The 72,089-nt window shown below is 45.5% G+C and overlaps 1 long non-coding RNA gene across 2 annotated transcripts; it reads right to left on the reverse strand.

The window, feature by feature from the left end:
• Positions 1-11,010: 11,010 nt before the first annotated feature.
• On the reverse strand, positions 11,011-55,606 carry LOC130708440 (uncharacterized). 2 transcript variants are annotated; one of them, XR_009008650.1, is made up of 5 exons: positions 55,420-55,606; positions 53,450-53,680; positions 35,030-35,163; positions 13,691-13,794; positions 11,011-11,262 (listed from the first exon to the last, which is right to left on the reverse strand). It is a non-coding gene; the product is annotated as an uncharacterized LOC130708440 (long non-coding RNA). The 2 variants fall into 2 exon arrangements; XR_009008649.1 differs by lacking the exons at positions 11,011-11,262; positions 13,691-13,794 and adding an exon at positions 29,856-30,755.
• Positions 55,607-72,089: the final 16,483 nt, after the last annotated feature.

A 72,089-nucleotide genomic window follows, 5' to 3' on the forward strand; every position in this document is an offset into this window, starting at 1 on the left:
TGGTTTGGTAAAATGAACCCAGAGTTAGAGAGCAGAGTGATGGAGATTCAAATTCTGACTCTTTTACCATTTGCTAGAATCTGAAGAGGCTATTAAATCTCTGAGCCTTCCTTTCTTCATCTACAAGATGAGAATAAGAAGAACTGCTCTGTGGGCTGTTGAGAGGATAAAAACGATACTATATAATGTTGTATATAACATGTGGTACAGTGCGTGTCACTAGAAGGTGCTCCATAAATGTCACTCACCTCCTCTCTGAGTTTGCTCAACTCGAGAGGAGTTTATGACATTCTGCAGGGCTCCCTAAAGACCTTTCACCTCCCGAGCTCATCCCCAATTTTCCAACTGACTTTGGGCCACAAACCTACCCTTTCTGAGCCTTGGTTTCCCAGCCTCAAATGCTAGAGTAGCCAGTTTTTTTCCTAACTTAATTATACCCTCGGAGAAAGTGCCTCATGGTGCATGTACTAAATTAAAACATTAATTAAAATAAAACATGAGCTCAGCAACAATTAACGTGGAAGAAGAAGTGTATATAAAATAATTCATACACACACACACATATGCATATATATATATATATATATATATATATATATAAAGACCCCAGCCTTGGTCTCAAAGCCCTCAGGATCTAAGAATGGCTTGAAGGCTGACAACCAGGGACTTGTTTCCAAATTATGTAGGATGTCCAGGGGGCATCAAATTTCCAAAGGGTATGCTCTTCGAGTCTCTCACGGTTAGTGTTTTGAAATGTTAGCAGAATTCAGCTTCTGCCCACTTACTCCTTCAACCAAAGGCATCTGGTTAGATGCTGTTGGGCATTGAGGTGCAGAGAAATTCCTTCTTTCACCAAACAAGTATTTTTTATGGTCTGCTCCGTGTCAGCCCCTGTGCCAGGCTGTGGGGATGCAGGAGTGACAAGGCTGTGGGGATGCAGGAGTGACAAGGTGGCCCCTGTCCCTGGGGCAGCTCGGAGTCTAGTAGTCAGGCAGATGGATGCCAGTGAGAAGCAGAGGCCAAGGATGCCCAGCGGCCTCACTCGCACTCAGCTGACACTTCACTCTTTCTAGAAAACCTGTTGCACACTCTTTCTTTGATTCTCTGCTTGGGCCATTTCCTCTGTGTTATCATCTTTTGTTTAACAAAACCCTCCTCATCATCCAGAGCCCCCCTAATCATTAGCAGTAATTATAGTAGTAGTAATAATTCGTGTTCATTCAGTGTGCATCTGGCTCCCGTCCAGCAGAAATCCCTATCAAAGTCTGGGTGTTTTTTCAATATAATCCTCACCTGTCCAGGCTCCCACAGTAATGGAGTGCTTACTAGAGCTCATGTAAGATTGAATTTGATTTAACAAAGTTATTAAGCACTTACTATGTGCCAGGCTCTGTAATAGGCACCTACCAAGGTACATAGGACATCCCCTACCCACAGTCTACTGGACAGTTACAGACAAGGACACAACTCAGAGTGGCAGATTCTCAGAGGATAGCTACTAATCCTTCACGATGGCATCAGCTGCCCCAACATCACCTCCTTCAGAAAGCCTTCCCGGATTACCCCAGCATCCTGAATGCTCTCCTATGAAGTCTCCACTGTCACATGACTCAACACCTCCTTGATGAGGAGAAATGACTATTTCTTACCTTTCTATGCACCCAGCTCTGCTGATCTCCAATGGTAATACCCCAAGGCTCCATTTACTTTCCTTTCCTTTGTATAAATGTGACATTTGATGGAAACTGGATCCAGCTTCTGCTCCTTAGTTCCCTGGCCTTAGAATGTAAAAGAAAGAATTCTCCACCCAGAGACCACCAACTTGGTTTAATATCACTTTTGAGGACTCAAATGAGACACCTCCCTTTCTGGCCTCAAGGGTCCCCATCTACCAAATGGGGCTGCCCTCCGGGACTGTCGTGATGAAAACACAGCATAAATCCCAGTATGGCTGGCACGTAGTGAAACTTTCCACAAGTCATTTCCATGCTTTCCTGGTCCTTCTCTCTAGAAATGCCACTGACTGCTCACACATCCCTGCAGAGCCTGGATCCCGGGCAGGGAGGGAAGTCGAATGCAATTAAAATTTCACTACCTTTCGCAAGTAGAGTACAGTACATTTACTAATATAGTTACACTGCAATTGTCAAAGTCAATGAACAACGTGCATTTACAAGACAGTGTCCTCAATAATTACAGCGCCTTCTTTCTTCCTAATCCACAGGGTCACCCATCTCACCCACCGAGGACTTCTTACCACTCAGAGGAATAGCCTAACTTTCTTGAAAGAAATATGAGGGTGGGGATCTAAGGGCTCTTTTATTTTTCCTCTTTGACTACTCCAGACATCCTGATGGCAGACAGAGGAGAGCAAAGGAGAGAAGGTCAAAATACCCCTTCCTTCTCCTCTGAGTTCCAATCTCGTGAAACTCACCTCATCTCATCCCGGCAAAACCTTGAGATACGTGCACATGAATTTCTGATGCTCTCACCTGCACACACACCTCACCTGGGCAAACGCCTTCTCTGCATCCTCTATGCAGGGCTGCTGGCATTTAAGAGATAAATTCTCAGACTTACACCCATGTTACATAATCTGAAGCAAAGAAAGAAGTTGGTCCTTCCGGGAAGCATTTCCCTAGCATGGCTGTAACAGTATTCAAACCCCAGCCTAACACTGTCATTTGGCCAGAGCCATGCAAGATCTTTGGTCATGTCATCAGAGCTATGATATGCAAAGCACTTTTGACTTTTCCAACCTTCCTCCTGTGTTACCTCTTCTGAACTCTCAGCAGATCAATGCAGTGGGTCTTCTTCCCATTTCTCAAGGAAGGAACAGAGGCATGAAGAGATGAACGGACTGACCCAAGAATACTCAACTAGGAAGTTGTAGGGCCGGGATTCAGACCAAGTCTCCTGGGAAGCCTGCTTCCTCTGTGGTGGGAAACAGGCAAGCACCAAGCCTTCTCCAGCTCTGAGTCTTTCCAAAGGGGGCTTCTGTTTCCAGCTCAGCTCTGGAACCTCCTGAAAGTCACTTAAGTAGCCCTTCTCTGGTTCTCACTCAAAGAATCCTTCATAGCCCCCAAATCATAATTATAGGCTTACTGCTGCGATTATTTATTTATTTTCTGGTTTCCCTATTAGGCCATAAGCTTCACGATCGCACTGATTTTGTTCACAGATACCCAGCGGAGGTCTGGACTGATACGTAGAAGTATTTAATGAGAATTTATCAAACAACTGAATGAATGAATAAATTAATGACCAAATAAGGGGCTGTTGGGAGAAGGTATATAAAGCACTTAGCTCAGGGCCTGACACATAGTGGGGACTTAATTCATGTGGGCTGTTATTATTATCATATAATGAACACGGCAAAGTCTCCCTCGACACACCCTGCCACCTCTGCCCTCAAGAAAATGAGGGCTTCAGATGTGGTGTTGATGGGACATGTGCTGTGTCGCTGACATTTTCATACAGACGAGGAAAGCCCATTAGCACCATCCCCTGCATATTGGGAGCTGAGCTGGTAAATTGCTTTCTCAACACACTGCATTCACCAATATCATGTGATCTCAGTCCTGCTCAAACCCCTGCTTCTGGGTCCCCAGCACTTGCAACAGGTAGTGTGGCAAGAACTCACTTCCACCAAGGGGCTTTGATTGTCAACGAAGAATGCCAAAGTGTTCTTCACAGCTCAGCGATCAGATAGGAGCATCACCCTGGGAATCTGGGAGCCTGAGCAACGGCCCTAAGTGTGCTGAGTGTCCTTAGGTAAACCACTCCCCCTTTTGGGACTCTGTTTGCCCATCCGTGAACCCCAGGTTATGATACCCATTTCATACGATTAATGTTACTCATAGTGACCAGTAGTGGAGGGCTTATTATGTGTCACAAAGAGTGCTGAGTGCTTGACCCCATCACCACATCTTTCCAACAATTCTTTTCAAATCAGATTACTATCATCCCCTTTATTCACATGAGAAATGGAGATTCAGAGAGGTTAAGAAACATGCCCGAGGTAACCCAGCACAGAGTGACAGAACAAGGATTCAAACTCAGGATCTTAACCACCAGGTTACCCGGCATCCTGATCAAGATGGAGTGAGATGAGGTGGGACCCAAAAGAACAGGTGTCCCTGATGTTGTGTAATGTTGGTTCCAACTCTGTCACTAACTTGGGTAGATCACGTTTGGGACCTTGGGTTCCTCATCTGTGAAACTGAGGTGTTGAGCTAGGTGATATCCAAGGTCATTTTTCATTTAAACATCCTAGACTAAGATGTCAGAGGTGTGAGTCCATTGTTGGATGGAGATGACCGACCTGACTCCCTTAAGCCCCACTTGAAGGTGGTACAATAAGCACACTGGAGGCACAAAGTCAGACAGACCTGGAATCCCAGCCTAGGCTCCTTCCTGGTGGGAGAAACACCTTATGCCTCAATGTCCCAATCTGTAAGATGGAGCCAATACATCCAACTCACAAAGCACTTATAAGGATCAGAGCCAAAGTCCTCACCCTGGCCCACCAAGTCCTATGACCCCCCCCCACCGCACCCCCCACCTCTCAGACCTCATCTCCTAGGCTCACGCTCATCCACTCTGCTCTGTCCACACACTCCTGCCTCAGGGCCTTTGCACCTGCTCTTCTCTCTTCCTGGGCAAACTTTCTCCAGATAGCAATACGCTCACTCCCTCATCTCCTCCAAGCCTTTGCTCAAATGTCACGTTCTCTTAAGGCCTTACCTGACCGCTCTATTTAAAATTGCAGGGCTTCCCTGGTGGCGCAGTGGTTGAGAATCTGCCTGCTAATGCAGGAGACACGGGTTCGAGCCCTGGTCTGGGAAGATCCCACATGCCACGGAGCAGCTGGGCCCGTGAGCCACAGCTGCTGAGCCTGCGCGTCTGGAGCCTGTGCCCCGCAACGGGAGGGGCCGCGATAGTGAAAGGCCCGCGCACCGCGATGAAGAGCGGTCCCCGCACCGCGATGAAGAGTGGCCCCCACTTGCCGCAACTAGAGAAAGCCCTCGCACGAACCGAAGACCCAGCACAGCCAAAAAATAAATAAATAAATAAATAAAATAATAATGATAAGTTTAAAAAAAAAATAAATAAAAAAAAATAAAATTGCAAACCTCTCTTCCCACTCACCCACAGCCTATCAAGCCGTCCCTAACACCTGACCCTATTGCATTTTTCTCCATAAGCTTTATCACCATCTGACATACTATATATTGTCTGTCTCTTCTCACTAAAATATTGGCTTCGTGAAAGCAGCAGTCTGTTTCCCTGCTGTATCCCCGGTACCTGGGATAGTTCCTGTCACACAATAGGTGGTCACTAAATACTTGTTGAATAAACACATGAATGGGCATGTTTATTCAAGGAATAAATATTTTTCCTTTTCTTCTCCTTTATAATAAGTCTTGCCATTAATTGAACACTTCCTGTGAGCCAGGGCCTGTGCTAAGTGTGCTCCTAAAGGTATCCACCTGTGATGCCATTGCCAATACCTGGAGCTTCAGACTCCTTGATCCCCCAGTAATCAGAGATGCCCTCTCTCTACCTGTCATTTTTCGCATCCCTGGTTCTCCCCAGACCAGTCTCTCAGATGTGTTCAAGGAACCAGTGAATCTTTTAATTAAAACAGTCTGCCATGATGAATCTGTTATTACAGAGCCTTACCTCTGTAAAACATGAATAATACAAACTTCATTTGTTTATGTCAGTGCCAAGCATTAATTTCTAATAGCAAAATGTATGAGTTATGAAAGGCATTAATGCAAACCAAATCACCAGCTGAGGATGAAAAGGAAATCTATTTTTTAGGGTAAGCGGTAGCGATGAAATATTATTGTGGCTTCCACCCAAGAGCAAGAAAGAAAATATTTCTTCACCCTTCAGCAATAATTAAAAAAAAAAAAAAAAAAGACCCAGGTGAAAAAAGAACTTTATCATCACCTCAACATCAGTTGTAAATTGGAACGGAGAGCTGTCCCTTTTATCTTACTGGGTCTCTGGTGGCAATTTCAAAGTAAGAAGTTTATGCAAAATTGTCCTAATTACCCGCCCCAGTCACATTTATACTTCTAGGATAAAATATTCATAATAATTTGTTACATTTGCACAGCACAGTAGAGTTTACGAAGCACTTTGATTCATGATCTCAATGGATCCCTGCAACCCTGCAAGGCAGGGGAATGCATGACCATTTTACAGATGAACCTACTGGGGCACAAAAATGTTTAGTGGCGGGGCTGGGACTGTAGTAAGTATATTTAGTGACTACGTGAAGGAAAGTGGGAAAGAAAAGGCAAGAAGGAAGGAAGGGCGGGAGGAAAGAAGGGAAGAAGATTGGCAGGCAGGCCAATAGGAGGATGTGAGGGGTTGGGGAAGGAAGGAAGGATGGAGACGGGAAGCCTAATTAATGCTCAGGTGACTCTCCATATGCCACACCTTCCCTTCTGCAGATCCATTCTCGGCCCTGCACTGCCCCCCTCTAGGGCCCAGGAAGCTCATACCCAAGGACTTCATCATCAGCCTTCCTCCTCCCTGCATTCAGCCAGTGGGAGCCCCCTGCCCCCTTCCCCAGGACATCAGCAGGTAGGAGGAGAGAGGAATAGACACAGTTCTCCTGCCCACTGCCCCACCCTCCCTGCTTCAGCACCACCCCCTAGCAGTGACTACCCACCTACAATTCCAGCTCCCAGCAGGATCCCCCAAGAACCCTCCGTCCTCCCCTTGTCCCTTCATCCCTAGAGATGCTAACAGCTTCCCACTGATGCTGCTCTCTGGGTGCCTCCATCTCCCACGTTTACCCCCTTATCCTGACTCACACCTTTGTAAGTGGCCCCTCCAGTAAACCCTCTTCAGCTGAACCATCCAGAATTTATCAGGAGTGAATTCTCTTTCCTGCTTGGAACCTGACCTATATATGCATGAGTTCTCTCACCCCACTATTCTAGATGGAATTGGATCCACCAATATGGAAGCTGATCAAAAAAAAAAGAAAGGTCAGCTATCATTTCCCTGGAGCTTCTCACCTCACTAAGGGGCATTGCAGCCAGCTAGCTCAAAACCAGTATCTGAGCTCATGGCCTCTGTTTTCAGGTCGTCTCCCATTCTGATGGTCACCTGGAACAACGGGAGGCCAGTGCTGCCCTTATTGAGAGGATAACAACATAAGCATTCAGGAGGAGCCTCCCGGACAAAGAGGATGGCGAGGGTACCAACATTTGACACTGTATTTAATTGTTCAAATACTTATAAATGTACACATGTACCTTCTTGTGTAGCATTTATATGTTTACACATCACCCTGTTAAATAGATATTATTATCCCCTTTTGTAGGTGAGGAAATTGAGGCTCCAGGGTTGTGACTAGCTTGCTTTTCTAAGATCATTACTTATTATCATTATTATCAAAATTTGCCTTTTATGGAGGGCTGGCTCTTGAGTAACATGTTGAGTTATCACATTTAATCCCCTCACAACCCTACAAGATAGTTATACTTATTCCCATTTCACAGATGTGGAAACTGAGGCTTAGGTCAAGGAAGAGTGCATCCATCGGAGCCCAGGCTTGCTGAGTCCAAAGCACACGCCCCTTTCTGTGATGTCACAGTCATCCCAACAAGGTAAAGCTGCCGTGCTGTCCCTCTTTATCTCACACGTAGCCTCTGCCATGAAATAATAAGCACTAATTCACTCTCAGCCACCCCTTGAAGCTCCATCACACTGGGTCTGACCGTTTCCCAGGCTCAGATGGAGGACCACATCTTCTCTTAACCGCCTTCCGCACTCACCTGCTGCTTCTCTTCTCTGATGCTCGTGGCTATTTTTAATCTCACTGAAGACTAAAGTCAAAGATAAAATCCTAAGATGATCAAAATAATTATTCCTGGGAAAGAATTAATCCTGTGGCCCTTCAAAACTGATAGATTTTTTAAAATTTTAATTTTAAAAGTAATGCACTGTAACTGTTATAATATCAAGTGGTACAAAAGGGAATAAAGTAAAAAGTGAATGCCCCTTTCCTCTTGTCTGGCTCCCAAACCCATTTCTCAGAGGCAACCACATATATAATTTGTGTCTTGACCCCCAACAGAAATTTTAATATGTTTGATACACATGGGATTAGGTTAGACAAACTGTTTCGCAGCTTGATTTTCTTCCTCCAACTATATATCTTAGACAGCCTTCTCTACCAGTGCATAGGTGGCATTAGCTATTTATGGAACTCTGCCCTGTGCCAGGCACTCTGTGAGGTGCTGAGTATACATTGGTGAATGAATCAGTCTTCACCATCATCATCACCTTCATCTGAGGAGCTGACTCGTGCTAAGCCCTTCACATTGACCTTCTTTTATTACCAGAACATGACATGGGTACTGTTAACATCTCCATTTTCAGAATAGGAAATAGAGGTGTCAAGAAGTTAAGTAACTCACATAATGTCACCCTATCAGTTCCTGGTGGATCCGGGATTTGAACCCAGGCAGTCTAACTCCTGATCTCAGATTCTTAAGTGAACCCATGGTTCTTGTTCTCATTGAGTTCCCAGTCTGGGAGGCAGAGTGGGGAAAAATACCATAAATCCATATGGTAAGTGCTACTTAAAGAGAATTAACAGGGTGCATAATATTATTTAGTGCATGATATGTTATTTCATGTAGCCATTTCCCTGTTGATGGACATTTAGGTCATTTCTAGTATTTCATGATTACAAACAACATACAGTGAACATCTCAGGCCACCCAGCACTGGGCAGCTATATCTGTAAGCTAAATTCCTAAAAGTGGAATTACAGAAGCAAACAGCACACACATTTTAAATTTTGATAGATATTTCAAAATCGCCCTCCAAAATGTGATGTCCATTTGAGATCCTACATGGGCATGGAGGGCCCATTTTCATTCTCACCAGGACTGGCTATTAGGGCTCACTTTCATCTTTAGTGAAAAATTTCATTTCTGCTGTTATTTTCATTTCTTTTCCATTGAGAGTACTTCTATGTATTTATTAACTGTGGTCACTTCTTGACTTTGACCCATTACCTTGGGAGAGAGTGTGATTGAATGGAAAGAACTTAAGATCAGAACACAAGAGATCTGGGATTTAGTTTCAGTACCAAAACTTACCAGCTGGGTGGTCATGAGTATGTGGCCAATCTCAGCGGAAGAGATTGAAGAGGAAGAAGATTGGGGGCTGCACCCCTCCAGGACCATGGTGGTAAGGAACCAAGAGGAACTCCCATCTGAGGGTTCTGGCACGAGGCTGCCTGGACACAGTCAGCTGGAGGATTCAGCCACAGCACACAAGGCACTTCCAAAGCCTAGAGGACACATTGGGGTAGGGTGCCCTGTTGGACTCCCTCGCATCCACTCTGAGCTTAGGATCCACAAGCTAGACCACTAATAATCAACTGAGAGGAGGGAAACATGCTCTCCTCTCGTCCCTGCTCCCACCCCAGTGCCAGAGGGGACCATGCAGGGAAGAGAGAGGGGTTTGTGTGAGCACATGGACCTCCCATCCAAACCCCACTCTGACCTCTGAGATCTCAGCGCTAGACTGTTAAGGGTGGTAAAGCAAGCTTTGAATCTAATATGAGATTAGAAATTTTAAAATAAACAGACCTGAATCTCAATCATCAAAATAAGCCTACTACTAAAAGTAACTGACAGTCCTGGAATCAGCCTGAGCTGTCATTACAAGAGCTCTCCACTCAGCACGAAAGGGGGGTACAGCGGGCACAGCTGGTGGCAGTTAGAAGGGGGGAAGATGTAAGCATTTCATGTTTATATCCCAACTAGTTAAGACCCTTCATTATTAGTAAATAATGAGAGGATTGCCTCAGCTGATCTTTTCTACTTCTCTAATTCTAAGATTACATGATTTATTCATTCATTCAACACACATTTGAGAAGCACTTAGGCACCAAGTGCTGTGCTAAACTGTGAGGCGACATAAAGGAAAAGGCATTCTCTCCATCCTCTAGGAACTTTCCACTGATGGGGAAGGCAAAGGCTCGACAAAGCCATGGCCACACAATGCAGGGGTGCAGCCCAGAGGTGTGAACAAGATCCTTTGGGAGGAAGGGACAAGGGGAGTGGAAGAGACATCAAAGAAAGTGAAAAAAGTCTCATGAGGAAAAGGGCTTTGCTGGTCAAGAATGGAACTGTATACAGGCCCTTGTGTCCTTGTCTTTTGAAGTAAAAAGCTTTTCCTTTAGCCTCCCAGGCCTCCCCTCAGTCTCAAAGTCCTGGCTCAAGAGTTAATGATTAGGAAATCTGAAGATACAGAAACAAAAAAGAGCAGTTAGGCTGAAAAAACAGTAGCAATTTAGACTCTAAACCCGTGACATGGCAGAATCACAGAACTCCCAGTTCCCTGAAAGATATCGATAAAGGCCTGACACACGTTCCAAAGTTGTTTTTACAGGAAACAGACCCCCACCAGATGGAAACTGCTGACCATGAGAACGTAGACCTGAGACCCGTTGAAACCAGAAGGTTGATAATGCTTGAAATCTTCACCTTGGTGCCAACCAATCTGAGAATTGTGCATGAGTTGATCACATACCCTGCAGCCTCCTCCCTCACACCACCTTTAAACCCCCTTCCCTGAAAGCCATCAGGGAGTTCGGGTGTTTTGAGCATGAGAAGCCCATTCTCCTTGCATGGTGCCCTGCAATAAACGCCGCACTTTCCTTCACCACAACCCAGTGTCAGTAGATTGGCTTTACTGCACGAGGGCACACGAACCCTAGTTTGGTTCGGTAACAAGAAGCGAGGAGGGAATATTACAGGGAGAAAAGAGTTGGGCTCTGTCAGGGAGATACGGTTGATGCTCAGGGGAACTGCACAGAGGTTAAGGTGGCTGGAGCAGGAGGGAGTGGGTGAGGGAGATGATCCCACAGACAGTGGAGTGGGAAGGCAGGCAGAGGAGCTTGACTCAGTTCCCAAGGTAACAAGGAGTCATGGGATGGTCAGGGGCAGGGGTGTGGCATGGTCAAAATGTGTTTCAGAAGCATGGCTCTGGATCCAGTCTGGGAGCAAGTTTCAGGGGCTGGAACGGGAATGGAGCCAGACCAGTCCCTGCTTCCAGCATCTCCTCGGTGTCTAGTGCCCCGAGGAAGCGATATCAGGAAGGCATCCTGGTCTACCTTTTTTCCTGTCTCCACAAGCTTCAGCAGTAGCATAATTTCCCCTTCTTTGCAGAGATGCTACCCCAGCAGAGTGGCGTCCTGCCGAGACGGCCAGCCTGAAATAGGAGAGACAGTGGGATGAGGTGGGGAGAGAGGCACATGAATTTCACAGCTGTAAATTCTATCATATTGAATTTCTCCCAGAACATAACACTCAGCAACGCTGATGAGGCCCCCTACGCCCAACACAGCCTCTAGATTTGCCAAGCAATGGTGCTGGAATCTTCCGTGAGGAATCGTGTCCAGCAGGGCACACAAGAGGTGCGTGCCAACCATGAAGCTCATGGCAAAACCTTCTGGAGAAAGGGAAAAGCATCACCCTTTGGGGAATCTCCTCTTCTCACAAATCCGTCTCAGAGATAACAGGCCAGCACCCTCCGTAATGGAAGTGAGAGGTGATATTGTCCTCATGAAAGCTATTGTGACTCGTTCAGAGAGAGAGAGAAATCTGGGAACTACTGAATGTGATTCCGTTTTTCAGGTTTAAGCAGTTAAATCATAGAGAGCCCACAGGATGGTAAGAATGTAGATGTAATTCTGGGGCATCTTCATCCTGTGCCCCCAACTCTGTCCTAGGGCAGGAGGACATGCCTTTCTACACTTTCTGAGAACTCCATGTAGCCCCTCCCTCACTTAGCACAGACCCCACCCTCGCACACTTTCTTTTTCCTTGATCCTTTTTAACTCTTTTCTTCAATGCTCTTCTGCCCCCTAAACAATTCCTGTTCATCTTGTGTGCATGAATTGTAAATAATCTTCAGCCACATCTGGTTCTTCTGTGGGATATGGTACTTAGACCACAAGGGCAGAAGAGAAGGGGTGTATTCATTTCCCAGGGCTGCCATAACAAATGGCCACAAACTGGATGGTTTAAAACAACAGAAATGTATTATCTCCCAGCTCTGATATCAAGATGTTGGCAGGGCCAAGCTCCCTGTAAAGGAAGGGTCTAAGGAAGAATCTTTCCTTGCCCCTTCCTGGCTTCTGGTGGCTCCTGGAAGTCCTTGGCATTCCTGGACTTATAGCTGCATTACCCCAATCTCTGATTCTGTCTTCATAGGGCCGTCTTCCCTCTGTCTGTGTGTGTCTGTGTGTCCTCTCCTCGTATAAGGGGAGGACACTGAATTTCACGCCCACCCTAATCTTGTATAACTTCATCTGAACTAATTATATCTACAATGACTTTATTTTTAAATAAGGTCACATTCTGAGGTTTCAGGTAGATAGGAATTTCTACCTGAAATAGGGGACACTATTCAAACCAGTACAAAGGACACAATCCTTAGGATAAATACATTAAAAGAAAATCAGACCATTTGCACTATGAAGATAAAGCTCTTGTTAGAATTTCTCCAGTACCTAATAATGCTGAAATAGACACTCTCCTACCCAACCACAGGTTATTTTCTGTTGACTTCATGACAAGAAGTGCAGGCTCAGGAAATGCATGGGCAATGGGAGAGAGACCTGGGCTGCTGCACATGGTTGAGGAAACAGGCCCGGAGAGAGGTGAGCGGCGCTGTCCAAAGTGCCTAGAAGCCAGGTCTCCTGACTCCGAACTGGGGCTCTCTCCACCTCACCCCACTGCTGTGTGTCTCCACATGGCAAAACTTCTGGACCCTGAGGGGACAGAGCCAATGACTCGACCCAAAGAGAACGAGGCAGGCAGGATTTTGGTTTCTCAGAGCTGCGGTCGCCCAAGCCTTAGGGCTCGCATTCTTAGCAGCAGAGCTGAGCATTGGCCCTATAGCCAGGAGACACTACGCAAGGTAGGCTCAGCTACCAGACTGTTCCACCTCCCATCAGGAGCCTGGTAGGGAGTCATACCAATGCTCTTGCTTTGGAAAGGGGAAGGAGATCTCATGTGGCATTTATCAAATGTTTTCTAGTCAAGATGCACTGGTTCTGATTCTTGATTCTGCCCATTGGCAAAAGGAGGGAAGCCGAGTGGTTTCCAGGGCCTGAGGATGTCAAAGCTGCCTTTTCTTACCAGCTCAGGTGAGCCTGGATTTAGTCCAGGTCAACGGAGATAATGACAGCTCCAGGGCTCAACGCAGCCCCTCCTAGGCGAGCGTCCATAGAGTGCCCAAAAGATAGGAGAGAGATAGAGATAGAGACAGAGATAGAAAAAAGAGATGGAAGGAGGAAGGGAGGGCAGGAGAGAGAGAGAGAGAGAGAGAGAGGGAGAGGAAGAGAGAGAGGGAGAGAGAGAGAGAGAGAAATAGATATATATGGACTTGAATATGACATTGCCAAGTTTATTCCCATCCGCCATAACCCTAAGACAGACGCACCTGGATTGGCAGGATCTATGTGCGTGGATGGAAAGCGGGTCAGGAGCACCACAGGAAGACTGCCTGTTGCCTGGAAAGCACAGGCACTCAGGATGGGTGAGTGGCTGCCCTGAGACTGACTCCTAAAACTGCAACTACCCGCCATGAAATCTATAGCAATGCCCACCCCTGTCGGCCTCAGTCTCCTTACCTGTGACTGAGATGCTGCCCCGGTGGCTGTGAGGGTCGAATGAGATCGTGTAGTTTTAGAAGGTATTTACACACCCGCCCTGTTCCAGAAAGGACTTGCAGCACCTGTGGGATAATGTAGACCCAGCGCTTAGCACATTACCTAGCATGTAACAGGTCCTCAGTCCACGTTAGCCTTCCCTCAAAACCTCAGCAATTCAGTCTAATTCAATGTGGAGAGAGTACAGCAGTCAAAATGAATTAGGCAAATGTAGATATTTTTAGAGAAAAGTAGTCTTAATCAGTGGATCACCTATTCATCCAATAAAAATAGAATAACTTTAGAAACGGGGTAGCAATATGAAAAAATGTTATGACGTAAGTAAAAAGGCAGTGAAAAAAATTTAAAGGGGGGGAAAAGTGCATTTGCATAAGGCTTTACAAAATATGTTGATCTAACAAGATGGAGAAATTTTTACCTCTTCTCGCCTGTTCCTCACCAGAATTCTTTTGTTAAGGAAATGCATTTGTTTGGGTAAATTACTTGGAAAGAAGTGGGCTAAATGTGGAAACTAATCTGGGTGAGAGAAGGGGGAGACCTTTCCTGCGACTCCAGGAAAGGGTGGTCGTGGAGGAGGAGCTCAGGAGGGAAGGGAGAGGAGATGGAGCAGGCAGACAGGCAGGAGACCCCCTGTTGTAGGATGCGGGAGGCCTTCCCATGAGCCCCCGCACTTCGGTCAAGCTACTAACTCGTGCACAAGTGACAGTGCAGGGCTTGCCTGGGCGCTGAGGGAAGTGGCTGGATTTGTGCCCAGATGGATGCAAAGAAAAATAAAAATCAAGCATAGAACACAGATCAAAAGTGGAGCAAAGCCAGGGAGCAGTGGGGCACAGAAACTCTCCAAAGCTGGGAGAAGAGTCCAAACACTCCTACACTGAATTAGAGAATCAGGGGGCCTGTGCTGGCATCTGGGTTACATTTGACTACATGAACAAAGATACAAAGAAAAAAATAAAATGGGTGATACATCGTGATGGAAAATTGTGTTTGATTTTTTAATATTTTCTTAAATTATAAAGTCACATATGGGCACTGTGGAAATTTTGAAAAATACAGAAAAGCGTAAGGAAGAAAAACCACTGTTAATATTTTGGTGTATGTCACTCAAGTCTCCTCCCACTCATGTGCTTGCTGGCACCCAGACTTACACATACATGCACACACGCACACTCACGTGTATTAGGCCACATACATCGGGTTTTCTGTCCTCCACTTTTTCTACTCAACCATGTAATATTAGCATTTCATGTGGCATTAAATTTCTTTCTCTATTTCACTTTTAATGGCTATATAGTATTCCACATCATGGCACGTAATTTAACCAAATCTCCCGATTTTAGAATTCACTCTTCTAAATAATGCCCCAATAAATGTCCTGACACATAAACCTTTGCATATATATATATATATATATATATATATATATATATATATATATATATAAATACTAGGTTTTCTTCAGGATCCCTTTCTAGAAATATAATTGCTGGGTCAATGAAATGGATACATTTAAGGCTTTTGTCACATTTGCCCAAATTGCCTTCCACAGATAATGTACCTATTTGATAACCACCAGCCATGCATGAAAATGCCCATTTCCTCCACAGGGTCACTTAGCACTGGGGATAGTAATCTTCTTTCATCTCTGCCAGTTTAATGAGTGAAAATGCCATCTCAGTATTGTTTTAATTTTTGTTTCTTTGATCACCCATGAGATTGATTATTTGCTCTTTGTATTTCATTTGTTTTTAAATTACATACTTACATCCTTTGCCCATTTTTTTCCACTTAGTTCCATGAAAATATTTTTATTGGCTTAAGAAAGAATATACCTTGTGTGTATTTTTTTTTTTTTTTGACTATGTTGGGTCTTCATTTCTGTGCGAGGGTTTTCTCCAGTTGCGGCGAGCGGGGGCCACTCTTCATCGCGGTGCGCGGGCCTCTCACTATCGCGGCCTCTCTTGTTGTGGAGCACAGGCTCCAGACGCGCAGGCTCAGCAGTTGTGGCTCACGGGCCCAGTTGCTCCGCGGCATGTGGGATCTTCCCAGACCAGGGCTCGAACCCGTGTCCCCTGCATTGGCAGGCAGACTCTCAACTGCCGTGCCACCAGGGAAGCCCCTCTTGTGTGTATATTTAAAAATCAGAGACATCTTGAATGATCAAAGAAAATTTTACAGAACACTGAAACATACCAAAAATAGGCTAGGGGGAAGTTGAAAGGAAAGCAACATTTGATTGATGGTTAAATTACACAATGCTGTCACTTCCTTCTTTGCCCATTTTCTTATTGGAGCTTTTTTTTTTCCTTGTATGCATCTTTTAATCATTGTCTGTCATATATACTGTCAATATTTCCTTAGTTTATATTATCTTTTGAACTTGTTTATGGAGTTTTTGAAGCATAATAGCTTTATTTTATTTAGTTAAATCTACCAATATTTACCTTTGCTGTATGTTTTTAATGCTTAGAAAGGTTTTCCCCATTCTGCAATTAAGTAAACATTTTTTATCATTTTTTAACCCAAATATGCTTTTTAAAATTTTTCTTGTCTTCACTCTAACTGGAATTGAGTAATCTATATGAGGTAATGATATAAATCCATGTATTTTATGAATAGTCAACCATCCCAACATCATTTATTGACTGATCCATTCTTTTCCACTAATGTGACATGTCACCTCTATTGTGGGTGGTATTTCATGAGCCCTTACATAGCTGAGAAAGTCTTTCTGTTGATTATATTTGACTGGGTATAAAATCTTGAATCACTAATTTTTCTCTCAAAATTCTGTCAAAATTGCTGCTTCATCTTCTAAAACTTAGTTTGTTCTCCATGTTTTTCTATCCTCTGCAAAATTTTACACAAAATAGGAGTTCTTTGTTTTATGAAGGTTTAGAAGAATTTGCCTACCCACCTAAGACTTCACCATTTTAGAGGTAGTTCTTTGAGATTTTCCCCCAAGTTCTGTCATAGTTATTGTTATAGTGTGTCATATCCATTAAGGTCATTTTTATTTCATTTTATTTTTATCTTTTCTAGAAAATCTTTCAGTTTATTCAGATTTTCAAATTCATTAACAAAAAGTTTTACGTAGTATTTTACTTAAATTTCTGGTTTATCGGAGTTTAAATGCCCTTTCTCCTGCTCAGTGTCGACTACTTGTGTTTTATCCCTTTCAGTTATTGAGATTGTCAAAGATTGTTTTGTACTCGTCTTTTTCCACAAAAATTAAATCCTAAATTTCTTTACCAATTCTCCTCTTCTTTTTTCATGTATTCATTTCTTCTCTTTAATGTATTCTGTTCTTCTTTCCACTTTCCTTGAGCTAACTCTGTGATCCTCTCCCTCACTTCTGAAGTTGAATGCCAAGTCCATATTTTTTTTCTCTTTCCTACCTAATGAAATTATTAAAGGCTGTGAATATTCCTTGGGATAAATCTTTGGCAATATTCCATCAGTGTTGATATGCTATGTTCTCATTGTTCATGCATTCGTCACAGTCTGTAATTATAGTCTGTAATTATAGTTTGTTTTGATTATATGATCTTTGACTAAAGAGTAATTGATATTCTTCCTTATCTCATCCAACATCCTTCTCAAAGCTCAAATTTCCTCCTTTGAGTTTCTGATTCTTTTTCCAGCAGACCATGTCTTCTTAATGTCTGCGAAGGATACAAAATGGTTTCCTGAGTTCTTTCGTGTTTTCTTCTTTATTTCTGGAGGCTAAAGAGATGTACCTTCATCATAGGTCTCTTCTCTTGATATGCAACCTAAGATTTTTATTGGCTTTTTTTCCCTATTGTTCATCTTCAAGAAAATCTAAACCTGTAAATATCTAAATCCTATAAAAATACAGGGTATAAGAATTGCTCTGGACCCACTCTCTGTTCTTAGAGATGATGGCTAAACCCCCTCTTCCGTCTTCAGGAGGACAGCCTGAAGGATGCAGCCCGCAGCTAAGTTCTCGATTTGCAGCAGTTCTCTAATCGGGTAAGACACACGGAGAAACCATAATTCCCAGCATGCAGTGACATGTGGTTCATCCCTTGTTCCTTTTTCTGTCTTCAGCATCTCATTTGTAGGCCTTGATCTCCACGGCTTGGAATATGGCATAATTAGCGAGCGTGCACGCACACACACACACACACATTTTCTGTTGAAAATTCTGAGTTATTGTTTCTGCTTGAATGCAGACAAAAGGAAGGAAGGGGAGGGAGGGGAGAGGGCAGAGGAGATGTGGGGGGGAAGAGTAACACCCTGGCTGCCTCCCAGTAGAAGGATGGCTGCCTTACTTTCTGATTTTTAGGGCCCTGGGGTCTAGAGACAAGGAGGAAGTGCAAAGTCCCTTCTTACTTTTCTTCAAGTGGTCTCAGTTTCATTAAAAAAAAAAAAAAAAAGTAAGGCAGGTTTCTCTTAGTTCAAATCCACCTGCTTTAGAGTTAGTGGAAATCTCTCTTTGATTCTATATTAGGCTGGTTACCGTTCTTAGTTTTAGGTGATTCTACCTCGAGTTTCCATAGGTATTCAGTGGAGAATTTAAAGAGGCCGTCACAGAACCTGAGAGCCAGATGCCACCTTAACGAGCATTTTTTATTCGTGGCTCTAATTTTGCTCGTGCAATACATTCCAGTCTTGCTGCCACCTCAGTCCAGTCCCGTCATTTCTGGCTGGGAGCGTTGGGGATATTGCCTGCCTCCTCTCTACTTCCAGTCCCATCCCTTGCATTTCATCCTCCACCCCAGTTACCAAGGGCGATCTTCCTAAAGCCAAATCTATTTAGTCCCTTCCTCCTTTCCAAATCTCCAGCTCAGCCATCCAAAGCCTCATGGAAGTACCTACATGATACAGCGAATGGCATCCATTTCCTCTGGGAAATGGGTCATGGGAAGGAATGGGCGAGTGCTTCCTTCTTGGGCCACCTGGCCACAGCCTGCCTGGGAAAAGGCAGGACAAAGGAAGTTGGTTCTTCAGCTTCTTGTTTTATCCCCCTGAGAAACGTATTTTCAGGATCAGCTACATAATTTGTGGGCCCCAGTGCAAAATGAAAATGCAGGGCCTCTTGTTGAAAATGTGTTAAGAATTTCAAGATGGCAACAGCACAGCATTAACCCAGGAGTGGGGCCCTTCTGAGTGCGGGGCTTTGTGTGGGTGACACAGGCCACTCACCCATGATACCAGCCCTGGGTGCTGGGTTTCACATGACTGGAGCTGGAAACACTGGTGGAGATCGTTTAGTCCAACTCTAACCCTTTCACAGTTCACTCGGAGTGCTGGGTCTGAAGCTCAGAGAGAGACTAGATATTGACCCAAATCCTAGAGCAAGTCAGAGATGCGGTCTCTTGCCTCCAGACTGGAAGATCCCTTTTCTTCTATGCTGCCCCATGGAGCTGTTTATCACTCGTTAAACCACACAGACATGGAGGGAAGGCCTCTGAGCTCTGGTATTGATCTCCCAGCACAGAGGCAGAGTAGTTTAAGGAGGAAGTGTCCCATATCTGGAGCAAGATTTGGAGCATTTATCCAACAAAAACAAACCCTGCATGGAATGGGGGCAGGTCGATTTTTCTCTCTGGGCTTTAGTTTCCTCCTTTGCAACAGGAAGGCATTGAAGCAGCTGGTGTGGAAGGCCCTTCCAAGGCCTAAATGATGTGGAAACATCAGGGTGGAAAACAGTCCCATGGGAACCCGAAGGGACCTCCCACCCCCATCAAGATGTAGCTCTGGGTTGAGCAGTCCTCGGGTAAAATTCAAGTCTGCTTTCAACTGAATTTGCCAGTTTTTCAGCCAAAAAATAATAATAATAATAAGTATCACAACTACAAGCTGTTCCAAGCCAACCTGCCCTTAAACAGATAATCGGATTTGCATAAATTGAGTGCTGCTGAGGTTTAAATAATTCATCAACGTGGCAGGCTCTTTTTAATAGCCAAACAGAACTGCCAGACTTCGGGAAAGGATCAATGGCAGCCCACGTCCCAAAGATGTGCACTGCACCCTCAGGATGGATGGTGAGGTTTGGAGATAGGAATCTCTGCTTCCTGGTTCTTCGTGGATTCAGAGAAGGATGTGCTTTCATTTTCCACAGGACTGATGTGTTCAGCGAAGCTTGTTCACAGAGTCAGGGCAAAGGGAAACGCCTGAGCCCATTTGCAAAAACACGCAATATCCTGCGAGATCTCACGTTCCTGCAGACTCAGGGAAATGAGAAGGATAAAGCCACATGATGAGCTAATGGAAGACAGAAGCGGGGAAGTTGAAGCAAAGAAGATCCAAGTGTTGGGAGACAATTTCACTGCCTTCAAACCTCTGAAGTGTTGTCGTGGCCTAGAGAACAGAATGTTTTTAGTAAGGCTGAAGACCAACAGGAACCCCTGAGAAGGAGATGTCAGGCTATCTGGGGGTGCAGTTTCTAGCTGGCCCTGGATGGCTTAGGTTGCTTCAGTTGTCAATGTCACCCATCCAAAAAGTCACCAGCAACACACCGGTAGTCAGTTGTGTGTTCTGCCTTCAAAGTTGATTTCTTCACTCGCAGCAAGGAAGAACACATCCCATGGGGAGCAACGAGGCGCCTCCACGAGAGGCTGCGAGATGACTTATAGGATTGGAGCTTCTGTTGGGTGATTTGGGAAGGGTTCAAAGGGAGGGCATTTCACTGGATGCTCAGGAAGTGGGGGTAATCCTCCAACTGGGGGCATTAACAAACCCTGTGTAAAAGGAAGGAAGAAGAGAGCAAGGCTAAAACTGAAATAGGGAAAGAACAGTCACTCATATTAGCTAGAATAGGAGGTCGTTTGGCCCTTTGTGAGTTGCACAGTGACCTTGTTTTTGTCTGTGCACAAACGGCACGATGAAGGGGTCTTGTTTTTTGTCTCACCTTGTTTGAGTCGAGGAATGACCTTGTCTGACTCTGGTGTTCCGTGAGGGTGTTTATGTCCAAAAGTCGGACACACAGCCCAGTGGGAGAGCCAGGCCAGCTCCCAAGAGCTTGGAGGCCTAACTGTCAGCAGGTATCAGAGGCTGCTTTCCTCATTCTCACGGCCATACGAGAATATCAGTTTGGTTCTTTTTGTTGGTGGTGGTGGTTCTTTTTTTTCCCCAAAATATCAGTGTCTTTATTTTTTTTAATTGAAGTGTAGTTGATTTACAATGTCGTGCTGATTTCTGCTGTACAGCAAAAGGACTCAGTTATACACATATATGTATTTTTTTTTATATTCTGTTCCATTATGGTTTATCCCAGGAGATCGAATATAGTTCCCTGTGCCATACAGTAGGAACCTTGTTGTTTATCCGTTCTGAATGCAATAGTTTGCATCTACCAACCCCAAACTCCCAGTCCATCCCTCTCCCTCCCCCCCTCCCCCTTGGCCACCACCAGTCTGTTCTCTATGTCTGTGAGTCTGTTTCTGTTTTGTAGATAGGTTCATTTGTGTCATATTTTAGGTTCCACACATAAGTGATATCATATGGCATTTGTCTTTCTCTTTCTTACTTCACTTAGTAAGATAATCCCTAGTTGCATCCATGTTGCTGCAAATGGCATTATTTCGTTATTTATGGCTGAGTAGTATTCCATTGCGTATATGTACCACACCTACAAGAAGATCAGTTTTATAGCTGATCTCCCAGGGACCCTGGTTCAGAATGTTCGATGCTGACTTTGTTGTCTTCCCCTCAAATGTGTCCCTTCACCTTGATAAGTGGAACCCCCTCCTACATGCGGACCCAGGTGAGATATCTGGACATCATCCTAGCCCCTTAACTCCATCTTCCCCCCACATTTAATCCCATCACAAATCCTGTTGATTCTGCCTCAAGATTAAACCCAAGCTCCTAGAAGTCTTTTGTTCTTTCTTGTTTCCCCAAGTCAGTGTCCAGGGAACAGGGGAGGTGATGGGAATGTTGGAAGCAATGACATGGCATCTCCCCCCTTTCCCACTAGTGCTTGGGAATGGTTGGTCTTAGGAGAGAAGCCAAAGGAGGTGCGCTAGTGCCGGGCTGTGTGGGACTTAGGGCCCAAGCAATGTGGCAATGCGGCTTTGTGCCACTCTGTATAGCACCGAATCAGGGAAAGAATCTTTCTTCCCCAACTCCACCGAAAGCCACCATGTTCTTTGGCCATCCTCTTGGTGTAGGGTTGCCAGTAGATAAGGGCAGGTGTGCCCAAGGGGGCTGAAATCTCAGGAAGAGCATGGAAAACAGAGACCTTTGTAGTGGGAACCAGAACACACAAACAAGGGAAGAATTTCCATGAGCATCTACAAGCCAGGGGAGAGACTCACTCTGGAGACTTCAGACCAGCAAAATATGAATACAAATAGTAATATGATTCTGTTAGCAGCCATAGGCTGGCAAAAGATGAGACATTTGGGTCTCACAAAGTCTGTGCCCAGAGAACTTAGAGGGCCCTAGACTGATGATCCTCAAATTTTTTGTGGCCAGGGACCAATTGTTGTTGTTGGTTCCCCGTCCATCATGGGCCATTGTGTGGACTGGTGTATGTGACCAAGGCCTGGATTGTTCTACCTGCAAATCACCCCCCACCTCCAGCCACAGCCACACCGGTCTGTGCCCTATTCAGCAAGGGAAGACTCTGATCACATACTTGGATGTCCCAGCCATGCCAAACAGCTGCAAAATGTTTTAAACACTTAGTTCTGCCCGTTTTCTTATCACTCCTCCTTGCTAGAGGTGGAGCCAGTGGGTGGGGTAGGGCAGTGTAAACGCTTTCTTCCCAACAGTCATGGACCAGCCCCAGTCTGTGGACCATAGTTTGCATAACATCATCTTTGGCCATCAAAGGTAAAAGCAGTCATTTCAAAGTTACCAAGTCTTATCCCCTCGTCTCAAGAGCATGGCCTTGTGCTAAGCGAAAGTTGACTTAATTAATTTCTCAGATCCATACAGGCCAAGACAGACTTATGAGCTGGGGAAAGTCATCAAAAATGTGAACGTCATGTCGCATCTCCTATCAAAGATGGTGTGTGTACTAGTTGCCTATGGCTGCTGTCAGAAATAAACACACACTCGGTGGCTGAAAACAATACAAATGTATTTGCTTATAGTTCTGGAGGTCAGAAGTCCAAAATGAGCCTCAGGGGCTAAAATCAAGGTGCCTGCAGAGCTGGTTTCTTCTGGAGGCTCCAGGGGAGAATTTTCCCTGCCTCCTTCCAGCTTCTAGAGGTCACAGCACTCCTTGGCTTCTAGCCACACGACTCCAAGTTCTATTCCAGCATTGCATCACTTTTGCCAGCCTTTGATGTTCTTGCCTTCCCCGTATAAGGAACCTTTGGGTTCTTGTTAGGGCACACCAGATAACGTCCCCAAATCAAAATCTTTAACGTGATCACACCTGCAAACTCCCTTTTACTCTATAAGGTAAGATTCACAGGTCCTGGGGATTAAGACATGGACACCTTTGGGCTGGCCATTATTCAGCTTACCACAGTAGGAAAAGTACATTTTCTTTGAATTCGTCTACCCCCCATCAGACCTGATTCAGTGAAGAGAGGACTGGTTTTAGCCCCTCACAGGCTTGTGTTCCAAGTCCAACTCAGACACGCCTTTGTTGTGTGAGTTGTGGCATGTCATTTCATCCTTTCTGAGCCTCAATTAGTCCATCTATAAAATGGGGTCAGCATCGTACCTCCCAGGGTTGCTATGAGGAAGAATATGTATGTGTATTCAAAGGGCAGAGCACCCAGTAGGGGCTCAGAACACATTACTTTGCTCTTTTCTGAATGTAGTGCTACACCTTCCTTATCTGCCCACCAGGAACATTGGTAACCTGGTGTTTCTTTCTCACTAGTACTCAGGGGATCCACATTATCATGATTTCACACACATCTCCCCTCTGCTTGTCTTTTATCTCCAGGAAATCTCTGCCTGCACCATCCTCCTGGCCATTGCCCATGGCAGCAAAGGCATTTTTCCAGCCTTGGACCAAACAGAGCAGAGACCATGGGTGGTACACAGGAGGATGGCAGCGGGAAGATACACAGCTAGACCTGCCTCCCCCCCTGTGTGCTTTGAGGCTGGACATGAAAGACCTTTTTAGAGAGATGCAGGGAGTTGTCATTAGAGCCTTTCTTCTCTTGATAATGGTCCTGCCAGAACCAGAAGAAAAAAAAATGTTGATGTGCTATTTATTATAATACGTGGGCTGAAGGGTATATATAATCATGAAAATCAACCTTTGACCAAAACTGCTCCTGTAATTGTGCCAGTTTTAACACTGTGTACTATCTAAAATTTTCCTATGGGTGGTTTCAAAGAAAAATCACAGAATTTTAGCATTTTAGGGAAACCCAAAGCCATTTAATCCATTCTCAAAAAAAGCCAATATAGAGTGATTCTACTTGCACACCTTTAACGACAATAGGCTCACTACCTCCTTCCTCTAAAGTTCTTTCTTTTAGGTCCTTGAGGGTGATAAATAAGCACACCCTTCTCCCCTCCAATTTTGAATCAATTATGAAAGAGATTAGTCAGCTGGGGATAATATCAGCTTCAATGTTTATATACGGGGATGGGAGTAGGCAAATCTGACATGAGGCCAGAATGGGCTTTCTATGACTCCCCCAAGCCTAGGGCCAGCCTCAGTGAGAGGTGGGTCTACAGAGCAGCCTCCCACCCACCCAGCAACTTGGGGGACCCTGTCTGCCTCACACCCCACTTGGGCCCAGAGGGTATGGGAATGCCGCCCTGTGCTTCTTTGTGGACGAGTGGCATGTGGCCCTTTGCTCCACCCAACATGCAGGACCAAGATGCAGACTCTCTCATCATCTCAACATCTCTTCCTAAGGCTTGCAGCCAACAAGAGGCCAACGCCCAGTGAAAGATTTCTCCTTCAAACTTCTGCGAGCCCTCTGTTCTGGAGCCAGCAGTAGTAACCTGGGGAGGGAGAACATGATTCCACCCTATGTGATTGTTTGAATCAATCGATTTGATTGCTTTCCTTGTTGGAGCTGAAATCTGCTTCCATTCCAATCCACCCAGTCTTCCCGGTTCTGTGCTCCGTTGCTCTACAGGACAAGTCAAGGACAATACCCACCACCACGGGCTCCGTGGTCCAGTTCAAACCGTGATTCTGCTACTGACTCGGCATGTCTCCTAGGGCAAATTTGTCTACTTTTCTAAGTCTCCATTTCCTCATGTATGAAGTGGGGGTGATGGTGGTCCCTCCCTCACAGGGGGTTATGACCATTCACTGAGATAACCCATGGGAATCATTTGGCCTGAAACGTGGTAATAGTTTCATAGTCACTGCTGGCATTATTGCCACACGGAGAAGTTTAAACATCCCATAATATAAGATACAAAAAAGAACTTAGCCCACTAGGTGGGATGGCTCCTGATACCCTCTCTGGGGAATGCAAGAGGAACCGAGATCCAAACTTCACCCTTCCCTGGACACTTTGTTGAGAGAGGGGTGGAGAACAGAACCCTGGCATGAACCGACTCACTCCTGCGGAACACAGTCTTTCATCATCTGACATCCTCTCACACTCTACCCTGGTTCAGCTCGGTGCTGGGCAGTGAGCCCACATAAGGCACTCAGACGCTGCTCTGATCCTTACAGAGCTCACAGACATAGCAAAGTCTGCAGCCTGTAGCTGCAGAGTACACCCCTGAGGAGGAGGATCACTTCCACATGGTGGCCTTGGGAACGCTTCCTGGGGAAGTGGGAATTCAAATTGAGCTTTGAAAGTTGACTACAACTTGATGGGTAGTGTATCAGCTATTTATGCCACAGTAAATGCTGTGTAACAAGCAATCCCAAAACTCAGTGGCTTCAAACATAGGCATGGACTTTTGATCACGAGTCCGTGCTTAACCTGGTGGTTCTGTTGATCTTGGCTGACACTTTCATGTAGCTCAGTGTTAGCTGGCAGTCAGATGGTCCAGAATGACCGTGGCTGGGACAACCAGGGTAACTCAGCTCTTTTCCACGTGCCTCTCATCCTCCAGCAGGATCATCTGAGAATGGTCTCCAGGGGATCATGGAGGAAGAGAAGAGAGAGCAAGCCACAATGTGCAAGCTTTTTCCAAGACTCAGATTGTGTCACATGCACTGATATCTCATTGGCTATCAGAAATCACATGGCTGAGGCTGCCATCAGAAAGGAGGACCCTACAGAGTTACAGAGCACAAGGAAAGGAGAAGAACAGAGTTCCTTAATGCAATCAGTCTGCACAGGAGTAGAGAGAAGAGCCAGAGGGAAAGCTGAGTGAGCTGTGAGGATGGGGGGAAGAAGGAACTCTTCTTGTCCCATCTGGACCAGAGGACGCCTCCGTCACCACAACAACCGCTGTTTCCTGAGCATCAACACTGTGCCAGGCACAGGGTCAGATGTTCAACACCGTTACCTCATTTCAAGGCAGATATTCCCATATTACAGATGAGAAATCAAGGCTTGTGTATGGAAAAGTCACAAAACCCTGTCAGACACAAAACCCTATGTACTTGCCACTACCGTCCCTGCCCATTAGGAATCAGTGAGGGAATTAAAGATTGGACCCAGATGGTCAAGACCCAGAAGTCTTTCCTTTATCCCACCTTTTTGTGAGGTCTCCCTCCGTTCCAGAGCTCGCCTTCCTCACCACCAAGGCCTCCCTGCACTCGCTGCCTTCCCTTAGGCATCCCTATTTGAGCTTAATTAGTTTTGCGCTAAGTTCACGAATTTCCTTAAACTTAATGGGCTCTAAAGAGAAAATAGAGATCTTTCTTGCCAGGTGTTTATTTCCTTCCCACGTTGTCCCCACTGCACTCTGAGACTCATTTCCTCATCCCATCTGGTTAATGGGTGCAGGTGAGATTGAGCAGAGCACAGTATACCCTCCCCGGGTGCCCCTAGCCACCCCACCCACAGCACGCCCAGATGTTCCCTCCTCCCCTGGCAAGAAGATGGGAAAGAGAGAGAAACTTTACAGACCAGCCTTGTCCCCAGTCGAGCCAAATCCATCCCTCACATCTGGCCTTAAACATTTTTGCAAAGGGCAGGAAGGACGTGCTATTTCTTGAGGTCCTACTATGTGCGTGTGTATGTCCTACACTGCATGTGTACCCTCATCCCATTCATTGAGCAAACTGACAGAGTACAGATTCTGGAGTTATTTCACCCATGCAGGCTACTTGCTGGGGATACCACTGTTCCTCCGTTTTCTCACCCAAAGCTGGGGATAAACACAGCACTCACCTCAAAGGTCGTTGTGAGGATTCAGTGAGTTAATACTTGTAAAGTGCTGAGAACAGTTCCTGGCTCATGATAAGGACTCAATAAATGTTTGCCATTATAATTGTAATGATTATTTCTATTATCCTCACCATTCTGTGAAACAGGCACTTGCCTCCTTTAGAGCTAAGAAAATAGATTTGTGGGGATAAAGAGATTTGCCCCAGATATCACCCAACTCTGTAAATCATAAGTAACAATAAGGTGGAAACCTTCTGTGCCAGCCAGTCTCTTCCCTGCCCATCACGCTGCTACCCACCCACCCACCACAGACTAGGGGAGCATAAAGGAATCAGTCTTTTAAAGCAGCAAATCCCATTCTCTCCAAGGCAAAGACAAAAGGAGCTCCCAGGAAGTGGAGGGTGGAGGTGCTTACAGCCTCTGCGCTCTCTCCTTTTCCTGCTTGTCTCCAGTGAAGCCACTCAGTGCCTGACCCCACCGGTCCTCAGCCTGAGACGAGTAAAATACAACCCTTACCCAGGATCCCCTTCATATGCAGAGGTGGCAGGTGATTCTGCCTGGGGCTCAGGGAAGGCTGGGAGGGTAAGGGCCCATGGAGTGGGCTTTAAAGGATGGGGGAAATTCACCAAGTGCAGAGAGGAAGCCCCAAAGCAGCCAATGCAAAGGAACAGGAGCCGAGAGCTTTCAGCTTATCCCCTGAGAGGGACCGGGATCTGGTTAGTCAGGGAATAAAATGATTAGGGCTGTGGAAATAGCAGACGACTTTGAAGGGCCTTGAGTGTCAAGAAAAGGCATTCGGGCTTCGTCTGTGCACAGCGGGGAAAGCCACTGGGGGCTTTAAGCAGATACGGTGAGATGATCAGAGCTGGTATTTGGAACGCTCCATCCCTGGAGATTGAATTGAAGAGGCAGATATTAAGAGGAAAATTAACTTTGGAGGGCCTAGGTCAGGTGACGGACTGGGCACTACACCCGTATCCCACATATCCCGTGGAGCTTTCCCAATGATGTTAGAACACGAGTCTGCCAACTACCCACCGTCTGTGGGCCAAATGCCCCCTGCTGCCTGTTTTTGTAAATAACAGTTTTAAATACAGTCACCACCACCGTCCATTTGTTTATGTGTCCGCTATGGTTGCTTTCACTATAATAGCAGGACTGAATGGTTGCAACAAAGATGGACCCACAAGTCCTAAAATATTCACCGTCTGACCCTTGTATAGAAAAAGACGGCAGTGTCTGTGTTAGAGGGAATGACTCTCATCCCCATTTTATGTATGAGAAAACCGAGGCTCTGAGAGATGAGGTGCCTTGCCCAAGGTCACGCGGCTTGTAAGCGGAAGCAGGGAGGTGGACGAGGAGGCCTGGGACGATCGTTAAGGTAAAAGCAGGAAGGTGGCCCCAGGAAGCCCGACCCCTAATCCATCGCAGCAGACTTTTCGGCACCCTCCCGTCCCCTCCCGCCCAGTCACCACTGCAGTCAGCCAAGGGGACTCAGGCGCCTCTTTGTCAGCCAGAGCCCTTGCTCCGGTCCCCGGACCAGCATCAAATGACTAATTTAAAACCTAATGCTTCTACCATGTCCACCCTGGCTGCCCTTCTTCGGCTTATCACATCCTATTCAAATCCAAAATAAATTATTTCAGCTCTGCAGCCTTTGGATAAAGAAAAAAATGAAATTAAAAAATAAAAAAGGAAGAAGACAAAGCTTTGAAGGGACAGCCTGCCTGCCTCCTTCTCCCTCAGCTCCAGGCCTTTTTTCTAAACCTGCACTGATAACCTTCAGGGGATGCTGAGCCCTGGAGGCTGCCAGGACAGAGCCACACCTCCATCCAGACCCCAGACCTCCCGCAGGCGGCCGGACAGAGATGCAAAGGTTTTAGGTACCAGATGGCCCTACATTTCCCATCAGTTTGACAAAGCCCTGTCCCCTTCGATAGACCAGAGCCCCATGTTTTTAGGAAATAAGATTGCGGGGGAAGGGAAAGTGCATAACCGCCTGATAATCGTTAGTTTATTAGTTAAGTATGTTTTATCCACCTGCCGAAGGTATGCCAGGTGCTGAGCTAGGCAGTTGGCATATGGAGATAAATAGCCAAGGGAAACCCTGTTTGTGTGCCCATTCTAAGCAAACCATCAGACCTACTGCACTTTACAGTTTACAAAGCCCTTTCTCCTCCACCCTTACTAGACCCTTCCCGAAATTCTCGGAGGCAAGGTGGGGGTGTTGTCATTAAGCACCTCACCTTACAGCTGAGGAAACTGAGGCTTGGAGATGTCACAGAACTTCTCAAATTCTTCCCCCATCAGAGTCCCTGGCAGAATAGTGTAGTGGTTAAAATGCTGGCCAGATTGACCTGTGTTTGCTAGCTGTGTGATCTTGAGACAAGTTTCTTAACCTTGCTAAATCTCACCTTACCCATCTCTGAAATGGGAAAAATAAAATCTGTCGGGTCATTATGGGAGTTAAAATGAATAATAAGAAGAATTTAGTGCAATAGCAGACAGAGCAAGTTGTCACTGAAGTCTTGCTTGTCTGCTATTGATTGCTGTTGTCTCTGGATGATGATGATGAAGGGGCGGGGAGAGGAAAGGGAGGTACAGGGGAAAGAGGAGGAGGAGGGAGGAGAGAGGGAGGAGGGAGAGGAGGAGGGTGGGGGAGGGAGAGAAGGAAGGGGGAGGGAAAGAGGAGAAGGGGAAAAAGGAGGATGGGGAAGGGGGAGGAGGGGAGGGGGAGGAGGGGAGGGGGAGGAGGGCAGGGGGAGGGGGAGGAGGGGAGGGGGAGGAGGGGAGGGGGAGGGGGAGGAGGAATGGAAAGTGGCAAGGGAAGGGAATGGCCTTTGCCCACAGCCCTCGCATCCCCTGAAATGAGGTACCCTGGCTGTACCTCAGACTTCCTCCACTGACTAGGACAGATCCTCCCACCTCTCTAGTCTCAGTTTCCCCACCACAAGTGAGGGAGATGCACAAGACAATCTGCAGTCTTTAGTCTCACTTGCTGGGAATTGAAGTCCCGATAACCAGGAGAGGAGAGACCCAGTCCCCAGTGGAGGGGACCGGAGAGAAGGCGTGGGCGGGGCAGACGCCTGGTAAACTGAATACCTCAACTGTCTTTAAAGGAGACATGCCCCTCCCAACCCTGGGCAGCTTTGGGATCTCTCTTCTGCCACCGCCTGATTCCAGAGGGGCGGTTGTCCACAGAGAAAGCTGGCAAAAAGGATCAGCAATGCGCCACAGGCCTCCGGAGCATCTTAGAGGGACTGTGTGCTCGGCAGCTACCGGGCATCCTTGAGAGGGGGTTTGCTGGAGGAAATCACTGGGTAGGGGCATGTCTCCACGAGCACCTGGGGCTGTGGATGTCTTCACCGCCCTGGCTCTTGCCCTCTGGTATCAGATGGGGCGGCCAAGGTGGGGAGGATGCCCAAGACACACCATGGGCTTTTGTCATCGCAGCCTGTCCGAGGAGGTGTGCGGATGGGAACCATGAGTCCAGGCAGGGCCAGGTGGCCGTGCAGCAGCTGTGTGATGAGGTAAGAGGTCAAGTGCGTTAGCCTCTCCACGCCTCAGGCTCCCCAAACTGCTCCCCACGCATATTAACCAGCAAATAGTGACGTTTGCATCATTTGATTTCCTGATTCCCTCTAAATCACACTGAAAGCCCTGGGAGGAATCCGCCCTCTGCTTTAATGCTTCTGAGGATAAACACCCTCTACCCCTTGGGCCAGGACAGTCCATCCCCACAGCCCCAGTCCAAGCAAGATAATCTGTGTCTCCCCCTCGTGTCCGAAGCCTCCTGTCTGGGTGCATCCCAGTTGCCTCTGTGGCATCTGTAGAGGAAAAGAAAGAAGGCATCTTTGAGCGTGACTGCCTGGCTTGAATCTCATGCTGCCTCCCTGAGCTGTCTGACCTTGAACAAGTTCATGGAACTCTCAGAGGCTGGGCCATCATCGCTGTAGCACAGGCTCATTGGAAAGTGTGAAAACCATAGGTTTGTCTGGGACCGTGGGGACTTTTTTGTTTGTTTGGGGTGGGGGGGTTTGCTTGCGCATCAAGTGCCAGGCAGATGCTACAGGCTCACATAGGTTAGCTCATTTAATCCCTGCCTCTGCCTCAGGAGGAAGATCCCTTTGTCCTTGTTTTACAGGATGGGAATCCTGAGGCCCCGTGGGAAGCAGTGACTTGCCCTGGGTCACTTAGCAACAGAGCAACGGAGCCGAGCTTTGGAAACAGACATATGCCCGTGGGCACTCTGCTCTGTCTTCACATCGGGCCCGGAAAGGATGGATTATAACCCCCGCCTTGCAAACAGGGGCTCTGGAGCTCAGGGAGGTTACGGGCTTGCTCCAGGCCACACAGCTCAATTCCTAAGTGGCCAGGCTGGAGACTGAGCCGCTGTGGCTCACCCCAGTGCCAGGGATCTCACCATGAGCCTCGGCCGTCTCTCCTCATCGCCCTCCGATATTTTAAAAGGAAGAAGGAAAGAAAAAACTGCACTGAACGTTTAGCTGAGGTGAAGCGGATGGAAGACACTACCCTGGTATTAAATTATGGATGGAGCCGGGCTTGCGTCCCGCCGCTCCCTCTGACACGCTCCAGCCGCCCCACCCGCCTCCGGGCCAGCCCCACAGCTTGTCAGGGAAGGTTTCTCAGTACTTTGGGTGACTGATTAATGGGCTGATTATGCTGCTGGTGTGACCAAGGAGGGACAGAGGAAGCACCTTGGCTTAACCTCCAAGCCTCTACAAGAAGCTTTCACATCAGGCCAGAGAACGGCTGGGCCCTCTGGGAGGGAGGGGGGCATCTGTGTGATCTTCTCCCCCCTGGACCCTTCACAATGGGCACTGTCACATAAGGCAGGCATCCTGGTAGAGGGAAAGGGCCTGAGCTTAGGTTCAGAGAGACCCCCCAGCTTCAATTCCAGCTCCAACACTTGACTAGCTGTGTGACCTTGGGTGAGTTGCTTGCCTTCTCTGAGCCTTGGTTTCCTCTTCTGTAATATAGGAATAAATAATGGTACCTACAATGTAACGTCCTTACAAGACACAAGAGATAAGAGAGGAGCAGCCTTGGGGACAAATACTTGAGTTCGATTTCAGACATCTTGAGGAGAGGGGGTTGATAAAGATGTCAGGGAGGGAATAAGCAATTAAAAGGAAATAATGAATAAACTGTAGCTCTGAAGGAAAGTGAGACAGGAGAAAGAGGTGGATTGATGTCCTCAGCTACCCTTTCTGATGGCCAAGGCTTTGGCCTCTAACTGTGCTCCAATGGCAGAAAGGCTCCAGAGGGCGTGGAGGTTAAGTGGGGTGATCCAGGCAGGAAGGAGCTGTGTGCAGGAAAGGAACAGACTTTTCCTAGATGTTTACCCTGAGCCAAGCATTCTGTGAGTAGCACCCTGTTCACCTCCCTCAGCAGCCCCAGGAGGCAGGTTTTAGCATCTCCATTTCACAGAGGAGGCAAGTGGAGGTCAGAAAAGGGGAGTGCCCGGTGGAGAGTCACATCACTAGGTCATAAAACCAGGATCCAAGGCCAAGTGCACCTTGACCGCAAACCTGAGCCTCTTCCACTCTGCCCATGGCCTGCTGGGCTGCCGGGTCAGCCAGCAGCCTTCAGCATCCCAGGCCCGGGGCCTTAGGAATCTGCTGTCAGGCCTGGGAAGGGGTGGTGGGTTGTCAGGGCGGAGCTGAGGCCAAAGGGGTAGGCAGGGAAAGGGGAAGGGGTCTGCCTCCCTGCCAGAGGGAAGGAGCGGGGATGCCAAGAGATGTATCCACCGGACGACCATGAGACGGGAGTCAGTGATCGATCCGCTTCGCCTCTCTGAGCCTCCCTTCCCTCTCTTTTCAGACTCAGGACCCACAAATCCTGCCTCATCAGGATTAAATGAGATGGTGCAGGGAGCTCTGCAGACAGCCTGGCATGTGGAGCTCAGATCAGAGCATGCATGTCTTTGGGTCATCCACAGGCATGTGTGTGTGTGTGTGTGTGTGTGTGTGTGCAGGCACGCATGAGCACGAGCATCGTGTGTGGGCGTGGGGTGTGATTGCCAGGATGTTTGTTGAGGTCAGTGCGTTGTCACTCTCCGGGATGCCTTAGGGGGAAAGAGAAAATGTGTGACAGCGACCAGAAAGAGAAGAGGGAAATGAGAGTGTGACAGGCAGAAAAAGGAAAGGAAAACATCTACAAACTGACTGTTCCTCTCTCTCTCTCTCTCTCTCACACACACACACACACCCATGCATGCAGCCCTCCCTCATACAAGCACAGCTCTTAGGGACACTCCTTGGCCTCTCCAAATATCCACCCTCGCTCCCACCCCTGCACACACACCTGTGACCCCAGATACCATCAAACCCACGCATCACCCAATCACCTGTCCGTACAGTCAACCTCCACATCTGCATCCCATCCCTAGGAGCACCTGTCCCACAACTATAGGAGAATCCTATGCACGCACACACTGCACACGACATGCTGTATGCTGTACCAACATGTATGCGTCCCCACCTCTCCCTACGCTGTAACTGCCCTCTCACTGTCATCCTCTCCCACCACCCACGATGGAGTGCCTGCTGGGGGTCAGGAGCTGTGCTGGGCGCTGGGAGGACAGCAGTGGTAGAGCTCACAGTCTACATGTGTGATGATAGGGAACCCTTCTTCTCGGCCCCTGCTGTTTCCCCCAAGGAGTGAGAGCGCAATTAGTGTAACCCCTGCTCTCTCTATCACTTTACTCCCTCTGCCCAGGGGACTTGGGGAGACTTATATCTGATTTGTGAACAGAGCATGCTCAGTTCAGTTCAGTCCTCCTTTTTGGGAACAAGCTTGAACTCCCGGTATACAGTTCCCCTCTGCAATCCCTGCCCTAAATCTTGCCTGGGAGGGCTGCCATGTTGGGAGGCCCATCCCCCATCCAGCCAGCACTCCCCAGCTGGGTGGGTGAGCCTTCCTAAACCTAGGGGTCCATGAACAGAGCCATGAGCTGCCTCAGAGACCCCAATGACATACTTATCCATCCATCCAAACAATTTCCAACCATCCACTACCTTATGTGTACCTCTCTTCAGTCTCATTTAAAGCCTACTCTGATGTACAAGCTATCCCACCTATTAACACCATTCTATTGATACACATGCCCACCCATCCTTCAAGCACCCAAACCCACACACACTTCTCTCTCTATGCATCCTTCCCCATCTCCATTCCTGGGAGCCTCCACAAGCCCCTCCCCCTTCTCACACCACCTAGGATCTCACTGCAAGTCATCCCTCTGCCAACACGGACAAAACCAGGTCACGTCACAAAGCAGTTTTGCCCAGCCCGCCAGATTTTTCGCTCAGCTCACAGATAGATAACTAACAGGACCATCTTCCCAGCTAATCGGGAAAGAAATCTGGTGGGCTCAATTGCTGCTGATATGCATTTAAATGGCTGCATCTAGGAGGAAAATCTAAATGAGAGCTGAAGGGAGCCTGGGACACTGGGGGAAATCTCGCTGTAATAACTGTGTGAGGTGAAGCAAATCAACAGAAAGCTGTACACTCACTTGGGGAGAGAGAGGCAGCTCTACTGTAACACGTGTGCTTGGAAACTTATTGGAATCTTCGCACTTTTAATATAATGGCATTAGTGTCACGGTGCCTTATATATAAACTTCACCCACCACACATAATGAGCGGAGAGCTATTTCCCAGCGTGTGTGATGCTTGGATGTGGGTGCAGGGAAGGGCATGTGTTTAATGATCTCCTTTTGAATCTGGGCGATAGAGTGCAGCCCTGCAGTGTAGAGAGCCTTCCTCAGAAGGCAGCACAGACCTAGTTCAAAGCTAGGCTCTGTCACTTACAAACTGGGTGACCTTGGGCAGATTACATAACCCTGGCACCTCCACCTCCTCGTCCATAAAATAGAAGTAATGATGCCTATCTCGCAGAGTTCAACGGAGGATTCGATAAGTTCTAGAAAAGCACTTGGCAAATAATAGGCACGCACTTAGTGTCATAAATAGCCTTGGTTTTGAATCTTACCTCTGATACTTACTAAGTGACCTTAAGTAAGTTACCTGCCTTGGTTTCCTCGTTGTATCGTGAGGTTGGTAAGAGTCCTTACCTCGATGAATGCACGCAGAGTGCTTGCAGCAGCGCCCGCAGCTTCCTACAGGCTCACTTTACATGAGTTTCACCAGCAGCATCTCCACCACAAGCCACAGGTGCTGAAGTTTACTGAGCATCTTTCCGTGGTGCCTGAGGGACAGAAGAAAAGGGAATGTTACCCAGACTACGATTCTGTGAGCCTCCCTAAAATCCATATTTCTGACACATGGATGAAAAAAATTGGAATTATTTAACCAAGAGAAGAGGAGACTCGGGTGACTTGCTTACGGTATACAAATTGCTTATGGTCACCGCAGGACAAAGAAAGCAGGATTGTTCTGTGTGGCCAGAGAGGGCAGGACCAGGACTAGGGTGGGAACAGTGAGGCTACCAGGAGCCTAATTTTAGCTCCACTTCAAATGAATTGAGTTAGTTAATAAGGGACAACCAGAAAGAAAAAAAAAGGATAAAAAAGTTCTCTCTCAAAGGAAGTAATAAAGTAAAGCCTTGACAGTTTAATGGAGGAAATAAGGTCCCCTGATTTGAAGGGATATTATGACCAGCATCATCCCATAACCATGGCTCCCATATCAACATGCCCGTTTGCAAAGAGCTTAGCAACTGCTTGTTCTCTGGTTTCAAAGTGCAGCCACACAGGATCTGTAGCTTTCCATTAAAAAAGTTTCATCAGAACATCCACTTCATCATATTTTATTTTCCTGGCTGTTAGGAATTCAGCCTTCAACCTTAATGTCACCTCCTCCTCCAGGCATGGGTTGGCCTCAGGATCAATGGCCCCTGGTCTCGAATTGAACTTGGGACACCCAGTATGTATGGACCATGGTGAGGACCATGAAGGTATCTCGGGAAAATACCTGAGCGGAGGGAACGGCAAGTGCAAAAGCCACAAGGAAGGAACAGCAAAGCCTTTCTTTGCTGCTGGAGCAGCAAGAGATGAGATCAGAGGGAAGGCAAGACACCAGACCGTGAAGCATCCTGGAAGCCCTCAGTAGGACTATGATTTCATCCCGAGTGTGATGGGAAGCCATGGGCAGGATTCAAGGGGAGGAAGATCACTCTGGGTGCTGTGTAGAGAACGTCCCATAGGGAGTAATGGTGGAAGTGAAGAGACCAGCTTTGCAATGATCCAGGTAGCTCATGGCTTTGACTAGGGTGGCAGGGATGGGGTGATGAAATGTGATCAGACTCACATTCTATTTTAAAATAGAGCCGAGAGGGGTCAAAGTTGACCCTAAGGCTGTGGCCCAAGCAACTTGGTGAATGAGGAGAGGAGGAGGTTGAGTGTGAGTTCGGGGAGGAAACCAGAGAGGTGGTAGGTGTCTGGGTACCACTGATGTGGCCGGTGAGCAAGCTTTGTGACAGGGCTACTGAAAGGACTGAATAAGAACAAGTGGATTTGGCCATAAAAAAGAATGAAATATGCCATTTGAGCAACATAGATGGACCTGGAGATTATCCTATTAAGTGAAGTAGGTCAGAGAAAGACAAATACAGTATCAATTATATATGGAGTCTAAAAAAAAAAAGATACAGATGAACTTATTTACAAAACAGAAAATATTTTGTGACTATTTTGTAAATATTTCTTATTTGCAAAACAGAAATAGACTCACAGACATAGACAACAAACTTACCAACACCAAAGGGGATAGTGAGAGTGGGGAAGATAAATTAGGAGTTTGGGATTAACATATACAGACTACTATATATAAAATAGATAATCAGCAAGGACTTACTGTATAGCACAGGGAACTATATTCAATATCTTGAATTAACCTATAATAGAAATGAATCTGAAAAAGATTCTTTTATACATAACTGAATATATACATATAACTGAATCACTTTGCTGTACACCTGAAACTAACACAACATTGTACATTAACTATACTTCAATTAAAAAAAAAGAAGAACAAGTGGATTTGGAGCGTGATCCCTGGCTGTTTGCTTCAGTTGTTTGCTGAATGCAATGGAATGCAACTCCTCCTCCCCGTAATCCTGTCCTCCAGTGAAAGTTCTTCTGCATGTCATGCCACAGCCAGATACGTATTTGCATTGGCCAGGACAACCAAGAAGAAAGAGCCATCCCCTCCCCGCATGACGGGAAGACTTCTTCCAAAGATGAAGAACCGAAAGCAAATTCAAGAACAAGAATTTGGGAGAGACAAGAAATCTAAGTCAGTGACAGTGATAAAAATGTAAGGTCCTGAGGTATCTGCAGAAATCTTGAGATAGTGGGGCTTCTCCAAAGTATGGAATAAGGATTTGAGGCCAAATTTACCCAGCTCTCAGGAGGCCAAGAAATTACAATTCACATCTGTGTTAAGAATATGTCTATAAAAGACTACAAAGAATGAAATACCAAACTATTAAGAGATGGTTGGACAATTATGGATAACCTTGTTTTCTTCCTCATTTTTCTCTAAGTTTCTAAGTTGTCAACAGTGAATATATTTTATAATCCAAAAAAATATTAGAGGTGAAAATCATTAAGTAGGATGCCATACATTTCTGCATTTCTCCCGGTAGAGACTGAATGCATAAGAGAACACGAGAGCGTCCTCCCAGTTCTAGACAACACATTCCTGCTGACAAGGTTTAAGCTGGGCGGTAACACACCCCAGGGTTGGGCTCACTGTCAACATTAATACCTGCGTACCTTTGACACTTGCTAGGTCTTAGCCTTATCTCCCCCTGTCCTAAGCTGGTGCTGCTGATGTTTGAGACCTAAGCACGGGATGGCTGCTTATCCCCTCTGTGTTTCATTTTGTGGGATTCCAGCTCAAGTTGTAAGCTGCTGAGACCTTTTCTGAGTCTGAGTCTGTCTCCCAACACATTCACTGACCCTTCAGTATTTTAAACTGAGGTATGCACGCCGTCCACACCTCCTTTTCTTCCTTCGGTTATAATGTCTAACATTTACCGAGCACGTGGGTCAGGCAGTGTTCTAAGAGCTTTACGTGTACGAGCTCATTTTGTCCTCACAGCACCCCTATGAGACAAGTACTCTCGCCATCCTCATTTGACAGAAGACAAAAAACGAGGCATCTGGAGGTTAAATATCTCCTCCAGGATCTCAGCAAATAAAATGGCAAAGGCAGGACTTGACTCCGTGCTTGTCAGTGCCAAACTGTCCAGCCCCTCAAGCGGTGACAGAGGACCTTCTCGGGGCCAGGTTCTCTGATATCAGTACAGACACAGGAAACAGCACCTCCTTTCAGCGAGCCCAGGGGTGCCCTGGTTAAATGTAGTCAGTGCTATAGATGCCATGCTGGCTTTCCCACTGTGGCACCTTGGTCAAGTGACCTTCCCACTTTTTTCTACGGTTTCCTCATCTGTAAAAGGAAGCTGAAAATAATGCCTACTTTATGGGGCTGTTGGGAGGATGAAATTTGTTAACACAAGTCAGGCACTTAGCAGAGTGCCTGGCACTTAAGAAGTGCTCAATTCATGCTAACCATTATTACTGTTGTTGTTGTTATTATGGTAGGATATAATGGATTAAAAAGGAAGGAGTGCTTAGTTCTTTCTAACAGGTCTTCAGAGAGGGGCTGAGTATTGGAGGAGGGGGAGGTATTGGCTGTAAGTTAGCAGTGAGGGAAGAGCTCAGGCTTTGGAGGAGCCAAGGCCTGGAGGCAGAAGAGCGTGAAACAGCTGTACGTCTTCACTCCCTCTCCTTGGGCATTTCACCAGAGTCCACAGCTGACCCAACAAACCACACTAATCGGTGGCCTCTGGGGTGGAAAGGCAACTGAAGGCTTTTTCTGGTTTTAGCTCTGTTTAGCGCTGGAAGAACGCAAACTTCTGCTTCAAAGAGAAAAGGCATTTGAAAGGCTTATGAAAGGGCTTATGAGCCTTCTTGTACATCAAACACGCCTTACAAAGCAACATTTTGATGAGTTAAGTGCAAATGAATCAGAAACACAAGGATTAAATTTCCCTTGAAATATGCATAGGTTTCAAGATTAAGGGGAAATTGCCTGGCAAAATGTGTTTTGGGTTAAACCCTGCAAAGTTGTTCAAGTTGACTCCCGTCTGCCACTTCCCCCCTCTTATTAGTGCAAATAACAAAAATAATAATAGTATCAACACTATGTGATACACTTTTAGCTCACTCGGAGCCTTTTAGCTCACGGGAGGCGTTTAGGTAGGTACGTAAAACATTAAATTGTCATGATAGAAATCGAAACCCATGCCCGGAACTTGGATGGCACGGCAGAGACTGGCAGCTGTCTATTAAATCAGCCTTTGCTTGCCTCCTTGCTTCTAGCTGGCTCCCACGCTGTGTTTCAGCCAACAGAATATGGGCCAAAGCAGAGTGTATCCCTTCTAGGCCTGGCCCGTAAAGAGCCTCATGTATTCCTCTGTTCTCTCTCTTCCTCCAACTGCCAGCTGGACACTGATGCCCAAGGTGACCTTGGAGGTCACATGTTGAAGATGGCAGAGTCCTCGTATTGCCGAGGACTCTATGTGAGGACTCAGCCAGAGGACTTTATGTGAACACAGTCTAAAACCTCTCTTGTGTGAAGTCGTCAACCTTTAGGACCTCTCAGTACAACAGCTAGACTCACTTGAACGAAGACAGAGATGAAAGGCCACTTAATAGAATAAGAAGGACTTTGGATCATAAATCAGGACACATGAGTTCTAATCTCTGCTTCAAACGTGCTGTGTGGGGCTCTGGGGAGGCCTTTCCCACCCTCTCAGTTTCCCTGCTGATCTCAGTTTTCCTGCTGATACAAAGAGATTTGACCAGGTAGTTGTTAAGCTTAGCTGGAATGTGTAAGATTAAATGATACTATATAACAAATTTCAAATTGAATTCAATTTTAGTTAACAAAGGTTTATTAAACACGTATTATTTCCCAGGCATTGGGGCTTCAAAGATAAATAAGTCCATGCATTTAGAGTATAAGCTTGAAGATAAATGTTTATGATATAAAACAGCAGAAAGTAAATGGATAGCTAGATAGATAACGAATGAAACACAGAGCACACCCAGCTCTGCCTGGGGAGAGGGAAAATATAAACGAAAGCCACTAGGAGACAATGACATTTGAAATAGGCTTGGAGGACAGAAGGCTGACAAGCTGCGGCTCCTATTCCAGACAGATCCAGGGACTTCATAGCTAAAAGGACTCTATTTCACAGTTGGAGAAACTAAGGCCCAAAGGAGTTAATTAGACACATAGCTGATTAGTAGCACACTTGAGGGTCACTAACAAGTTTCCCAGAGTCTCAGTCTTGGTCCAGATTTTTTTTTAAGTAAAAGCCTCTAGAATAACAAATTTAAGATTCAAAGGTCTGGGTTAAGGCTGCCCTGGGTTTGGCCTTGCTAGTCCACACCACCAAATGGCCATCCATTGACAAAACCATCCTCATCATTCTACTGACTTTTCTCAAACTCAAAATCTCCCCATCCACGGAACTTTACAATTTCCGCAGTAAATTTCATATTTAAACAGTTGAACACATAATTCCACTTCGGCTTTTCCCTTCAGGTCTCACAGCATTGTAATACCAACAGTGACCTCATTGAGTCATTAACACAAAGAATAGGCAGGACAAGCCCAAACACAGAGCCTGGAACCTGCCACTAGGGGCTTTCCTACACCTGGGAGAGACCCTTAAAATGAGCAGGACATCCCCTCAGGGTCATGAGGTAAGAGGAGATGGCTTAGTCTGTTTGGCTGCTATAACAAAATATCACAGAGTGGATGGCTCATAAACGACAGAAATCTTCCTCGCAGTTCTAAAGGCTAGAAGTCTGAGATCAAGGTGCCAGCATGGTCAGGTGAGGACTCTCTTCCGGGTCACAAACTTCTGGCTGGTTGTACTCTTATGTGGCGGAAGGGGCTGGGGTCCATTTTCTAAGGGCACTAATCCTATTAATGCGGGCTCCACCCTCATGACCTAACTACCCCCTAATACCGTCACATTGGGCATTAGGATTACAATATATGAATTTTAGGGGGACACAAACATTCAGAACATAGCGGGAGGTGTATTTATTTTCTATGGCTGATGTGACAAATTGCTACAAACTTAGCAGCTTAATCAGCACAAATTTATTTGTCCTACAGTTCTGTAGGTTGAAGTCCAACAATGGGTTGAAATCAAGGTATCGGCGGGGCTGTATTCCTTTCTGGAGATCCTAGGGAGGAATCTATTTCTTTGCTTCTAAAGGCCAGCAGGTCCCATCACTGTATCCTTAGTGCCTAGAATAGCACTTAGCACAAAGTAGAAACTCCTCCCAAGCTTCTAGAGGAACCTGCATTCCTTGGCTCGTGGCCCTTTCCCACCATATCAAAGCCAACAATGGCAGGTGGAGACCTCACATTGCATCACTCTGATCTCCTCTGCTGCCTCCCTTTCCAGTTTTGAGGATCTTTGTGATTACAGTAGGCCTACTTGGATAATCCAGAATAATCTTCCTATTTTAAAGTCAGCTGATTAGAGTCCACAATTCTATCTGCGACCTTAATTCCCCTTTGCTGTATAATTTAACATATTCGTAGGTTTCAGGAATTAGGTCGTGGGCATCTTTGAGGGGGAGCATTATTCTACAAGAGGGACAGTGTCAATTCATTCTTTCATTCTTTATTAAGTGCCTATTGTGTGCCTTTCTCTGTTCTGGCGTCTGAGGATACAGTCACAAGATAGACTTTTTCCCTGCCTTTGTAGAGCACAGAGTAGGGTGAAAAGGACACTGAAAAGGGCACCAACTAAGAGTGATGGGTGTCACAACAGAGGAAGTATGGGGCTAAGGTTTAGGAAAATATCTCCAAACAGAAGTCATCTGTGTATTTTTGCCTTTCTTCTGACCTTAAACCCAGATTAAGAGTTAGGAAGCATCCCCCAAATAGGCTACTTTCTCTATCAGAAACAAAAAAGAAAGAAACAAGGTTTATTTTTAATGAACCTGCCTTGGCTCTGAATGATCACTGCTTCCTTCTAGTTTGACTCTATTATCGCTTCATTTGGACCCTTGTTTGGGTGGAACATCTGCTATACTCCGAAGGCTGCTCTAGGCATTGAGGGTACAGTGATTTGAGAAGATGGGTTCCTGCCCTGAACAATCGTAGAGGCTGGTGGGAGGTGAAGACAAGTGTGCAGCCAACCACAACAGAGTGTGACAGACAATGTCTTTACTCGTCAATGCAGGGTCATGGGTAGCAGGACAGGATGAGCCAGAGTGACGTGGCAGACGTTGCAACGTATGGACAAGAAACCACAGCCAGGGGTTTATGGGTCAGCAAGAGAGTCGGCTTTGAAATGTTAAGAGGTCCACACTAAAGACAGCCTGAGACCAAAGGCAGAGACTAGAATCCAAGGATCAAACTAGCCCATGGGGTAAAGGTAGAGGGGAGTCAGGAGGTCACTGGGAGTGGGATTCTTGGAGCCTGTCTCTGGAAGGCACTTCTGCACAATAATGAGTATATGATAAGGAGCATATGATGAGGTTCAACTAAGAAAGGTCTTCTTTGTCCTCTGCAGGTATGTAAAGTGCTGCCAGGTGTGGGGTAGATGCTGGCCCAGCATCAAGGCAGCCCTCTGTGTTCTGATAAACCTTCTTTTCTGGATCAATTAGTCTCCCTCTCTTGGGTCTCATTCAGTGGATCACTGGGTTAACTGCCGTGATGTTTATTCCAAGGTGGCAATGGGGCATCAGGACATCACAGGCAACTGCCATCAAAGCCACCACTGCCCAAGTGGTCCATCTCATTTCTTCATATTGCTACTTTCTAATTCAAAATCTGGGGTGTATGTGAACACTTGGATCATGGGCCTATAACCTTGCTACAAGCGAGACTGGGAATGCAATCATCCAGCAAGCCCAGCATCTGTCATAGCATTCAATCTCCACTCATAAAGCAAACTCCCAAAACAGAGAAAAGGGAGGCCAAAATTCATGGGTTAATATAGCTGGAAATGCCTTCAGCAGCAAGTTACAGAATATCCAATGTTTTTGAGTGATTTAACAATGAGAAAAATGTGTTATCTCACATAACATGATATCCATAGGCAGGTGACTCTAGGGTTTGTCCAGAGGACCAACTACTACATGGTCAAGAACTTGGACTTTTTCCAACTTTCTGCTTCTCACTATATTGACTTGGTCCTTAGGCTTGTTCTTTCATGATTGCAATATAGCCTCAAGGCATAGAATCATCTAGGATTAGGTCATATAGTATGGTTGATTGTATAATTGCTCCAGTTCTTCTCCTCTCCCTGTATTTATAACCTTTGCCATGAGCTTCTGTATTTTTCTTTACCTAAGAGGCAAAGTCTATTTCCCCATCCCTTGGATCCAAGCTGGATTTGTAATTTACTTTGGCCAGTTGAATGTGACTGACGTGATGACATGTTAGTTCTAAGGAGGCCATGTGTATTTCCACTTCTTAATTCTCTGCAATTGCCATTAGAACATGCCTGAGTTACCCTGATGGAGGATGAGAACTCAGTCATGCCAGCTGCCAACCAGCAGACATGTGAGTATGCCCAGCTAAGGCCAAAAGAAACCCACAGCTGAGCTCAGACTAAATCGACTCTCCCAGACTCATGCGCTAAATAAATGCTTATTGTCTTAAGCCACTGAGTTTTGGGGAGGTTTTTCACACAGCACTATTGCAGTAAGAGATAACTGATATACACCTCCATGCTGCAAGGGAGGCTAGGAAAACAATATATGGTATTTTCAGCCTCAATAATAAGAAAGAATAATGGCTACTGGGTAAGCAACCAAAGATGTCTGCCACAGAGGCCAGAAGGAATGACAAATATCCACAAGGCCAGGGGAAGGTGAAGACAACGCCAGATTCTTCAATGTAATTCTTCAAAAGGGACTGGTCAGTGGGTGAAGGGTTAAGCAGGGAATGGATCCAGGTAGCCAAGTCATTATGCAGCCAAGATTTATCAGGTCTTTCTGCCTGAGTCGTAATGTTAAATACATCAGGGGCTGTATTATCAGCAAGAGAATTGCAAAATCATGAGATGACTTGCTGTAATACAGAATTCGTGAGACTCTGGAAATAGTCTGTATTAAGGCACTTCTCCCAGGTCACTTCAGCAGAGTTTGGACATTCACATTCTAATACATGGTCCATCTTCAAGTTTAGTTCCCACACCTGGCAATCCCCCAAGAGAGCTCACACAACTCACCCGGGACATGATCCACACCAAACTCCCACAGCAAGAAGTGGAATTAACTCCCATCCTTGGTTGGGTCTTCCACAGTCCCTTGTATGTGGGCTGCATTTTCTATTTCCAAATAACCTTTGTGATCTCTTGGAACGCTTACCTCCACCATGGGAAGTTGATATCAACCCTAGTCTTAGATGAGAACACTGAGGGCTGAGAAGTTGTCCTTTGCCCAAGGTCACAAGGGAGATGAGGAGAAAACTCTTACTATGTCTGTCCAGCAGCTCTACCAGGATCTAACTATGACTTTCCCCTTCACTTAATTTAGGTCTCTGTTCAAATGCCACCTCCTTAAGGAGAACTTCTCGAATCACCCTTTCTAAATCACCACCCTTGTATCTTTGCTTACTCTGTTTTAGTTTTGTTAATAACTCTTATTGCTATCTGACATGATATAAGATATTTTTTCTATTAATTTTTAGTAGTTCTCCTCAATAAGAATGCAAGCTCTCTAAGGGCAAGAACTTTGTTTTGCTTACAGAGATGTTCCTAGTGCCTATGAAAGTGATTGACATATAGTAGGCAGTTAATAAATATTTGTTGAAGAAATGAATGAATGAATGCATGAATGAAGATGATAATCAGGTTTGTCAATCAGGTCCATTCCACACCTGTGGAAGCACACAGCTCTCCAGAGTCATCCTAACTCTGACTTCTTGCATCTGTAGAATTTGCTCTATTAATGGAACATCTCCCTTCTGATCATGTTCTACCTTATCTCACACCACCCAGACCCAATGAGAAACTCAATTCCATCCACAGTTGTCACCAGAAACATTTCATGCACACAGAGCATTCTTGGGCATAGTCAACTTTACTGATCATTTGGGGTAAGGGGCTAGAGAAGGAATTTATATCATATGAATGCAAATAACTTTTTAGCAAACATTAGATATCATGGTTTCTAATATATCCTCTGGTCCCACCACCATCAAGGAATTTTCACTAACCACAATCTCCCATCCCTCTCACTACCGCAAGCTCTCTTTCCTTCTCCCCATCCCCTTCCCTTCTCTCCCCTTCCTCCCTTCCCTCTCACCTTTCCTTACTAAGTTAAACAGAACACTTTGGGCATCTCTTTCTAATGCTTTACCTCTTATGGCCCCTATGCCCCAAGAAGGTATTTTTATAAACAAAGACAACATCTTCCCTAAAAGAAATTCAGGTTTCAACTTTTAAGAATTTGCTACACTGGGAAGATTAGAGGAGAAGCAGAGCTGAAGATATAAACACAAAGCAAGTTGGAAAGAACTACCCTTCCTGGTACACCTACTACATTCATTACGTTACTTAAGCTTCCCAGACACAACATGACATAGACACTATTTTCTCCATTTCAGAAATTAGACGGGACTCAAGCAGGATGTAACCTGCCTAAAGTCACCGAATAAGTAACTAACGGAAGAGAATTCAAACTCAGGTCTAAGTCCCAATGACAGAACTGCCTGTCTTACCCATTATGTGGCTAGGAAGTTAAGTTCATGAAACAATTTCATGATGAGATCAGGAGGGAAAAGAAGAGTCTCCTGGTCTCCCCTCCAAACTTTTGCTCCATTTTAGATTTCCCAGGAACACCTCAAAATCAACCTGCACAAAACTGTCTTCACCCCACCTGATCCTCTCCTGATTTCAGCAAACAGCATTCAAGCCAGGAACCTAGGAGTCTTCTTGGAGTCTCCTACTCCATCGCCTCTCATATCTAATCTCCCTTTAGTCTCCTTAAATATCACTCAGCCCAGCACCGACCCCCTTTTACCCACATCCTCTGCCACAGTCCTGGCCAGCATATATCATCTCTCCCCTGGACAACGGAATCCATCCCCCCTTACTCATCCCCCTCTGCCTCCAGTCTACCCTCAACACAAACAACTGTCAATGGGATCTTTCTAAAACTCATATCTGACTGTGTCACTTTCTTGTGTACAAACCTCCCATGGCTCCCTATCGCTATAGGAAAAGGACCAAATTTCTCCATTTTGTCCACACAGTCCTTCAAGATACAGCCCTCTAAATGTTACCACCACGGTCTTCATACTCCAGTCGGAGTGAATTACTCACTCCTCTGTCATTTCCCCCTTTGCACAAGCAATTCTTTCTGCTGCATTTCCTCTGTCTGAGAGTTCTTACCCTTTCTTCACAGCTCAGCTCAGAAGTTACCTTCCCACTGTCCATGCTCTCTCCATATACCCAAATCCACCTTCTTCTGGACTCCATGGCCACCATGCTTGTTCTAACACAGCCCTTATCACACTAAACTACAATACTTGCTCTACTTGTACACCAGCCCCGTTTACCATGACCATCTGGAAGGCAGGTACTGAATAACTTTCCTGTCTCCTCAGTGCTTATGTTTTATGGGTTCTCAACATATAGTAAACACTCAGTAAATATTTGTTGAATGAATTATTTAAAATGTCTCCTGCCTCCCTTCCACCACTAACAATGACACACAGAACCACCACCATCTTGTCACCGCCACCTGCTTTGTAGTATTTTATTCTTATTCTTGGCCATTTCATGAATCAAGTTTTTCATCTTTCCTTCTTGTGCTTTGAAAACTCCATATTGATACATATAAGCTAAGCACTATTTCTAGAATTTGAATACCATATAAATCCCCTTTCAAGGAAAATACTTCTCACAGGCCACCCCAGTCCTCCCAGGTCCTCCAACCTGGGTTGGAAAAATATTAAGTTAATAAAATGAAGTCTTATTGTATGAAAAAAGTCTTGCAATGGTGAATTAGCACTGCTAGAGAAGCTCTGTCTATAAAACTTGTAAAAGGAGAAGGAAATGAAAGCAATGAAACAAATTCTCATAACTCAAGGAGTCCCCAAGAATATTTTTGCAGCCCCCAAAGTCTCATGACCCCATTTTTAGAAACACTGGACTAAATTCTTAGGACGTTAAATAACCCATGGCTACCCAATCCAGCTTCCTTGTCACATAGATGAGGAAGGGAAGACCCAGAGGGGTATGGCTTGCTCAAGGTCACATGGCAATGCAGATTAGAACCTGGGACTCCTGGGTTTGGTTCTTCTGGAATCTACTTTCTCTTCTGGATTATTTTGATAGCTATTAGGTTGAGAGATATCTACCTAATCACACTCTCTCCATATAATTACAACCTTCTTCTATGCCATTTATTGATGGTTGCCCTGATTTATTTGAAGGAAGTAGGTATAAAATCCTCCTCCCCCCAAAAAACCCCTATTTTTCGAAGAAATTTAATTCCCCAAACTCAGCAAAGTAACAGGTGTCCAAAGCCTTTCAAGAATCACTAGCCTCTTCTTATTTTATTGTTGATGAAAAAATGGTAGACTGGTTAAAAAAGAGAGAGAGAAAGAGAGTGAGAGATGTTTCTGTCTACCTCTCTGGTAGATAACAGGTAAACCTCCCACCAAAAGAAGCATGCCTTGATATGACCCTCCCAACCTAAACCTTTCCCAAGGCCAAACAAATGCCTTCACTCTCCTCATTCCATCATCCATTTATTCCTTTGACAAGTACTAATTGAGAACATATTGTGGCCAAAATCCCTCAGAGTTGGGAAACTGAGTCTCAAAGAGAGAGAGTGGCTTGCCCAAGGTCACAGACCCAGTAGGTGGCACAGCCCAGACACAATTAGTGAAAAATGATTCATTTTTTTTGAAATCCCTTGGTTTTTCGAAGCAGTTGGCTTTAGGGCAATGATCCCATGTGAAACTGGCCAAGGGATCTGAAGGGAGACATACACTTTAAAATAATAAACAAGAAAATTAGAACACTCCCTAACACCATACACAAAAATAAACTCAAAATGGATTAAAGACCTAAATGTAAGGCCAAACACTATAAAACTCTTAGAGGAAAACATAGGCAGCACACTCTATGACATAAATCACAGCAAGATCCTTTTTGTCCCACCTCCTAGAGAAATGGAAATAAAAACAAAAATAAACAAATGGAACCTAATGAAACTAAAAAGCTTTTGCACAGCAAAGGAAAACATAAACAAGATGAAAAGACAACCCTCAGAATGGGATAAAATATTTGCAAATGAAGCAACTGATAAAGGATTAATCTCCAAAATTTACAAGCAGCTCATGCAGCTCAATATCAAAAAAACAAACAACCCAATCCAAAAATGGGCAGAAGACCTAAATAGACATTCTCCAAAAAAGATATACAGATTGCCAACAAACACATGAAAGGATGCTCAACATCACTAATCATTAGAGAAATGCAAATCAAAACTACAATGAGGTATCACCTCACACCAGTCAGAATGGCCATCATCAAAAAATCTACAAACAGTAAATGCTGGAGAGGGTGTGGAGAAAAGGGAACCCTCTTGCACTGTTGGTGGGAATGTAAATTGATACAGCCACTATGGAGAACAGTATGGAGGTTCCTTAAAAAACTAAAAATAGAACTACCATATGACCTAGCAATCCCACTATTGGGCATATACCCTGAGAAAACTATAATTCAAAAAGAGTCATGTACCACAGTGTTCATTGCAGCTCTATTTACAATAGCCAGGACATGGAAGCAACCTAAGTGTCCATTGAAAGATGAATGGATAAAGAAGCCGTGGCACATATATACAATAGAATATTACTCAGCCATAAAAAGAAATGAAATTGAGTTATTTGTAGCGAGTTGGATGGACCTAGAGTCTGTCATACAGAGTGAAGTAAGTCAGAAAGAGAAAAACAAATACTGTATGCTAACACATATATATGGAATCTAAAAAAAAAAAAAAAAAAGTTCTGAAGAACCTAGGGGCAGGACAGGAATAAAGACGCAGATGTAGAGAATGGACTTGAGGACACAGGGAAGGGTAAGGGTAAGCTGGGACGAAGTGAGAGAGTGGCATGGACATATATACACTACCAAATGTAAAATAGATAGCTAGTGGGAAGCAGCCGCATAGCACAGGGAGATCAGCTTGGTGCTTTGTGACCACCTAGAGGGGTGGGATAGGATGGTTGGGAGGGAGACGCAAGAGGGAGGAGATATGGGAATGTATGTATATGTATAGCTGATTCACTTTGCTATAAAGCAGAAACTAATACACCATTGTAAAGCAATTATACTCCAATAAAGAAGCTTAAAAAAAAGCAACTAAAAATTGCCCATAATGGCAAAGCAAAAGGTAACTTTTATTAACATGTTGGTATATGTACTATCAAAGTTATATATAAGATATAATAAAATTGTGATCATACTAAAAAAATAATAATAATAAACAAGAAACCATTTATAAGGAAAGAAAAATTGAAGGGCAGAAAGCAATGAATCACCATTGCAAGTCGGCATAAAAAGAAAAATTAGTTCATAAAAATGCAGTTGGATAAATAATAGGTTATTTCATCATGTAAATATATCCCCAAAATAACTTTATTGAAATGAAAACATCTATTGCAGCCTGAACTATTCATCACACTAACATATATCTAGAATCCTAACAAATTTATGAAAATGTTATATTCCATAATCTTCCTGATCCCATGCAAATAAATAGCTGTGCTTCGACGGTCTCGTTACGAAATGATTAATCACAGCTGCCAAAAGCAGCCAAGAAGCTAATTTTGATTTTTCACATTGTGGGTGGCATTTGGGGGAGTCTCCTAGGACTGTTATCTCTGAGTATCAGATCTTCTGGAATAAAAATCTCATTCCTCTGCCTCCCCCGACCTGGGCCAACCTGGGGAAGAAGCATCACTATCACTTTTAAGCTTTTTCCAGCTAAAGAAATTCAAGAGCTTCGTATTGGACAGAATAAGTCAGGAGAGAAAGGAAGGAAGCTAATATTCATTTTTGTTATTTTATCCTCACAACACCCCATGAGATGAACTATTATGATTGAACACAGATAAGGAAATTGAGACCCAAATTTCCCCAAATCACCTAGAGATTGGCTTAGCAGTAAGATGATCTACTTGTCAAGGTTTGCCCAAGACTTTCCCAGTTTGAGCATTGAAAGTCCCATGTCCTGGAAACCCCCTCCCATGTTGGCAAACTGGGACAGTTGGTCACTATACCCAGTGACTCCACTGTGGGTTTACCTGATTTCAAAGCCCTGTCCTCTTCGTATTTGTTCATCATCACCTCCCCCAAGAAATCTCAAAGGCCACATTATAGTGGCAAGAATCCTTTGGGCTTAGAGACGGGACAGGGCTGAAATCCCAGCTTGGCCTCCAATCCTAGCTCCCTGCCTTTGGGCCTGGCTGTTAAATCTCAGGGCTTCTGTTTCTTCAACTGTCAAATAGAGGAAGGAGAAAGTGGAGGTCAGACTAAATTACCTGTATGCCTTCCTCCAACTCCTATATTCCCTAAGTCTAACTGGGTTCTCCCTGCCCTCTTTCTCCCTGCCCCATATAGACCATTCTGGAGCTAAAGAAATAGAGGCAATAAAACCACTTCCGTCTCTGTTTAAAATCCTGTTCAATTACCTTTATAATTAGAAAAAAAAGTTTTTTTAACTTTTACTTTAGAAATTCTGTTCCATTTTTCCATTTTTTAAAGAGTTTATTTTGGAAGAGAAGCCAGTTCCTGCAGAGAAAAAAAAAAAGTTTCTGGCTGAAACTGTGAATTTTGTAACTGCAAGCTCTTTCAAAGGCAAGAAGGCAGACTGTGAAAGGCTGGTTGCTAGGGAGACAATTGTATTTAAATTATCAGCTCACAATAGACCCAGCAAAGATATTGATTGGATGTGAGAGGGTAAAATTATTTTCTTCAAACTGAGGGAAAACTGAGAGTCTGGCTAGAGGGTCACCGTTCCTGAGGTGGAGGGAGACTGGATTTGTACTGTTTTTCTTTGTTTAATTGAAGACGCTAAGAACTGCAGGAAAGATGCTTGCTTTATGTTCTCCGTAATATCCTCTCCGGCAAGTTAGCTGAAACAGAGAAATGGATACACAGAGAAGGGAAATTTGTTTTGCTCATAAGAAACTAGTGGTTCAAAGGGAAGTTTTTCTAACAATCCTGAAAACAGCACATATGAGAAACCAATAATAGGAGAAACACTCATAAAACTTTCTACCTACGAGAGTACTCAAAGCAGTTGCCTACATTAGCATGTTTAAGCCTCACGATAACCCAGTGAGGTTATTATTATTATTTTCATTTTACAGACAAGGAAACAAAAGGATGCAACAAGTTGCTCAAGGTCTCCCAAATAATATGAGGTACCACTGGGATCTGAACCCGGGGACCACAATCCACACTGCCACCTCTACATCAAGCTGCCTCTCCAATGCTGAGCCCACATTGGCATACGAACGCTATTGCCTAAGGACAAGCTCTTGAAAAGGTGTCTTCAATTAAAGGTGGCCAACAGAGATAGAAAAATATGCATTACTCAAGCCTGGAGAGAAAAACCGGAATTTGATTAAGACATAACTGATCACATTTAAGGACTAGTGATCAAATGAACACATTTTATCCAGATGTTATTCTAGTCTCTTGCAATCTTATAGGAAAGGAATATCATTTTTATCTACTGTTTGACTTAGGTGTTGTTTGACAGCAAAGGAACGGACACCCTCCCTGAGATAGCTCAGGCAAGAATGTTTTCATAGGCTCAGAGTAGCTAAGCAGGAATGTACCAGGAACCAAAGGTATCAGTTGCTACAGGCCACGAGCTTCTGCTTCTCCCTGGGCTCTCAACCAGGTTCCTCTGCTTCCCTTCATCCAACGTGGCTGGGAGCCACACATCTTATAAGACTTGTCTACTGCCCACTCCTAGTTCTCTTTGTTCAAATTATAGGCCAGCCAATCTGTGGACCAGAAGACCATAATTATAGTCCAAACACCTGTGAGGTCTTGAGTGGGGATGGGGGAATGGAGGGGAAGATGCCTCATGTCTGCCTTTTAGTGGACTGTTATTTAATGTTTATGTTCAAGTGTGTTACTACCTGTTTCTGTCCCTGTAATAGTAGTGAGTCTGCAACACTGACCTTGGATTTCATTTGTATATTTTGTCATCAATTATTTCACATTAGTTCAAGTTCTTACTGGCAATAAACACACGAAAAAAGGCACAAAAATAAAAAGGGGGTACTGATTACCCTCAACCATCAATAAAGATCAAGTGAGTCAACAGAAACTACCTCAAGAAATACAAAACTGGATCTATTACTTAAAGTTTCATAGATAATGAACAGAAGAACCCGTTGCTTAGGGTCGCAAGATATGGGAGACAATTTAAATGTCCATAAAAGGAGAATGGTTAAATAAACCAACATCCATAGGATAAAATGGCAACCAGCCATAAAAAAAGAATATGGTAAATCCAAAGATACTGAGATGGACCACTGTCCGGGGTGTAATACGTGAAAAACTAAAAGTGCACAACAGTATGTTTTAGAGAAAAGAAAGACTTTATGAAAATGTGTTGCCTAAACAGAGAGTGCCTCTGAAGGGTGCAGAAGAAACAGGTAACAGTGGTGCTTCTGGAGACTTTGCAAGTGGGGGTCAGGGATAGGAAGAAGGCGACTTATTTTTCACTGCTTCAATTATTTTTTTTTAATTTTTATTGGAGTATAGTTGATTTACAACTATAATAGTGTTACTTTCAGGTGTACAGCAAAGTGAATCAGTTACACATATACATATATCCACTCTTGTTTTTAGATTCTTTTCCCATGTAGTTCATTACCGAGTATTGAGTAGAGTTCCCTGTGCTATATATACAGTAGGTTCTTATTAGTTATCTATTTTATATATGGTAGTGTGTATATGTCAGTCCCAATCTCCCACTTTATCCCTCCCCCTTCCCTTATCCCTTGGTAACCATAAGTTTGTTTTCTACATCTGTGACTCCTGTTTTGTAAATAAGTTCATTTGTACCCTTTTTTTAGATTCCACATATAAGCAATATCATATGATATTTGTCTTTCTGTGTCTGACTTACTTCACTCAATATGACAATCTCTAGGGTTCAATTATTTTTATCATTAACATGCATTATCTCTTAAAAATGGATTTTCCTTGATAGATGATAGATAAGTAGGTAGGTGATAGATAGATATTCATGTATGCCTAGATACATACATACATATATGTATGCTTTATACACATGCACAGATGGATATAGATATAGATATATATAGACATAGATATAGATATAGACTTAGATATAGATATGTCCCAGGTGCTCCTGGAGTGTCCCTTTCCTTTGTAGATCCCTCTGGAAGGAGGAGCATCTCTAGGACCCCCCTCTCACCTCCAGTCTTCTGTTCAGAGCTTCTGTCTGGTTGTGGGAAACTTCTTGTGGTTTATAAGAAGCTTCCCCATCTATTTGATCCTCATAACAACCCTTTGAGAGGAGAAACTTGGGTATCATTCTCTCCATTTTGCAGGTGGGGAACCATATGGATTTTGATGCAGCCTCAAGCCTGGAGAGTCTAGGTCTTCCAAATCCCAGGCTTGTGCTCCTTCCACTGGACCAGTCTACCTGTTGAGAAGGATCTTCATTTTATTCACCCCTGGAGGCTCAGCCACCACTTACCTCCTCCTTAAAGCCTTTCCAGATCCCTCCCTGGCCCTCTCACAACCCCCAGTCCCACCCCTGTGCTCTGGAGCCCCTACCCCAGCATTTAACTAGATGTGTGACAATTGTGTTGACTTACTCCTCTGATCTGCCCTCCCCTCCCACACCCCCCTCCAAAGTGAGCCCCTCAGGCAATCACTTCTTACCGCCCTCTCTACCCTGTGCCCAGCACCATGCCTGGCACCTAGCAAATACTCAGTAAATATTTGTCAAATAAATGATTCAGGGAATGACCATTCCAGAGCCTGGTGGCTTCATGTGATTTGAGTTATGGCATATTTTCCCCTATCTAGAAAGAAAAGCTCCCAGACGACCACTCAGCTGTGTTCAGACATTGTAAATAATTGATCATAAAGATGAAACACACAAGCTGGACAGAGACCTGGGAACCTGTCAATATCAGGGGAATAAATCTCCATTCTCAGCGGCCCCGGTGCCTGAGCTGGCTTCCCAAGGCCATTAAACTATCCCTGTGGCTCAGGCATTAGTTGGAATAAAGTGTTTGTGTTTGTTTGTTATCATTTCTTAGTAAAACTAATTAAGGAACTAATTGATTGTTTTGTTGTTCTACTAATTAACTCCATATGGTGCCCATTTCCATGGAGATAGACTGTGAGTTATGGGAAGGACTCTGATTTAGCATGTCGTTTCTGGGTTTGGGGACAATTCTTGAGAATTAAGTATCCTTTCCAATCCCATTTCCCTTCATTGCCGCAGCCTGTTCTTGGCCTCCCTGGCTCCTGGAGGGTGGGCAGATGGGGACTGCCGAGACCAGCCAGGAAAGCCCTGGGAAAAATAAAAAGCTTCAGGGCTGGAGCAGGTAGCAGAAGAAGCCCTGGGCTTAGATAATTATTATTATTATTATTATTTCAGGAGCTTCCACTTCAAGCACCTACTATGTACCTAGAACCATGCTGAGCACGGTACATACATTACCCCCAAATCCTGTCAATTACCAATGCCTGCTGCAGTGGTCCCATTTCACAGAAAAAGAAACTGAGTTTACAAAGTCATTTGCACAAGGTTATCCAGCTAATTCGTGTGTTCATTCATTCAACAAATATTTATTCAGCACCTCCTATGGATATTCTAGCCTCCGAAAACAGCTCTGAATCAGATTTGATCCTTCCCCTCATGGGATTTCTTTTCTAGACGCAGACAGATAATAAATAAGAAAAAATATAATTTTGGATAAAGGCAAAGGCAATAAAGAAAATAAATCCAGGTGGTAAGAGAGAGTGATGGGGGTGCTATTTTCAATCAGTTGGTTAGGAAAGACTTCTGTGAACAGATGAAAATTGAGCTGGAATCTGGAGGGTAAGAAGGAACCAGCCATGTGACTATCTCAGGTGAGGACCTTCTGAGCAAAGAGAACAGCAAGTAGAAAGCTGAGGCAGGAAGGAGAGCTTGCTGTGTGCCAGAAACCAGAGGAAGTCCAGGATGAGGGAGACAGCGGAGAAGATAAGGGGAGGTGAGGTCAGCCAGGGAGCAAAGCCAGGCATGAGGCCCTTAGATGAGAATCTAGATTCTCTGTTATGTGGAGGATTCAGTCTCCCTGACACTAGACTCATATTCTTCTCCTAGCCCTGGGCTGCCCTTAGGTACAAACCAGGAGATCCCATGGACACAGGCAGGGCACTCACCAAGCATGGTCCTGAGAAGGTCCTTTGAGACTGGCTTGCTAAGCGGCTCCTGACTTGTGATCCTTAGATTCTCAAGAATCAAAGGCATTAGTCTCAGGGTGTCTGGCCCAGGAAGAAGAGTGCTCTTTACCTAAAGTCAGGCCCCAAAGCTTAGATCAACCTTCATGAAGGTCTAGGTCGTAGTGCAGGTTAGTGTTCAGTAAATAGTCACTCTCTTCCCCCTCCCTGCCAGCTGATGTTGGGCTGGGCATGTGACTTGCATTGGCCAATGGAATGTCAGAAGGTGTGATGCAAGCAGAGCCTTACATATCTTGGTGGATTGGCTGGACCCTTGTGGTCTGGTGATCTGTCATGAGACAGTTTCTCAGATAGCTGTTGTCCTTCAGCTTAGCCCCCAAGGCAAACCCACCATCTGGAGCCAAGCCCAGCCGGCCATAGTTTAGAACAGAGTCACCCAGTGAAACCCAGCCTAGATCAGCTAAACCACAGTTGACCTTCATGAGACAAAGAAAAAATGCTTGTTGTTATAAGCTACTGACATTTAGGGATGTTCATTATACAACATTATTGTAGCAGTCACTCATTAGTAAACCTACTCTGTGCAAGCCCTTGTCTAGATGATGAGATGCAGAAATGGGTAGGGTTAAGGCATTGTGTCTGCCCTTAAGGAGCTGACAGTCTATTAAGACTCATTTTTTTAAGTCATAATTATATTAACTCAATTCAGAAACACTGGTACTTTTACATTGATTGACATTCTGATTGGTAGTTGCATAATTACAAAATTTAAAGGGACAAAATTAGAATAATTTAATTACTATAAAGGCTTGTGATATGCTAATAAAGGGAGTTACAGTGAGGTAGAAGAATGCAGCCTTGGAAGGCAGATGTACTGAGTTCAAATCCTGCTTTTGCCACTTAGTAGCTGGATGACTTTGGAAAAAAGAAAGAAGGAAAGAAAGAAAGGAAGGAAGGAAGGAAGGAGGAAGGAAGGAAGGGAGGAAGAAAGAAAAAGAGAGGAGAGAGGGAGGAGGGAGGGAGGTGGGAGGGAGGAGGGGAGGAGAGGGGAGAGAGTGGGAGGGAAGGAAGAAAAATTTCAGTTATTGATCCATGTTACAAAGATGATAGTGTCAGTTAATGTCACAAAGAATTCCTGTGAGGCTGTTTCAGCCAGGGCGGTGGCAAAGCGCTCTCTAAAAAGTGCCATTTGAGTTGAAATCCGAAAGACGAGGTGGCAACCAGGCAATGCAGAGGTTTTGAGACAGAAATGGAGTCAATAGACACATTCATGGACTCAAGTAGACACTTGAATATAAAGGTCCAAAGCTCATTATAGAAGCTCAAGCTTAAAATATAAAATCAGATGTAAAACTGGATATAAAATCAAGAGTCTTTCAGCATGTAATTGACAGCACTGATGACATCATCTAGGGAGCAGGTGCAGGTAGAGAAGAGAAGAAGCTGAGGACAGGGCCTGCAGCACAGAAAAGAGTGAGGGGGTGACCAGGGAGGGCCAGGGAGGTAGACAGATGGCCGGCAGAAGTGGGTGCAAGAGAAGCACATGTTCCAAGAGTTTAGGGAGTGCCCATGTTGATTTCCACAGAGAACTCAGCACAGTGATGCCTGGAGTAGGCCTTGGCTTTGGCAAGCCATGAGTCATTTTTGACCTTGATATGAGCAGACCCAGGAGAAGGAGGTGGACGATAGCCTGACTGGAGTGGATTGAGGAGGGGACGAGAGCTGAGGGAGTGTCCAGCGCCAACAACTCTTTCCAAGAGCTTTGTTTATAGGGGTGCAGAGAAATGATGCAGAAAGCAGAGGGTGATTAAAAAAAGGCATGCTTGTATGTCACAGGAACACCCCAGTATAGAGGAATTGGTGATAACAAGACGGGAAGGACGGGGCGGGCTCCTTTGCGGGCTCAGGAAGGGGTGGGACACCAGGCTTAGGTGATGGGGTTGACCTTCAGTGGAACAGCAGACAAACCTGAGACAGGATCCTGGCCCTGGGAGGACTTGGTCCTCACCTGAGAGCCATTGGTGACTCCAGGTGAGAGGGGCTACGTCTTCTCCTCTATTTGTGTCCCTCCTTGGGCAGCCAGCCTTTGCTGGACTCACTGCTCGTATGGTCCTGACTTTGATCCTGTGGTAGGCACGCCCTTCTAAGGCACCTTCTCTGAGCCAAGCCCAGTTCGGTGTTGACCTATGCTATTTATAATCTTCTCAGCAACAGTGAGATATTTGTAAGTCTATTTTAGAGATGACAGGAGATCTGACTTCAGTCTGTCTTTGCCATTCACTCTGCCAAGTCAACCCCTTCCCCGCCCCCCCATGCCTCAGTTTTTTTCTTCTATAAAACAATAAGGTGAGGTCAGAATATTCCAGAAGGTCCTAAGGAGACACTTGCTGTCTCTTGTGCCACTTCAGTTTCCAATAGTCGCTGAGATTTTCTGAGAATCGGAGGTAATTCTCCCATCCATCTTCCTCTCCCCAATTCTCAGGTCAGCCTCCGGCTCACCTCAAACGCAGCTGCTCGCCCAGGTTTTCCTGAATCCCCTCCCTGCCTTCTCCCCTCCAGCCGCTGTCTCTAACCTTTCCAATTGTTTATTTCCTCTGATGCTGTCTGAAGCTCCAGGATAATCGTTGCAGGAGAAGCAATCAGCTCAGCCTTCTACAAGGCATTGAGACAGACAGGCAAACTGGGGTATGAGGCTGTCAATTTCCGGGCCCTTCCAAATGTTAGAACAATTTTGGTGAATTACAAGCAATAGAGAATCACTTTGGGTGCTCATTAAGTGCAAGGCAGGAACGATGATGCAGGCTTGGAAGCGGAGGCAGAAGCAGGCTTTCCTGGAGCCAACAGCCCACCTTCCAGCATCTTCCAGGGATGACTTCCTTAACCCTCACACTTCTGGAGAAAGCCCAAGGAGCCCCCGGGGTTTGGAGAATGGAGATGATTTCTCCAGGTCCTGGACAATTCACTGTGCATTTACAGAGCACCCACCGTCTACATCGGGTCCCAAGGGTGAGCAAAACACACTAGGCCATTGAGAGAGATGCCCACAGAAATACCGTAAAAGAGAACAGATGGGGGGAAGGAGGAGAGAGACTGATTCTGACCAGGGCTCCGGGGTGAGGGCAGCTTTATAGAAGAGGCAGCATTTGAATAGGGTCTTAAAGAATGAGTACCACATTAAAATACACTCTTATTCCACCATTAACAATAAAAATAATAACAATGGCTAACACCTATAATGCTTATATAATACTATTATGTTCAAGCCTTGTAGCTAAGTGTGTTGCACATGTATTAAATTACCTAATAATTCACAATAACCCTTAGATAGATACTGTCATTATCCTCATTTCATAGATGGGGAAATAGAAGTACAGAGAGGTTAAGTAATAACCTAAAGAATTACAACTGAGCATCCAAGTAGGAATTTTTTTTAAAAAGTGTATAAATGGGATAGTTCTCATAGCTTTTTTAGGGAAAATGGGAGATGACTGATGAACAGAAGAAGTATCAGCTATAAAGACCAGAGTTCACTTCCAGCCCCCACAGTCTTGACTCAGGTGGCTACTCACGTGGCTTGAGAGCGTTCCTTAGACTTTCTGAGCTATGCTTCCTTAGAGGAGTTAGCACGGCCCCAGATTCCTAGGAGCAACATCCGGAAAAAGCGGCAGGTGGAAGTCAGAGCCAGAAAACTAGATCTGCATTCATTCCATCACTCACAGCATTCACTGAGCACCTGCTGTGAGCCCAGCACCAGGTTAAGTGCTGTGGGAAGAAAGATAAATGAGACCAAATCCTTGCTCTTATGGGAAATGCAGTGTGGTAGGGAATGCTTGTACATATTAATCTCTGTGCTTTCTCCCAGACTCTGAGGCTCCCAGATTCTATCAATTGGACCCCAAGGGTCTCTCCACTGCTCCCATCCCCTGGCTGCACAAGGAGGTATAAATCATCCTCTGTGGAATGTAAAACAAAAATTTCTGTGAACATTGCCAAAGGTGAAAAGAGTCAGACGTACACCAGCAGAGCTAGATTTTCTGATGGCGGCAACCATGTAAAAGACAGAAGAATGAAGAAAGGGAGAGAAGGGGCCATGAGGACCAGAAAGGGTGGTGTGGAGATTGCTTAGAGGAAGAAAAGGACCTTGTACCTAAGGTGACAGAGGCCACAGGAACACCAACCAACTCAGGAACACCCGAGGGAACCCCACTGGCCAGGGATCAGCCCCATCAGCCACTGGTCATCTAGCTCACAGTGACATTAGTCTGTGCCCTGCAGATATGCCTCTAATTGGTCCATCTCTTGAAAACCTTCCATGGTCCCAAGTATTTGACACTTACAAGGTCCCCAGAGCAGAGGATGGAGGCCTTGGGCATCTCATGGAATGATCATGAACTGAAAGAAAGGTATCAAGCTTGGATGAAGGTGGGACTCGAAGAAGGCAGCTTGAAATTGTCTCATTTCACTGTTTGTAGGGGGAGTCAGAGAAATGAAGGCGTGGAGATGTGAGTGCTATGATGGAAACTGTTCGATGTTCCAGGTCACAAAGGAGAATGGGGCCAGTTCTACCACTGGGGCCAGGAAAACCTTCATAGATGAGGTGACCTTCCAACTAAGTCCTGGCCTCAACCACCAAGTCTTGGGGTGAAGAGGGACAGTCATGAAGCCCAGCAGTAGCAAGACCTGGGCTTCAACTAAAGGGCTTGGGTAAGCAGAAGGTACCAAATAGAAACATGACTTGGGATATAAAACAGGACCCCTCAGATCTGGGCCAGAATGGAAGTGGAGGGAGTGGGGCTCAATCCCGGAGCGTGAGGATGGGGCCTCTCTTACCTCATGTCAGGGACAGTCCTAGCCCTTGTGGCAGGACGAAGTCATAGTTGGGGCTCAGGTGGCTCCAGTTTGGGAGTAAGACAGGGTCCAGAAGTTAGGCAGCACTTGATACATAAAGATGGATGTAAAATTTTTGCACTTTGATCCCAAAGCCAATGGCTTAAGCCCAAGATAGAAGAAATACAGGGGAAGAGAAGTTTATATGAAAAAGATTTAGAAGTAAGCGATAACTGCAAGTTCTGTAGAAGCCAACTCTAAATTAAACCTAGATTTGTTACAGTTGTCTGGAATGCATGACAGTCAGATGTATAGTCAGGATTTCATAGAGGCATCTTTTTAAGCTGGTAGAAGGAATAGGAAACTGAAGGTGCATGGACCAGGGGCTGGATAAAAAGCACCTGGGCTATGAAGTCACCCAAACATGGGTTTAAATCCAGACTGGGACGCTTTAGTTGCTATGCAAACTTGGGTGAGCTATTTTGCTTCTCTAAGCCTTAGTTTCCTCAACTGGAAAGGTCATTTGGAAGATTAGAGAAAACATATAAAGCAACCGATAGAATGCCTGGTATAAAATAGGTGGCTTGAAATACAGTAGCCTTTAATGATGATGAATGTGATAAAGATGGTGATGATAGTGGTGGTGGTGGTGATGGTGGTGGTGGTGGTGGTGGTGGTGGCGGTGATGATATTGACAATGATGGTGGTGGTAGTGATGACGGTGATGATGATGGAGGTGGTAGTGTTTGTGACGATGTTGACAGCGATAATGGTGGTAATGATGGTGGTAGTGATGATGACAATGATGGTGGTGGTGGTTATGCTAATGGTGATAATGACGATGGTGATGATGGAGGTGGTGTTGATGTTGACAATGATAATATTAGCAATGGTGGTGATGATGGTGATGGTGGCATTGATGATAAAGGTGTTGATGACAATGGTGATGATGGAGTTGGTGGTGGTGGCGATAATGTTGACAATGATGAGGTTGATGGTAGTGATGATGGTGATGATGGTGATGGTGGTGGTGGTAGTGGTGTTGACAATGGATGATCATGTTGCCCTTTAATTAAGTCAGGATGTGATGACACTTTCTTACCACACCCATAGATCTTGGATACTCTTAAAACCTTGAGAGATGGAGAATAAGCATCCAGGTGGATAGTGAAAGAAATGTTACAACTCTGAACCTCTGAGAAAAAAATACTTTATTTCATAGTCAGCTGAAGCTGGTACTGGGTGAGGACAATAAAAATGCTGTCATTTGCTGGGCCCTCACTATGGACAACCAGGTACTAGGTGCTTTCACGTTCATCATCCCGTTTCACCCGACAACACTCTGTGAGGGAGGTAGGGAGGTGTTCCTGTGCTAAGGAAAAGTCTGTGCTAAGGCCCTGAAGGGGAGGAGTTAGATGGCTGGAGAGTGAGAGCAAAGAGGAAAGTAGGGCAAGCTGAACAGAGTAAATGAATCAGTTCCTACAAAACTCCTGGAGTGGAGCCTGCACATAGTAAGTGCACAGTAAACTCAGACTCTGTGTCATCATAAAGGACCCTGTAGAAGTCAGGGTTACACCAAGGTGGGAGAGGGACTGCTACAGGAGGGAAAGATCTCCCTGTTATGGGAGGCAATGTAAGCAGTGGTCGTCAGACCTTTTAGGTGACGGCAGAAGAGCCGACTGAAGCATTGGATTGGGGCAAAGCTTGGATCGACAAGGTTGGGAAATCATTGCAACCACTGCTCCCTACAAGCTGGTGAACTGAGAAGAAAGGGGCTCAGTAGTCATGAAGATATTTGGGGTCCTCCTGGAAGCCTTCCATGTAGGTGCATCCCAGATCCACCTGGCATCTAGCCCTTACCATCTACCTGGGCCAGAAGTCAATTCTGCCAGAAGCACCCAGGCCAACCCCGGGCATAAATGCCCCAGAAAGGCAACATTTTTCTCTGTGCCTTAATCCCTTTCGAGCTCATCCCGCCCCCTTTGTTCTCCCATTTTAATGATTCCATTCTCTCCTCTGGCCCCCCTCGACAGCCACTGTGGATCAGCCCCCATGGCAGGGAACCCTTTAATTGGCAGACACGTTGCCAACACTCAGCTGTGCGGTTGGAGAGGCATTTAGTGGTGTTTGCTCTGTGTGGGGGGAACAGGGAGCTTCCTTAAAACCAAGTAGCTCCAGTCTCTTGTTCAACACAATTTGAAGGTGATAAATTGGACCTGATTTTTTTGGTCATTTTTCCCCCCTGCTGGTTCTTCTGACAAGTGGTCACTGCTGAGGTGGCTGGAGGAGACAGAATGGCTTTCACCAGCAGCTCCCGCCTTCCGTCCACCTCCCTCCATCCCTCCCTTCCTCCCACCACCTCCCTCCATCCTTCCCTGCCCTCCCCTCCAAGGCCAATTCCGGGGCGGTGCCTGATGGACCCAGGGCAGCATCTCTGAGGACCCAGGCACCAGGGCTGCTGAGTTTTGCAAAGGAAGATCTAGAAGGAAGGGGGCTGGGTGCATCCATTCCCTGGAGCATGGCTGCGGGGACTGAGGAAGGGACCCAGAAGCTCGGGCTCTGGAAATTCTCTCCCCCATGCCCTCACTCTCTTCTCATGAAATTAATTCATTCCACAAGCATTTATTGAGCACCTACTATGTGCCAGGGCACTGTACCAAAGACACAAAAGTGAACAAAACTGATAAAAAAAAATTCCTGCCCTGAACACTCTATGACATAAATCACAGCAAGATTCTTTTTGTCCCACCTCCTAGAGAAATGGAAATAAAAACAAAAATAAACAAATGGGACCTAATGAAACTTAAAAGCTTTTGCACAGCAAAGGAAAACATAAACAAGATGAAAAGACAACCCTCAGTATGGGAGAAAATATTTGCAAATGAAGCAACTGGCAAAGGATTAATCTCCAAAATATACAAGCAGCTCATGCAGCTCAATAACAAAAAAACAAACAACCCAATCCAAAAATGGGCAGAAGACCTAAATTGACATTTCTCCAAAGAAGATATACAGATTGTCAACAAACACATGAAAGGATGCTCAACATCACTAATCATTAGAGAAATGCAAATCAAAACTATAATGAGGTATCACCTCACACCAGTCAGAATGGCCATCATCAAAAAATCTGCAAACAACAAATGCTGGAGAGGGTGTGGAGAAAAGGGAACCCTCTTGCACTGTTGGTGGGAATGTAAATTGATACAGCCACTATGGAGAACAGTATGGAGGTTCCTTAAAAAACTAAAAATAGAACTACCATACAACCCAGCAATCCCACTACTGGGCATATACCCTGAGAAAACCGTAATTCAAAAAGAGTCATGTACCACAATATTCATTGCAGCTCTATTTACAATAGCCAGGACATGGAAGCAACCTAAGTGTCCATCGACAGATGAATGGATAAAGAAGATGTGGCACATATAAATACAATGGAATATTACTCAGCCATAAAAAGAAACGAAATTGAGTTATTTGTAGTGAGGTGGATGGACCTAGAGTCTGTCATACAGAGTGAAGTAAGTCAGAAAGAGAAAAACAAATACTGTATGTTAACACATATATATGGAATCCGAAAAAAAAAAAAAGGTTTTGACTAACCTAGGGACAGGACAGGAATAAAGACACAGACATAGAGAATGGACCTGAGGACACGGGGAGGGGGAAGGGGAAGCTGGGATGAAGTGAGAGAGTGGCATGGACATATATACACTACCAAATGTAAAATAGATAGCTAGTGGGAAGCAGCCACGTAGCACAGGGAGATCAGCTCGGTGCTTTGTGACCACCTAGAGGGGTGGGATAGGGAGGATGGGAGGGAGACACAAGAGGGAGGGGATATGGGGATATATGTATACGTATAGCTGATTCACTTTGTTATACAGCAGAAACTAACCCAACATTGTAAAGCAATTATACTGCAATAAAGATGTTAAAAAAATAAAATAAAATAATTCGCAAACATTTAAAAGCAAAATATGTATCAATAAAAATTTAAATTCAAAATTAAAAAAAAAAATTCCTGCCCTGGTAGATAAGAGGGGAAGCACAGGCAATAAACAATATTTATAATAAATCAGGAAATTATATATATGTACAGGGGGTTGAGTGTTATGAAAAAAAAAACCCTAAGCAGTGGAGGGAAAGGATGATGGAGACTGTGGGTGGGAGGGGGGAGATTGCAATTTCCAGTAAGGAAACAGTGACATCAGAGCAAAGCGGTCATGTGTTCACTCATTCTCCAAATTGCTCATTCACTCACTCCTACCTCCATTCGGGCCTTCATTCATTCAGTCACAAATTCAATCACTCATTCTCCATTCACTGCTTCCCCTATTCACTAAGTCACTCAGTCATGAACTCCCTCATCCGGCAGAGTCTCAGGCACTGAACGCTTGTCATTTCCATCCACAAACCTGCCTCACTCCCTCGCTTCTGGACCTTTGCATCGATCGTTCTCAGAGCCTGAAATGTTACTTTCGTGCGTCTCTAGCCACAGCACCGGGGTTAGTGTCACCCCTTCCAGGAAGCAGCCCTGCCTTGCGCTCTCGGTCAAGGGCTCCTGCTCAGGGTTTCCGCACCCCTTCTGTTTCTCTCTCATTGTTCCAGCGGTCACTGTCCCCATGTTCAAGACCACAAGCGCCTTGAATTTGGGGATAGTGTCTTATCCCTTCCCCTGGCAGCATACCTGGCACAGAATAGGTAGGTACTCAGTTAAGACTTGAAAAGTCAATCCGTCGTCAGGAAGAGCCTGGGCAGAGAATCCTTGACCAACAAGGGACACACTCCCGGGACGGGGAGGAGCGCCTGTGCTGGCATCAGGGCCATCAGCCCTGAGTGAGCTCCGCACTCCCCAGGAGACAGGCATTTTTAACTGCACTTCATAGATGACGACATGAAAGCACAGAGTTTAAACGCCTGGTCCAGCCTCCAAGGGGAGAATAGATGGCATGGCTGGAACTCCCCCCAAGTCCGTCTGACCCCCGAAAAGCTGCTCTTGCCACACCTCTCAGCTGCCTCCCTTGAGACAAGTAAAACCCATCTGGCCAATTTGAGGCTGAGCATGGAGCTCTCGGGCCACACTCAGAGGGTCCTGGACCCTCACCTTAGCTCTGGGCTGCTGGCTGGTATAAGATGGTTTTCCCGATTCTGCATTTAAATGGGGCCAGAACCCCCCCCCCCACCCCCCACCCCCGCCCAAGACCATGGAGCCCGGGCCTCGGACCTTTTAACTGGTAATGACTCTGTAACCACAGCGTGGGCTCATCCATTAACCTGAGGCCAAAGTGCGCCCTGCTAATCAGCCGGCTCTGATTCCATCAAGCAGCTGGGCTGATTGCGGACCTTAATCACAGAGGGACGGACACAGTCAGACTGGCCAGCCTTCCTCCAAGCCTAAAGGGGAGACAAAGTTTTATGATTGAGGGGCTGACATTTGGCAGCCTCTTCAAAGAGAGGTTGCCCTAGGCCATGTCTCAGCCAAGACTCGCAAGACCGAAGGAAGAGGAAGAGTTGGTCCACGCAGACAGGATGGAGCCAGAGACCAAGATGAAGCAAAGAGAAGGAAGGGAAATTTTTGAGCTTCATGGGCAAAGCCCAGTGCTGGGTGCGTCACTTTCATTGCCCTTAATCTTCAAGTAGTGTTGCAAGGGCAGTGTTCTTGAGCCCCGTTTACAATGGGGAAACTGAGAGTCAAGGAAATTAAGAAATTTTCCAAGGTCATACAGCTGACAAGTGGCAGAGATAAGACTCCAAGGTGCATCTTTCTGGCTTCAAAAACTTCTGTGCCCTTTAAACCATCCCCAGTTATCAAACTTTCAGGCTGGCTGATTTCCTTGTAGTAGGGATGACAAAGCCACTGATATGTAGGTTGAGACTAATGTGAGATGCCCATCCCGGCCACATTTGCATTTGAAGAGAACCGTGATTAACCTGAAGAAGAGGCTCAGTAATGGTGGAATTTCAGGCACTGTGGTAGATGACTGGGGAGCTCTATCAGCCAGAGGGACTCTTCAGGTCTCTCTGGGTCCCGACTTATAATAATCCCCATCCTCCCCCATTTAATCACATTGGCTGTGAAAGAATAGCAAGGAAAGCTTGAGACCCCATGGATATTTTTGCCAAATTCTTTGGAGAATGAAAATAAGAGGTATGAATATCCTGGGAACAAGGGTAAGGGATGCCCATCTTGGAGCAAGGTGGCCCAGTCTTGGGAAGAAGACTTCAGCCTTGAATAGAAGAAGAAACAGATGGTCTAGAGAGAGGCAGAGGACCCGGCAGCCAACATGAGATACGTCATGCTATTCCATTGCTCGCAGCGAGATGGTGGCCTGGGAACCAAAGGTGGGTGAAAGGACAAATGCCAAGGACTCCAGACAGGTGATCCCAGCAGCTTGTCCATGACCAAGAGGATCCCTTACTTCCCCCCACAATTCTCCGTATGTAATCCGTACACCTGCCCGCTGGGTTCTCCACTCCAGGGTCTCCACGGTTGTCCATGCCACCATCTTCTCTTGCCTAGACTAGCAAGATAGCCTCCCAAATGGTCTCCCTGCTTTTGCTCTTGCCCCCTACCATCTGTTCTTGCTACAGCAGTGAAACTTAACGTAAAATAAAGGCAAAACTCGTTGCTAAGGTCTACATGGTTCATGCGTTCAAGCCACGGAAGGCTGCCCTGACTTCACCCCATCAAATGCCACTCACCTTTCAGTCCTCATATGCGCGGGCTCTCCCCGCCAGGAATGACCTCCTCCACAGCCCCACCTCAGCTTTCTCCAGGACCCCACATCATGATGCCCCGCTGGAGACACCTCCTTCTATCACCCCGTCTGGCCAGCCCAGTCATTCTCTGTCACATCATCCTGTTTTATTTACTGCTTTCACAGCGCTCATCTCTGAAATTACCTTCTCCTTTCATCTGTTGATGGTTTGTCTTCCCCATTAAAATGTTAGCCCTCAGGAGGGTAGGAACCTTGTCTGATTTGTTCACTGCTGTGGTTCCCAGCAGCTAGAACAGTGCCTGGCATGTAGTAGGTGCTCAATAAATATTTTTTGAATGAATAGTGCTGAAGTTAGGGTCACAGGGTGGGTAAAGGATGGGGGCCCTCAGAGCACAGGGACTAGAGGCAGAGTGAGTAATGGGATCTGGTTTGTCGTCTGAAATTTGGGGTGTAGCTTTGACATTTAGGGGACAAGAGTATGGAAAATGACAAGACAACTAATTCCAAAGGGTCACTCTTAACTAGTCCTTCTCTACCAGTCCCTGTTCAATAACCTCTATCTTCTAAAAATTCCTCATGTCCATCCAGTTGCTCCCCTTGGGTCCATCTAGATTGGCATCATCACCAACCCAAACCTCTCTGCAGTGTCTTCATGGACTCTCTTGCCTCCAGTGCCACCTCTTCCAAGCAGTCCTCCATCATGCAGCCATGTCTGGCCTCCAGTTCTCATCAAGGTTGCTCTAAAACCTCTAGTGGCTCCCAGTTGCCTATGGGATGACTATGTTCTTCAACCTCCTCCTGGGTCACTGACCTTTGTATGTTCTCCTTCCACTGGCTCTTACATCGTGAATTCAGGTCTCCAGTTAAATATCACCTCCTAGGGGCCACTTTTTCTGCCTCCCCTCTCATGACACTCAAAGTACGCGATCATGATAGCTCAAGTAATGTCCCCACCCCCTGCAGACTCTCCACCCCACAAGGACAAGTGCCAAGTGCTCACCAGTGCATCTCCAGTTCTGTCAAAAAGGAGGCGCTCGATCATAATTGAATGAATGAATAATTGATTAATAATAATTGATTGATTAATAATAATTCATTCATAATTGAATGAATGAATGAATGAACAAATGAAAGATTCTAAAACTCTAGAATCCCTTGTTGGATCTGTGGCCCTGGAGCTTTGGCTTCTTAGCAGGAAGAAGGGTCTTTCTAGCTCCCCACAAACAACATAGGACCTGCCCTGCCATGGCCCAGACACCTGGGTGGGCTCTGTCTGCTCTAGCTCCTACTCTGCCCATGCCCTGGGCCCCTCCTAACCATTCCCCTGTGATGTGACAGGGGAACTAGGCAGAGGCCAGAGCTGTCCAAACCTGGTCAGTCTTTGCCTACCACTCAAAAGTTAAAATTACCCCCGAATTTTACAATTTACTTACTTTTTTCCTTTCTTTCTCTTTGAACCCCAAACTGTTTTTGAGACTTGGCAAGAACTCTTAAAAGAAAATAAATCCTAGGGAAGTAGATTTAGACACTAGTGGTCACAAAGAGCAAATTGAAGTAGAAGACTGTAGTTATAAAGTCAGATTTGAATCCCAGCTACGTGTCTTCTTAGCTATGTGACCTTGGATGAATCCCTTTACCTCTCTGAGCCTCAGTTTTACCACCTGTGAAAAGAGCTAATGATACCTTCCTTGTGAGATTTTTGCGAAAACCAAGATAAGCTAAGCAGAGCATGTGGCCACGGTAAGTGCCCAGTAGGTGATAGCTGTCACAGTGATTAGGTCACAAGCTTTGGGCTCACTCTGTGCTTCTAGCTGTGTGACCTTGGGTAGGTAGTTTCCTCTCTCTGAGCTTTTCACACTCCCCTCATCTCCAGAGTCCCCACTAAGATGCTGCTCTTTGCGAACATGTCGCAATGGGTCACCAAACTCCCTATTGGACTTTCCATAAACCCAATAAGACCCTGAGGGTAAGACTGCACAGCTAGATCACAGAATCCATCCACACCTCCTGCCACTTACCAATATGTCCTTCTGATGCCCACAGCATTGGCACACATTGGCAAGCTCAGGGAGGCGGAGCTCACTGCCCTGACTTCTCCTTTCTGTCTTAATCATAAATCCCATTAATTCCAGTCAGTAAACATTCACTGAGCACCTACTCTGCGCTCTGTGCTGTAGTGAGAACTCAGAGGTGAACAGAACATGGTCCATCAGAACCCAGAGCCTGGGGGAGGTAAAGCCTGGATTTTGCCCTCTTTTTCTGGTCTCCCTGAAGAGAGACTCAGCAGAAATCCAAAGGCATACTCAAACATGGTAAGTGAGATGAATTTAATAACGTCTCTTATTGATAAAGGCAAGGGCAAGGCTAGCGAAAGCCAACAAGGGTTCATGCAGTATTCTGGAGTCACCACTCCTAGGTCTGAAAGGGGAAAGGGAGCAGCAGTTACCAAAAGCCAGACAGAATGGCTAAACTTAGCAGGGGCCTCTAGGGAGGGAGGAAAAGGAAGGGAAGTTAGTTTGACCCCTCTCTCCTCCCACCCTTGGATCTCCTGCTGTTGCTTCCCCATTGGCCAAACCCAACAAGAATCCAAAATGTAAGGGAGCCACTGATGCAGTCCCTAAAGGTTGGCCTCCCAGGGCACAGAGCAGGGGGAGGAGGGCAGAGAGACAAAGGAATATTGTTATATATATATTATAAGATTGTAAGTCAATTATACTTCAAGAGTTTTGAAAAATCTGTCACCAGCACTAACTCACGGTGCATCCTTGGGCAGATGCTTTTCTCTCTCTGAACCTCAGTTTCCCAATCTATAAATAAAAATAATTCCACCTATCTGCCTGCTAGGGGGAATTGAACATGACCCTGGGAAAGACAGGACCTTCCCCTTTTCCACCCATAAAATTCCCTCCTACCAGCCCAAGTTGTTATTTCCAGGAATGCGTCCCAGGGGGGAGTTCAAGCCTCAAAGTGCTATTGTTGAAACACCCTAAGAGTCTCTAAGGCACTATTGAAATTCTCTCCCTCTCCCCAACTCTCCTGGTAGCATTGCAGGATTACGGCAGCTCATATTCACCTGTCTCCAAAAGATTAAACCGTCCCCTGGAAAAGGCCACCATCTCCCAAAGGAGAAAAGCCATTTATGCTCATTGCCTCAGGAAACTGACTTTTCAGAAAAGAAAAAAAAAAAAAAAAAAAAAAAGGTCAGGTTGATTTCTTCCCTGGCTTGGGAAGAAGCTGCTGTTTTTTATGGGGGGTGTTGGGGCGGGTTGGGGGCAGGTGGCCATCGTGTGTATCAGAAGAACTTTTCTCTTCAACATCAACCCACCCCCGAAGTGGGTTAGGGTGGGAATGTTGAGAAAACCAACAATAGCAATAACAGCAATAATAATAACCGGCACGTATTTACGGGACACATAATACTCTTGGTACTACGTTGCCAAGCGCTAGATGCGAATGATCTGATTTGATTGTCATATCCCCACGTAGTAGCTCCTGTTAGTAACCTCATTTTATAGGTGAGGAAACTGAGGCACAGAACGGTTAAGTGACCTCCCAAAGATCACACAACCAGCAAGAGGCAGAACTGGGAGTGGACTCACATCCGGGTCTCTCTCTAAAGCAACGTTTCTCAACCGGGAGTTATTTTGTCCCCCAGGCAACAGCTGACAATGTCTGGAAGCATTTTTGATTGTCACCACTGGGGAGAAGAGGTGCTAATGGTATCTAATGGTAGAGCCCAGGGATATTTCTCAACATTCTGCAATGCACAGGACAACCGCCCGCAACAGAGAATTATCTGGCTCCAAATGCCGGTAGTGCTGAGGTTGAGAAACCCTGTTCTAAAATCTCCCAGTAACTACTACTGCACCCATCCAAACACCATGGCCCCTCAGCTGGGGAAAAACTCGGCAGGAGAATAGGGCCCAAGATCATGCAGTGCCTTGTGGAAAATGTTGGTCTTTGGCCTAAGAACATTGGGAAACCCCTGAAAAATTCTAAACAGGGAAGAGACATAGTGAATTTGAATTTTAGGAGAACTCCAGCTGCTATATGGAGAATGGATTGGAAGGCGTGGAGGGGAGGTTGTTGAATAATCCAGACGATGGTGAACTAGATGCAATGGCAACAGGGGAGACAGAGACATGTAGGAGGATATGGATGTATTTAGAAGGAGGCAAACTTGATAAGACTTGATGAGGAGAAGGAGGCATTAGAGGTGACCACCAGTCTCCTAGCCTAAGAGACGCATTGGACATAGGATCATTCCTTTTGATTTTCTAGGTCTTCTCTCTATCTTTCCATAACTTTCTCTCTATCAAACAAGCAACTGTGTGTTTCTGCAAAGTTGCTGAGAAGAGGTCGAAGCCCATCCTCAAGGCAGCCAGGTATGGTGGTGCAGGATGTCTGCAATAGGAATGGTGCCCCCTAGGGTTGAGCAGCCCACGTGGCAGCCTACACATTCCAGGGTGTCAGACTCTCTGGCCTTGAGCTCTTGACTCTGGTTGACCATTACCTAGGATGGACTCAGTCCCCAGCTTTGGGAACAAGATGACCAAAAGCAAGATCAGTCCAAACAAGAGAAGACTCAAGTGAGCCTGGCAAGCCACTACCTTTAGCTTTTTACACGGCTTCTTACAGGGAGGAGAGGAGGTCAGTGGGGCATCTGTGTGGGAGAAACATTAGATCCCATGAGTGGAAATGATGGAGAGGCATAGTTCAGCTTCAAAAAAGAACTATATGGAAGCTTGTTAAACCATGCAGATGGTCTTCCTTGCAAAGAAATCAGCTCCTCATCGCCCAGGGAATCTAAGCTCAACAACAACCTCCAGTTAGAAATTCAACAGAAGGATCCCAGAAGGATGGTGGACCAGACCTCTTCAAAGATACGTTCTACTTTGAGAGTATAGGATGCAAAGAAAGCCTGGTGCTATGTCCATGATGGCCTTTGGAAGCCCGAATGATTTCTCCAATGGACTCTCAGAGTGTCTGCAGCACCAGCTGAGAAAAATTACACTGACACCCCTGACCACATGACTTATTAAAAAAAAACACTCCCTGCAGGGCAAGGAAAACCTTCCACACTTTTTTTTGAAATGTATC

The sequence above is a fragment of the Balaenoptera acutorostrata genome, chromosome 6 (assembly GCF_949987535.1).
Source record: "Balaenoptera acutorostrata chromosome 6, mBalAcu1.1, whole genome shotgun sequence".
In the NCBI taxonomy this organism is placed as follows: Eukaryota; Metazoa; Chordata; class Mammalia; order Artiodactyla; family Balaenopteridae; genus Balaenoptera; species Balaenoptera acutorostrata.